At 41.9% G+C, this 72089-nt stretch overlaps 2 protein-coding genes across 4 annotated transcripts; one reads left to right on the top strand and one right to left on the bottom strand.

Annotated features, from left to right (window-relative positions):
- The first annotated feature begins 10955 nt into the window (after positions 1 to 10955).
- On the top strand, positions 10956 to 17062 carry ETFBKMT (electron transfer flavoprotein subunit beta lysine methyltransferase). The gene is made up of 4 exons (XM_047787271.1): positions 10956 to 11081; positions 13154 to 13484; positions 14229 to 14359; positions 16181 to 17062. The coding sequence occupies exons 2-4, from the start codon at positions 13159 to 13161 to the stop codon at positions 16522 to 16524; spliced, it is 801 nt and encodes a 266-aa protein (XP_047643227.1). The 5' UTR covers positions 10956 to 11081; positions 13154 to 13158; the 3' UTR covers positions 16525 to 17062.
- Positions 17063 to 22212: 5150 nt separating this feature from the next.
- Positions 22213 to 68057, bottom strand: AMN1 (antagonist of mitotic exit network 1 homolog). 3 transcript variants are annotated; one of them, XM_047787269.1, is made up of 7 exons: positions 67916 to 68057; positions 45474 to 45606; positions 42600 to 42744; positions 41292 to 41509; positions 40932 to 40988; positions 33923 to 34034; positions 22213 to 22653 (listed from the first exon to the last, which is right to left on the bottom strand). In XM_047787269.1, exons 2-7 carry the CDS (start codon positions 45588 to 45590, stop codon positions 22580 to 22582), a joined length of 723 nt encoding a protein of 240 aa, XP_047643225.1. In that variant the 5' UTR covers positions 45591 to 45606; positions 67916 to 68057; the 3' UTR covers positions 22213 to 22579. The 3 variants fall into 3 exon arrangements, with proteins under 3 accessions (XP_047643225.1, XP_047643223.1, XP_047643224.1); XM_047787267.1 differs by having other exon boundaries at positions 67896 to 68046; XM_047787268.1 differs by lacking the exon at positions 67916 to 68057 and adding an exon at positions 67735 to 67869.
- Between the last annotated feature and the right edge of the window lie 4032 nt (positions 68058 to 72089).

Raw genomic sequence — 72089 nt, 5'->3', positions numbered from 1 at the left:
GAACAATTCCATTCCTAGATATTTACGCTAGAGAAATAAAAACATGCCCACAAGAAGAGTTCTGCAAGACTGTTCATAGCAGCTTTATTAATAATGTCCTCAAGGAGTTCCCATCGTGGCTCCTCGGAAATGAATCCGACTAGTAATCACGAGGTCGTGGGTTCCACCCCTGGCCTTGTTCAGTGTGTTAAGGATCCGGCATTGCCATAAGCTGTGGTGTAGTTTGCAGAAACAGCTCAGATCCTGTATTGCTATGGCTGTGGTGTAGGCCGGCGGCTACAGCTTTGATTAGTCCCCTAGCCTGGAACCTCCGTATGCCGCTGGTGCGGCCCTAAAAAGCAGCAATAATAATAATAATAATGGCCTCAAACCGGAAACCACACAAATATCAATAATCACAGTGGAATGCTACTGAACAAGAAAAAGGAGTGAAGGACCCATGTAGGAAATATCATGGCTGAATCTCAAAAACTTGCTGAGCAAAAAAGTCAGAGACAAACAGTACCAACTGTGTAGTTGCATTCATATGAAACCCTGGAACAGGTAAAGCTAATCTATGGAGACAGACATCAACAAAGGGTTTGCCTGAAGGTGAGTGGAGGTGTGAGAAAAGGTGGGAGGGGAATTTCTGGGGGAGTGGGAATATTCTAAGTCTTGATAGCTGTGGGCTACATGTGATACTTTTACCAAAACTCTCATCAGACTGTTCACTGGAGACTTCAGTTATGTGAATTAGCCTAAATTAGAAAAAAAGGAAAAAGGAAATAAATCTCTGTTCTCATGAGAGTTCAGTAAGCAAAAATAAGTGATCAATGTCTATGAAGAAAAACAAAGCTGGGAAAATGTTTGCAATTTCTTAATTTTATCTTTTTTATTTTGCTGTTCCTGTGGCATTTGGAAGTTCCGGCCTAGGGATGGAACCTGCTCTGCAGCAGTGACCCAAGTCACTGCAATGACCACCACCAGATCCTTGACCTGCTGTGCCAGGTAGAACTCCTTGTTTGCAACTTAAAATAGGGTGGTCAGACCTCATGGAGATGGCAGCATTTGAGCAAATACTTAAAGGCCACAGGCGGTAAAAATCCTAAACAAAATATTAGAAAACCAAATTCAGCAGCATATTAAAAGGATTATACACCACGACTAAGTGGGATTTATCTCTGTAGGGCAAGGATGATTCAAATACAAGAAATGATCAATGTAATACATCACATTAACAGAGCGAAGGGAAAGAACCATGTGGTCATCCCAGTTGATGCAGAAAAGGTAATCTCAGGAGTTCCCGTCGTGGCGCAGTGGTTAACGAATCCGACTAGGAACCATGAAGTTGCGGGTTCGGTCCCTGGCCTTGCTCAGTGGGTTAAGGATCCGGCGTTGTCGTGAGCTGTGGTGTAGGTTGCAGACGCGGCTCGGATTCCGCGTTGCTGTGGCTCTGGCGTAGGCTGGTGGCTACAGCTCCGATTCAACCCCTAGCCTGGGAACCTCCATATGCCGCGGGAGCGGCCCAAGAAATAGCAACAACAACAACAACAAAAAAAAGACAAAAGACAACAACAACAACAACAACAAAAAAAGAAAAGGTAATCTCAGAGAGACAGCAGTGAGTGATGACTTGAAGTGAGATCTTAATTCTCTGCTCAGGAATTGAACCTAAGCAGCCTGGATGAAAACCAGGAATCCTAGCCACTAGACTAGCTAGAGACTAAAAGCAGAACTGCCCTGATTTCTGCCCCCTGTTGAAAGCAAGAATGTTTCAAAGAGGTAAACACTATAAAAAGAGTTAAAAACTTTATTGTTAGAGACACAGTACAAGATGTGGGAGAGCACACAGAGAAATAGTTTATTTATTTAAGGCAGGCAAAGCAGTAACCGGCACCCAAAGGAGCGAGGGTAGAGGTGTCCCCCTCATTAAGAAGTGTGCAAAAGAGTTGATTTAAATTACTTATACAGTTCTTCCAGGTCTTTGTTTTCTTCTGGCCAGTTATCTTATTTTTCACAGCTGACCAGATCCAGGGCCCTCCTCGACCTGCCTGTGCATCTTTTGGCCAGGATGGATTGCAAAGCAAAGCATGATGGGAAGCTTATCTAGACTTATTATGATCTGGCACTCCCTCCCTTTCTGGTCTAGAGGGGTATTTCTGAGTATGTGTAGTTGGGGATCTCCCTGACCCCGAGAGTGGGAAGTATGTGACCTCTTGGTCTTTTGTCCAAGCAGGGCTTAGCCCCTCTTCTGATCCTGTCATTACCACTGTTTAACAAGTTCACAAAAGTACCAATTATTTGCCCCGTACCTGTTATTTCTATCTTGAAGTATAGATAGGCACCTGGTTCTAAATGTTTACCCTGGACCCCACCTATCTCCTGCCTCAAGAAGTGAAAACAAGAGGCTAGTAGTGCCTATCCCCTGCTTCAGGAAGTATAAACAAGACGATAGTTCCAATTATCTATCCTGGAGCCCATCTATCTACTGCCTCACAAGCATTATACAAAATAAGGGAGATGAGGGGCTTGCCATGCACACATCTAAGGGAAGACCACCCCAGGCTGAAGATGTAGCAAGTGTACAGACCCAAGGCAGGAAACAGTGCAACGTGTTTGCAAAACATCAAGATGGTCTGTCTAGTGTGTTTGGAAAGTATCCTCCGAAAAAGGGTCAGCAGTAGGAGTGGAAGTCAGAGAAGGGGCTGGGAAGGGTGGCTCGGTGATGTTGGAGGGTTTCCAGTGGAGCAGTGACAGGACTGGAGTTCCTTTTAAAAGGATCACTTTATCGGAGTTCCCGTTGTGGTGCAGTGGTTAACCAATCCGACCAGGAACCATGAGGTTGCGGGTTCCGTCCCTGGCCTTGCTCAGTGGGTTAAGGATCTGGCGTTGCCGTGAGCTGTGGTGTAGGTTGCAGACGCGGCTCGGATCCCGCGTTGCTGTGGCTCTGGTGTAGGCCGGTGGCTGCAGCTCGATTCAACCCCTAGCCTGGGAACCTCCATATGCTGCAGGTGTGGCCCAAGAAATGGCAAAAAAAGACCAAAAAAAAAAAAAGGATCATCTTATCAAAACTACCACGAGATACCACCTCACACCAGTCAGCATGGCCATCATTAATAAGTCCACACACACACACACACACACAAATCCACAAATAACAAATGCTGGGGGGGGGGGGGGTGGAGAAAAGGGAATCCTCCTGCGCTGTTGGTGGAAATGTAAGCTGGTACAACCACTATGGAGGTACCTTAGAAAACTACATATAGAACTACCATATGACCCAGCAACCCCACTCTTGGGCATATATCCAGACAAGACTTTCCTTAAAAGAGACACATACACCCTCATGTTCGTTGCAGCACTATTCACAATAGCCAAGACATGGAAACAACCTAAATGTCCATCAACAGATGATTGGATTAAGAAGATGTGGTGTATATACACACAATGGAATACTACTCAGCCATAAAAAAGAACAAAATAATGCCATTTGCAGCAACATGGATGGAACTAGAGACGCTCATATGGAGTGAAGTAAGTCAGAAAGACAAATTCCGTATAATATCACTTTTATCTGGAATCTAATATACGGCACAGAAAAGAAAATCATGGACTTGAAGAAGAGACTTGTTGCCTAGGAGAAGGGGGAGGGGGAGGGAGTGGGATGGACTGGGACCTTGGGGTTAATAGATGCAGACTATTGCCTTTGGAATGGATTAGCAATGAGATCCTGCTGTGTAGCACTGAGAACTATGTCTAGTCACTTATGATGGCACATGATAATGTGAGAAAAAAGAATGTATACATGTATGTGTAACTGGGTCACCATGCTGTACAGTAGAAAAAAAATTGTATGGGGTAAATAACAACAAATAAAATAAAATAACAACAACAACAACAAAAGAAATATAAGGATCATCTTGGCTTTGTTGCCAAAAAAAAAACACGGGGAGCCAGAGAGGGAATCAAGGAGTTAGTTAGGAGACCAGGCTAGAGGTGGCTCACACTAGGTGGTCAGGAGCTATCAGATACTGGGTATATTTTGAAGGTAGAGCCCAGATTTGCTGGTGGGTACTTATGTGTGTGTGTGAGAGAGAGAGAGAAACATATGGAATGTGTCAATGGGTGACACCAAATCTTCCTTAAACTTTAGGCCTTAGAGTTCCCGTAGTGGTTAACGAATCCGACTAGGAAACATGAGGTTGCAGGTTCGATCCCTGGCCTTGCTCAGTGGGTTAAGGACCCGGCGTTGTCATGAGCTGTGGTATAGGTTGTAGACGCGGCTCGGATCCCGAATTGCTGTGGCTCTGGCGTATGCCAGAGCTCCGATTAGACCCCTAGCCTGGGAACCTCCATATGCCATGGGAAGCGGCCCTGGAAAAGGCAAAAAGACAAAAAAAAAAGAAAAAAAAGAAAAAAAAATTTAGGCCTTAACTCTTATCCATGATAAGTATTTCAGCTACATCTTCCAACTAAATGAGCATGCCACTTTGTAGTTAAATTGTGGGTGAGAGTTTTTTGTTTTGTTTGTTTGTTTTAGCCAAGGCTGGGGCATGTGGAAGTTCCAGGGCCAGGGATTGAACCCTCGCCACAGCAATAACTCAAGCCACTGCAGTGAAAACACCGAATCCTTAACACACTGCAGTACAAGGAAACTCCTGACCTTCCTCCCTCCACCCCCATTTTCTTCCTATTTTAGCTCAGACACACCAGGCCTGTGTTAAATTACCACTAGGTGGCCTGTTATCGCTTTAATTGGCTGAGGTGGTCTCTCAGCCGGGCTCAATCCTTTTTACAGCAAACTAGTCTTAAAGGGCCGGATATCGGGATTTTCAGGTGCGACTGGTGTTTAAGAGCTCACCTAGTGAGTGACCAACTGAAGGAGCAGCAAATGCAACAGATAAGGAATTGAGAAGAAGGAGCCTACAAATTCACAGACTATGGACTGCTTGCAAGGGGCAGTTTGGGGGAGAGAAGAGGGAGATCTAGAAAATCCAAAACCTCAAACTTCATTTGAATGAGGTCTGGGGAGAAACGCATTCTAGGATGGCAGAGGCAAATCATACTGGCTTGACTGCAGTTTATCTGGAGTTTGCATCTTGAAGCTGAAGAACAAGTCTCTTTTCCTCCCTGGCTGCTTGAAGACCAGCTGCCATGAATAACACACAGCAATTACTTGGACCTTAACCCACTGAGCGAGGCCAGGGATGGAACCCACAACCTCATGGTTACTAGTTGGATTAATTTCCACTGCACCACAGTGGGAACTCCTGCTTTTTCTTTTAGCAGAATTTGTTGAGTGTCTTAACTGGGGCAGAAAATAAAGGAGGAAGGAGATGGTTAGCCTCTAAGTCCAGTAAAGGAGCCAGGCAATGACAGTTCTGCATGGTATTCTTGCTGGGTATGCCTAGGAAGCTAAAGTAATGTCAAGTTCAGTGTGTACACTGGGGGAGGCTGCTGAGGGGGCCTTAACCCTGAGCTGGAGTCTGGAGGATGAGGAGGTGGTTAGCGACATTGAGGAGGGGGTGTATGTGTGGTGGCGGCTTGCTTGTCTTAAGCAAGGCACGAAGCAAGAGCACAAGGGCCTGAAGCTGGAAACTGGAGGGGAGAGAGGAGGGTTTTGAAACTAGGCAAGTAGGGCCCCGTTACTAGGAGCTTAGGAAGCTGTGATCAGGAATCTGGCTCTGATGAAGGCCTGTGGAGCCACAGAGGCTTTCAAGTAAGGAAGAAACGAGATTGGAGTTCCTGTTGCGGCTCAGCGGTAACAAACCCGACTAGTATCCATAAGGATGTAGGCTCGATTCCTGGCCTCGCTCAGTGGGCTGGGGATCTGGTGTTACCGTGAGCTGTGTGTAGGTCACAGACACGGCTCAGATCCTGCATTGCTGTGGCTGTGGCGTAGCTGCAGCTGTAGCTCCAATATGAAACTACCCTGGGAACTTCCATATGCTGCACCTGCGGCCCTATAAAGCAAAATTAAAAAAAAAAAAAAAAAGGAAGAAATGAGATCAAGACAGCATGGTGATTAACAGCCCAGGTCAAGTTGGCAAAGAAAAAAAAAATGACACCTTGCCCTTAGATTATGTATTGTTATGGTTAAGCAAATATATTCACTTAGTGTCCAAGTCCTGCTAATGGCACGTTCAGATGTGTCCAGTTTTTTCCATGCCCTCATTAGCACTTGCCTGAGTACTATCACATTCTTCAACTGGCGGTCTCCTTGTCTTCACTCTGACCTCTAATACCTGCAGCTTAAAACTGATTTCTAGGAATTCTCTTGTGGCACAGGATCCAGTGTTGTCACTGCAGCGGCCCAGGTTGCTGCTGTGGCACAGGTTTGATCCCTGGCCTAGGAACTCCCACCATGCTACAGACAAGGTCAAAAAAACCAAAAAACAAAAAACCACAACAAAACCCCCTAACTCCGAAAAACTATTTTCTAAAATTCAACTCTGATCCCCTCACTCTTTGCTGAAAACCTGATCTCCAGCCTCCAGTCTTATGTCTTACCAATACTAACTCCACAGTTCTAATAATAATAATCACAGCATTTATGATATGCCAGGAACTATATACTAAGCACTTTACTTTTATCTCATTAAATCCTCCCAATATAGTATTATCGTCATCATCACATCTGATTTATAGACGAGAAGACTGAGACTTAGTGTAGCGGAAAAAAATCTTTCCTTTACCCTCTCTCTCTTTTTTTTTTTTTTCCTTTTCTGGACAGCCCCTGTGGCATATGGAAGTTCCCAAGTTCCTGGGCCAGGGATCGAATCCCAGCTGGAGCTGTGACCTACGCCACAGACAAACCAGATCATTAACTCACTGTGCCACAGCAAGAACTCCTCTTCTTTTTTTTGCTGCAAAAGTTCCAGGGCCAAGGGATCTAATCTGTGCCACAGCAGCCACCCAGGCCGATGCAGTGACAATGCCAGATCCTTAACCCTCTGCACCGCCAGGGAATTCCTCCTTTTTCTCTTATGTTCGGTGTCTGGGATCTGCAAGGTAAACTGACAAAGGACAGATGAACAGAAGAAAACAAGAGTTTACACACACAACCCATACACATGAGAATTCACTGATGAGTAAACTCATAGGGAGTTAAAATTTTGTGCTCTTATACCTAACTTACTTAGTAGGTGTTGACGAAAAATTAATCAATAGTCAATCTAAAGAAGAAACAGAGGAGTTCCCTTGTGGCTCAATAGGTTAAGGATCTGTTATTGTCACTGCAGCAGCTGGGGTTACTGTTGTGGCGTGGAAGTTCCATGTGACAAATACACAGCCCCAACCAAAAAAAAAAAGATTTTTTTTTTCCCCCCAGAGCCAATCTGAGGATTATAACCCTGGAGACAGTCTTTCAGACATCTCTGAGGACTGTTCTCATTAGAAGTCAAAAGCACAGTTATATACATTTTTGAGACAAAGGATCATTCATCAAAGTGACACATTGACATTTTGCATAAAGTTCACCAGAGGTACACAGTCCAGGCCTACATGGATGAAGGGAACAGCAGGTCACCATGACCCCTTACAGGATTAGGAAAAGAATGTTATCTTCTAAGGAGCTACATTGCTGGCATCAGAAGGGGGAAATGATCTTTACGGCTGTGCAGACATTCCTGCCTTTGTGTGGAGATCTGGTTAATGTATAATGCAGCTACACATTACACGTTAATGAGGGCCCTGTAGGGCAGGGCATGTGTTATGCTATGCTTAATTTTTCTCGTCCTGCCTTAAAAAAACATACATTTCAGGAGTTCCTATCACAGTGCCATGGAAACAAATCTGACTAGGAACCATGAGGTTTCAGGTTCCATCCCTGGCCTTGCTCAGTGGGTTAAGGATCCAGCGTTGCCGTGAGCTGTGGTGCAGGCACCGACGAGGCTCGGATCTGGCATTGCTGTAGCCCTGGTGTAGGCCGGTGGCTACAGCTCCGATTAGACCCCTAGCCTGGGAACCTCCATATGCCGTGGGTGCAGCCCTAAAAAGACAAACAAAAAAACCCCCCAAAAACAAAAACATACATTTCATTCTATCATAGAAGGAATGGGCAAGGAGAGAAAGAGCACTTATGGGAATGACTTTTTAAAAAGATAAATGATCCTTTAGGAGAAATAGATAGGTGATATGACAGTCTTGGGACAATGGCTGTTTGGGTGTGACTTCCACTTCTCAGGTCCAAGATTAGAGTTGTTCTGGAATTCCCTTGTGGCAAGGTGGCATTGTCACTGCAGCAGCTTGAGTTGCTGCAGGGAAACAGGTTTGATCCCTGGCCTGGGAAATTCCACATGCCCATAGCTAAAAAAAACTAAAGCAATCAAACAAAAAGTTTAGAGTTGTCCCTGGGGAGAAGGTTTATGATAGTTGAGTTCTTTTGGGAGACTGATTTAGGCAGATAAGGGATTTCAGAAACTCAAATTCCCTTTTGTTCAAAACAACTTCTGCGTCAGAGTGGGATATCCTGATCTCTTTCATCAAGAAAGTTTAATAATGTGCCCAAGGTCATATAGTTAAGTATAATTACATAATTGTCCAAAAAAATCCTTGAAGATGAATTTGAGAATGGGGATAATTTTTTAAACTTGCACTTTTAAGAGTGTCCAGTTATTAGAGAACTGGCTCGTGTACAAAAACGTAGGCGGGTAGTTAAAAGGCAAAAATCACAAGGTCGGATGATAACAATTGCTGATGGGTCTCCTCAGTTGCATATGGGTCAATTTTGATAAAAGTGAAACAGTTCTTTCTTTCACTTAAAAAGAAGACGTTTCGGGAGTTCCCGTCATGGCTCAGTGGTTAACGAATCCGACTAGGAACCCCGAGGTTGAGGGTTCGATCCCTGGCCTATGCTCAGTAGGTTAAGGATCCGGTGTTGCCGTGAGCTGTGGTGTAGATCGAAGACTTGGCTTGGATCCCGAGTTGCTGTGGCTCTGGTGTAGGCCGGCGGCTACAGCTCCGATTTGACCCCTAGTCTGGGAACCTCCATATGCCGTGGGAACGGCCCAAGAAATGGCAAAAAAAAAAAAGACAAAAAAAAAGACGAAAAAAGAAAACATTTCGGGAGTTTCCATTGTGGCACAGCGGAAACAAAATGGACTAGTATCCATGAGGATGTGGGTTCGATCCCTGGTCTTGCTCAGTGGGTAAGGGATCTGGCACTGCCATGAGCTGTGGTGTAGTTCACAGATATGGCTTGGATCTGGCATTGCTGTGGCTGTGGTGTAGGCTGGCAGCTGTAGCTCCAATTCAATCCCTAGCCTGGGAATTTCCACATGCTGCACCTAAGAAGCAAAAAATTAAAAAAAGAAAGAAAGAAAGAAAACATTTCAGGAGTTCCCATTGTGGAGCAGAAACAAATGTGACTAGTATCCATGAGGATGCAGGTGTGATCCCTGGCCTCACTCAGTGGGTATGGGATCAGGTGCTGCCATCAGCTTTGGTGTAGGTCGAAGACACAGCTTGGATCCCTCACTGCTGTGGCTGTGATGGGCTTATGGTCTGTTTCTTTGGGATTATTTTAAGAATGTAAAGCCTTTTTCTGGACTATGGAATGAAAGTTTCAGAGACAACAATTTAAGCTGCACTACAGAGAATGGGCTAGAGGAAAGCAGGATTGCAGAGACCAGTTATGGGAATTCAGGCAAGCAATCATAAAGTGAAACTAAGGCAATAGCAAGAGAGATGGAAAGAAGCAGATCAATTTAAAAACTATCAGTGGGATAGAATACAGAAGCTAGTTAAAAACAACACTTGTTTTTTTAACAGCCATATCTGCAGCATATGGAAGTTCCCAGCCAGGAGTAAATTGAAGCTGCAGCTGCAGCCCTGTGCCCCACACTGTAACACCCCACCCCAGCGATGTATGCTACCTACACTGCAGCTTGTAACAACGCAGGATCCTTAACCTACTGAGCTGGCCATGGAACCTCCATCCTCATGGATACTACTCTGGTTCTTAACCTGCTGAGCCACAATGGAAACTCAAAAAACATTTCTTAGGCAAACTAATCTTTAATGTCTGTTAAGAATTATTAACAGGGAGTTCCCATCGTGGTGCAGTGGAAACAAATCCCACTAGGAACCATAGTTTGATCCCTGGCCTCGCTCAGTGGGTTAAGGATCTGGCGCTTCGGTGAGCTGTGATGTAGGTCCCAGAAGCTGCTCAGATCCTGTGTTGCTGTGACTCTGGTGTAGGCCGGAGATGTAGCTCTCACTGGACTCCTAGCCTGGGAACCTCCAAATGCAGAGGGTGCGGCCCTAAAAAGCAAAAAAATAAAAAATAAAAAATTATTAACAGCAAGAGAATCAGAGAGTACTATCGAAATAAACTGTAATTAAGAAAATTAAAAAGATTGTGCATGCATGAAATTATAACAGGGAGGACATTATGATTTAATCACAGTTGAACGTAAGCGTCATTATTATTATTGTCTTTTTGCGTTTTCTTGAGGCGCTCCCGCGGCATATGGAGGTTCCCAGGCTAGGGGTCTAATCAGAGCTGCAGCCACTGGCCTACGCCACAGCCACAGCAACGCAGGATCTGAGCCGCATCTGCGACCCACACTACAGCTCACGGCAACACCAGATCCTTAACACTGAGCAAGGCCAGGGATCGAACCCGCAACCTCATGGTTCCTAGTCGGATTGGTTAACCACTGAGCCACGATGGGAACTCCAAACGTAAGCGTCATTATTTAAGGTTTATTAAAGGTCTATTTTGCTCACCATTCTATGCCCAGTGTTTAGGAGTGTGACTGGCATGAAGCAGATGCTCCAGGGCTTCAAAGTGGATTTTCAAGAAATCAGTATTTGTAGCTCCCCTATTTCCCAAGGGAGGTCTGAAAGCCCGGTGATCTCGAACTTCCTGTCCCTTTAAGAAGCGCAGGCGAAAGGAGAAAAGGCGCTGCCGGGAAGGAGGGCGGAGCCTGGGGTGGGACTGGGCGGGGCGCGGGGCAGGGTGGGGTGGGGTGGGCGCCGGCTTGGCTGAGGAAGCTGGACCCCGCTTGCAGTCATAAAGAAGGTGCAAAAAGACGGGCAGGGGAGAGTGACGGACGTGCCCAGTGCTTAGCTTCCTGAGGCGGTGTTAGCACAGCCGGGTAAGGAGAGGAGAACTGTGCCTGCCCCTTTAAGGTTGACTCTCTCCTTGGAGGGAAATCACGTGCTAATACTTTTGGACCCGTCTTTTTAACCTGTCTTCTTTCCTTAGCAATCATTCCACGTACCAAGTGTCCAGCACATAATCACATTCATAAGGGGTGCTGTTTCTTTGGTGCTGGCTTGGGAGGGAGCGACATCGGTCTGGATGAAATGGTGTCCACAATCTCCTATTTGATTTCTTTTTAAACCTTGGACTTTTGGGATTCAAGGGCTGACCCAGTCGGTCCTCACAGGAGTAGTCCATTGAGGTCAGACTAGACCCTGGGATTCCAAAAGCATAAACGTGGGCTAATTTTATTAATACCCACTGGAGGTCCATCCTGAGTTCACAAACTGGCCTGAGAGGCATTGTGGCCCGCCTGTGTCTTGATATTTTAATTAGTTGCCAGGGTTTAAAAGTGAGAGTTTATGTGTAAATATCTGGATTATCTTGAGCGATTGGGAGATCAGCCCAGGAGTCCCTGGCTGGCAGCAGTTTGCGGCCCTTTTGGACTGTTTTGAAACAGTTTACAGTTTGCCACAGCCCCTCTGTTATCTAACAACAGCCTGGATCATACATCTATCACCAGCCCAGCCCTGGTAGGCATTTAAGCTTGGGGCCCCTACTCTAAATACTTGGGTGGATATAAGACTTTAAAATATTTACGCAGATTAGATCAGAGGTCTCAAACAACTGGGTGTATAATTTCTGTTTAAACTGCTCTTTCATTCCTGCTTATTCTTATCAAGGTATCTTTTTATATTAAGTCCAGTTTTGGTAAATATGACTCATCAGAGGTATTTACAGAAAGAGGTTTGGGAGCTGATATTCTTTTATTACAATTAAATCTAAAGGTTTTTTTTGTTTTTGTTTTTTTTTGCTTTTTAGGGCCACACCTAAGGCATGTGGAAGTTCCCAGGCTAGGGGTCAAATTGGAGCTTCAATTGCCAGCCTATACCACAGCCACAGCAACTCAGGACCCGAGCCTCACCTGTGACCTACACCACAGCTCAGGGCAACGCCGGATCCTTAACTCACTGGGGAGCAAGCCTGCATGCTCATGGATCCTAGTCGGGTTCATTAACCACTGAGCCACGAAGCGAACTCTATAGTTTTTTTTTTTTTTTTAAATATTTTTTTAGGAAAAACCCTTGAATCTTTATTACTTTGATGTTTTATGCTAGGACTATCTTTATTGTGCAGTCAGTATAATTTATCTCTACCCACAGTTAAAATTTGACAATCTGTACAACTTTTGGCTAGACTTCATAAAGGCAAGAACTATGTTTGCCCTGTTAATTGCTCTATTCCACCACTGGCATCTAAGCTTTCTGAAGAGAGGGACTTTTATTTTGTTCAAAGTTGCCAGGCAAAGTCCCTGCTTAAATGGAAGTGATTTATTAAATGTATGAAAGAACTTTAAAGGTATATCTTATTGTGTGTAACAGGCATGTTCCTGAGGATTCTCTCAAAAGCAAATGCTTGTATATTTGTTATTCTAAATTATTAAGAGGATTCTGTTGTGAAAAGGCATCTTTTAAAAGACTGGCTTTTCCTTGGAGTTCCCCTTGTGGCCCAACAGGTTAAGAGCCTGACTAGTATCCATGAGGATTCAGGGTCAGCCTCATTCAGAGAGTTAAGGATCTGGTGTTGCCATGAGCTATGGTGTAGGCCCACAGCTGCAGCTCTGATTCAGTCCCTAACCTCACAACTTCTATATGCCTCAGGGGCGGTCATAAAAAGAAAGATAAATAAATAAAAATAAAAGATTGGATTTTCCAAAATTAATATATGAGCGCTTTCACCTAAAACGAACTTGTATTTGTGCATCATCTGATACAGAGCTACTACTATTTTCTTACTGTGTAATAGCATTTGGAAGTATCAGTGAGCCTTGGGATTTTCAGTATTATTTATTTAGAGGTCCAGATATTCTAGTCGAGATCAGTTTGGCCGTCAGACCCTTGTTCTTTCCCCACGAGGAGCAACTCTTATCAAGAACAATACTGACAAACCTGTGCTTTGGGACAGGACTGATGGCTTTGTGCCCAGGCTGGAGAGCATTTGCATTGTTTCCCTTTAACCGCTGTGGTGTCCTTCGGAAAGCTGTGAGAAGCACTGGTCTTCCCTTGTTTCTCTGGGGCCACTGCCCCTGGAGAGGAACTGGAAGCTTCATGGACCCCGAGATGAAAGCCTTCCTGGAGGAGCACACTGAAGTCACCAGAAGTGGCAGCCTCACCCCTGAAATCCAGTTGCGGCTTTTGACTCCCAGATGCAAGTTCTGGTGGGAGAGAGCAGACTTGTGGCCCCACAGCGATCCTTACTGGGCAATCTACTGGCCTGGAGGCCAGGCCTTGTCTAGGTACGGCCCTAGAAGAAGCTAGAACCTTTATGGCTTCTTACCTCCTTTCTCTTCTCAGTCCTTTCCAACTCCACATTCTTCCTGTCCTCACAGAAAGACCAGAACAAACCCCCAAATTCTTCTGGTGGTCCTAACTTAGAGCAGCTTCGGAAGCTTCGGGTTGCCTTTGTTGCATAGTTTTACCTTCCATTCCAAGCTTCTGAAGCTGTTTCCCAAATATTGTTCTCTCCCCAAGAGAAGTCCTAGGTGAGCTGTCAAGACTTGGTAATGAGGAGTTCCCGTTGTGGCGCAGAACGAGGAAACGAATCCAACTAGTATCCATGAGGATGTGGGTTTGATCCCTGGCCTTGCTCAGTGGGATAAGGATCCGGCGTTGGTGTAGCTGTGGTGTAGGTTGCAGATGCGGCTCAGATCTGGTATTGCTGTGGCTGTGCTGTAGGCCAGGGGCTACAGCTCTGATTCCACCCTTAGCCTGGGAATCTCCATATGCCGCAGGTGTGGCCCTAAAAAGAACAATAACAATAAAATGACTAGGTCCTCTCTCTGCCACCTTTGCCCAGCTCTTAAGATTGACATTTTGTCTCACTCGAGTCAGGCCAAACTTGCCCATCTTGGACCACATTCTTCTGCTGAATTCCCACTATTTTTTCATCCAGTCAATCCAAAGAAAAATTTGGGGACATCTCTTACTGACCTTCTTTCATCTCTCTTAGATAATGTTTTCCCCCTTTCTGTCTAATTTAGGTATCTTTTGGATAATCCTGACGTTGTCAGAGGAAGATCTGTGTTAGATATTGGGAGTGGATGTGGGGCTACAGCTATTGCTGCTAAGATGAGTGGAGCTTTGAGGATCTTGGCCAACGACATAGACCCTAGTAAGGATTTCATATTTAAAAATATTTCAAGCTCGTCTTTTTTTAATTTTTATTATTATTTTTGCTATTTTAGGGCCGCACCTGTGGCACATACAGGTTCCCAGGCTAAGGGTTGAATAAGAGCTATAGCTTCCAGTCTACACCACAGCCACAGCAATGCGGGATCTGAGCCGCGTCTGCGATCTACGGCAACGCCAGATCTTTAACCCACTGAGCAAGGCCAGGGATTGAACCTGCATCCTCATGGATCCTAATCAGGTTCATTAACTGCTGAGCCATGAAAGGAACTCCAAGCTCATCTTTTTTAAAATTCCAAGATAAATAGCTACAGATACCTCAACATCATAGCCACTTTACATGTGTATTTTTTTGTTTGTTTGTTTTGTTTTATAGGGCTGTACCCACGGCATATGGAGGTTCCCAGGCCATGGGTCAAATTAGAGCCACAGCTGCTGGCCTACACCACAACCACAGCAACGCCCGACCCTTAATCCACTGAGCGAGGCCAGGTATCGAACCCACAACCTCATGGTTCCTAGTTGGATTGTTTCCGCAGCACCATGATGGGAACTCCCGCCATGTGTATTTTGTAACCTGATAATGTGAAGATACTCAGTGGAAGGGACATTTTCTGTGGGAATCCCATGGGGCCTGAGTTGACCTTTTTTTTTAAACTTATTTTTTAATTGAAGTGATTTACAGTGTTGTGCTAATTTCTGCTGTAGAGCAAAGGGGTTCAGCTATATACAAAATTCTTTTTCCTATTCTTTCCCATTATGGTTTATCCCAGGCACAGGAGGACTTGTATTTGTGACTGTCAGTTATCCCCTGAAGTGTTACCAACCTGGGAGCCCTTATTGTTAATTTCTGGGCTAGGCATTTTCTGAAATATGTAGGTACTTTTTTTTCCCCCCCATAGTGAAAAGATGATTTATTATTTCATTATTACATTTTTTTTTATGCCATTAAGGTACAGTCTCTGTTTATGGTTGGGTCAGTCTAGATTGGCAGTATGTAGGTAGTTTTTATCTGACCAAAGCCCAAATGAAGATAGGCCTGTGTCTTGGATGGAGATTTTATTCCATTTGAACCCAAGTTAAGGCAGGTAAGTTTTAATTTTTTCTGATTTTCTTCTTTCTTCCCTTTCACTGAGGCTTTTTGAGGAGCTTGATTTTATACAGGGGTCTCAGTTCTAACGTGTCATCCTGCTCAAGCCCAAGGCTTTTTTCCCTGCCTCCTGCATAACTCTAACAGACCAAACCTCTTTGTTATTGAGATCAGCAAATGTTCCTGAAAACCTCAACATTTTGGGTATTTGGTATTATTTGTTTTGTTTTCAGGATATTCATATATTTGAGAAGTGCAGGAAATTGATTATATTGGCATACACTTTAGGATTCTTTTTTTTTTTAATTTTTAATTTTTTTTTTGTCTTTTCAGTGCCACACCAGCAGCATATGGAGGTTCCCAGGCTAGGGGTCCAATCGTAGCTATAGCTGCCTGCCTACACCACTGCCACAGCAACATGGGATCCAAGCCACGTCTGTGACCTACACCACAGCTCATGGCAACGCCAGATCCTTAATCCACTGAGTGAGGCCAGGGATCAAACCTGAATCCTCATGGATACTAGTTGGATTCGTTTCTGCTGAGCCACAATGGGAACTCCTAGGCTTCTTTATCAAAAAAATACAATAAAAACAACTTTCACCAGAAAGTGGGAAAAAACCTTGTTAGTAGATGTTCTAAATTACTTAAATTAATCAGTAGGGAATGAAAACAGCCTAGCATCTACTAATTCACTATGTTGTTTTTTTCAAGTTGCAGGAATGGCTATTACACTAAATTGTGAATTGAACCGACTGAATCCTTTTCCTGTTTTAACCAAAAACATTTTGGATTTGGCACAAGATAAGTGGGACCTTGTTTTGCTTGGAGATATGTTTTATGATGAAGACCTTGCAGACAGTCTTCATCAGTGGCTGAAGAATTGCTTTCATGCCCACAGAACTCGAGTACTGATTGGTGATCCTGGACGACCCCAGTTCAGTGGACACAGCATTCAGCATCAGCTGCTCAAAGTGGCAGAATACTCACTTCCAGAGCCTACTAGGCAGGAAAACAATGGACTGACAACAAGCACAGTGTGGGATTTTCAGCCTTGAGTTGTTGAAGTACTTCCATATGGACAGAGCCATGTTTGAGTTTAACCCTAAAAAGACTCCAGTTCAAAACAGACAATTTGTGTTAAATGGCAGATCTCAGTGCCAAAATTTGAAGGTTTACGTTTTGTCAGCCTTTGTCATATAACTTGTTCTGCATTAAGCCAAATAGAGAAATCTCTGTCATTTTTTTTTCTAGTTTTTCTGCTACAGGAATATAATTATTGAAGGCAGTACTCAATAGGTAACCACATGTAATTTAAGCAGCAGAGAGGAATTAGATATTTTAGCAGAGTCTATTTCTATGGTTGAGGACAGCTACAGTGTATCTTTGAATTAAACAAAACACAAAATACAGAAGAATACTATATTAAAAAAATTATCTGTAAAGATCAGAGATGCAGTTAGTATGGTACAGAGTACATGGGCTTTGGAGTGAGGCCACTCTTAGTGGATCTCTAGTTGGGATTTGGGGCTAGTTAAGCTCTCAGAGCTTTAATTTCTTCACCTATGAAACAGTAATAAAATTTAATAAACTGTACCTCCAAGTGTTATTGTAATAAAGGAAAGCATAAAGTGCCTAATATAGGATTAGGGCATAATAAGGCCTCAATTAAGAAATGTAGGTTGGAGTTCCCGTCGTGGCGCAGTGGTTAACGAATCCGACTAGGAACCATGAGGTTTCGGGTTTGATCCCTGCCCTTGCTCAGTGGGTTAAGGATCTGGCGTTGCCGTGAGCCGTGGTGTGGGTTGCAGACGCGGCTCAGATCCTGCGTTGCTGTGGCTCTGGCGTAGGCTAGCAGCCACAGCTCTGATTAGACCCCTAGGCTGGGAACCTCCATATGCCGCAGGAACAGCTCAAGAAAAGGCAAAAAGACAAAAAAAAAAAAAGAAACGTAGGTAAAAGTAAAGATTTTAGAATTTCCAACATACGCAGTACTGTGATACCTTATGATGTCTCTTTATAGTTTATTCAGGTCAACTAGAAATTGGTTACGTCACCACTACATGCCCCAGGTTGTCAGGATCTTCTATATCAATAAGAACATCAGGTCATAAATGAGAAACAATATAAAGAAGAATGTGTAGAGTATATATCACTATTTATGTAAAAAAGGTGTATGTATATCTACATATGAATGTATGTTTAAAAGATATATATTTACTTGCAGTAAACAGGTATCTTTGGAAAGATAAGAAACTGGCAACAGTGTTTGCCTTCTGAGAGGGTACTAGATGGTAGATGAGGGTGGGAGGGAGACCTGGTTTTTACTTTGGGGTCTTGTAATTTTTTTTTTTTTTTAGGGCTGCACCCACAGCCTATGGAGGTTCCTAGGCTAGGGGTCAAATCGGAGCTGTAGCTGCCCGCCTACACCACAGCCACAATGCCAGATCCAAGCTATGTCTTCGACCTACACCGCAGCTCATGGCAATGCTGGATCCTTAACCCACTGAGTGAGGCCAGGGATCAAACCCGAGTCCTCATGGATGCTAGTCTGGATCATTAGCCACTGAAACACAATGGAAACTCCTGGGTCCTGTAATTTTGTACTGATTACATGTAGTACATTTCCTGTTCTCCTATTTAAAACTAAACATGACCACAATACATGTTACAAGTGAAGTATAAAATACTGCAGTTGAAGTTCCTGTCATGGCTCAGTGGAAATGAATCTGACTAGCATTCGTGAGGACGCAGACTGGATCCCTGGCCTTGCTCAGTAGGTTAAGGATCCAGCCTTGCCATGAGCTGTGGTGTAGTTCACAGATGCGGCTTGGATCCCGTATTGCTATGGCTGTGGCGTAGGCCTGCAGCTACAGCTCTGACTGGACCCCTATCCTGGGAACCTCCATATGCTGCACATGTGGCCCTAAAAAGACCCCCCCCCCCCCAAAAAAAAAAAAAAAAGAAAAAGCTGCAGTTCTCTGGTGGCCTAGTAGTTAAGGATCTGGCATTGACTGTCACTTCTATGGCATGGGTTATGGGTTCAGTCCCTGGGCTTGGGAACTTCCGCATGCCATAGGTATGGCCCAAACAAAAAAATCAGCCTTTTGCATGTACAGCTGACCCCTGTACAACATGGGGGTTAGGGGCACTGACCACCCCCAACTCCCCACCTGCAGTGGAAAATCCACATATAATTTTACAGTCTGCATCCAAGGTTCTGCATTCAAGGATGGATTGCATTGTACCGTAGTATTTATTGAAAAAAGACAAAACCAAAAATACATACGAGGGGACCACTGCTGTTCAAACCCTTGTTGTCAAGGGTCAACTGTACTCTCATGTTCTTATATACTGTTTAGGAATTGTTTATGATACTTGCATTATATGCTTTCTAATAATACACATATGCCACAAGGATTAGGATACCACAGAGATGTGATAAGAGTTATAGTCATTCAGCAGAAATGTAAAGAAAGCAGTTAAGGGCAAATTTTTGCTTAGAGAGGAAAAAAGGATAATTGGATGGGAGTTTTGGAGCTGGGGTCATACAGGATCTTGTAATTTTTTTTTTTTTTTTTGGCTTTTTAGGGCCATACCCACAGCCTATGGAGGTTCCCAGGATAGGGGTCGAATTTGGAGCTGCAGCTGCCAGCCTACACCCGCCACAGCCACAGCAACTAGGGATCAAAGCCACGTCTGTGACTACATCACAGCTCACAGCAATGCTGGACTTAACCCACTGAGTGAGGCCAGGGATGGAACCTGCATTCTCATGAATACTAGTCAAAATTGGTTTCTGCTGCACCCCAAGGGGATCTCTGATCTTGTGATTCTTCAACTTTGGAAGTCAGTTTATTACAACCCATTGTATCTTGCTGAATCCAATTTCCATTGGTCTGCTGGGGCTTAAAAATTATAAACCCCAAATTTTGATTCAACATCGGGTAAAATTAATAGAAATTATAGGCTACAGTGGCATTGGATGGTATTTGAGAAGAAAGAGTTCTGTTGACATAGTCTTTGAAAATTCAGGATATTCTGCTAGGTACTGTCCTTCCCAGTAAGAAAGAGGAAAAAGGAAAATTATACTCTGAAGCACTGATGGAGGTCAATTTGAAGCGGTAGAGTAGATTTACTTTCAAATGTCCACAATCCTGTTTCTGTTATTCTCTCTTAATGATTCATGAGGAGGGTCCGAGAAGGTCTCTGAGATTTCAAAATGTTACTTAAAATATTTTAAAATCTCATGCACACACACACACACACACACACGTAACAGTGAACCTTGAAATGACTGTAGCTTAACAAATTTAAGACTGTTCACATTTAACAAGATTATTGAGAAGTTTCCAGTGTAGCTTAGCAGGTTACAAACCCTATTAGTATCCATGAGGATGTGGGTTTGATCCCTCTCCTTGCCAAGTGGGTTAAGGATCTGACGTTGCTGTGAGCCATGGTGTCACAGGTCATAGATGAGGCTTGGCTAGGATCCTGAGTTGTGGCTGTGGTGTAGGCCGGCAGCTGCAGCTCTGATTTGACCCCTAGCCTGGGAACTTCTATATGCCACAAGTGCGGCCCTAAAAAAGATACAGCTGCATTAATTCCCAGCATACTTTTAACCGTTCCATGTTTGTTGCCTCTTCTTGTGTTCTGCTTTTTCTGTTTTGTGGTTTTGAGCATTTTATATGATTCTATCTCCTTTCTTTGCTTGTATCAATTATATTTATAAAAAAACTTTTTTAGCAGTTGCCCCAGAACTTACAGCAGTATATATTTACAACTAATCCAAGTCCACTTTTTTTTTTTTGCTACACACAGCATGTGGAAGTTCCCAGGCCAGGGATGGAACCAGAGTTGCTGCAGTGATAGAGCTGGATCCTTAATCTGCTGTGCCACAAGGGAACTCCCAAGTCCACTTTCAAATTCTGCTGTACTGCTTCATGATTTTCAATTTGTTCAGCCTTTATCTTGTGAGGACAGAATTGATGACTTCTGGTATATGTCAGGCCAGAAACTGGAAGTATGGGTATTACTTTTATTTATTTTCTCCTTTATTTTTGTCTATTCATTCAACAAATATTTGGGTGCTTATTATGTACCAGACACTGTTCTAGGCACTGGAGATACAGTGAAAAAAAGGAGAAACAATTACTGTATTCATGAAGCTTATATTTTAGAGTGGGGAGACAGATAATAAAAAATAAAACATGTCAAATGGTGACAGATGGAAAAGGGAAAAACAGTTCAGAGTGGTAGGAAGGGTGACAGGGATAGGTAGGAAAAGGGACTGGAATTTTAAGCAGGGTGGTAAGAAATACCTAATATAACTAGCAATATAAAAAAAGATCAAGCAGCAAACTGCTTTAGGACGATAAATCCTTTACAGACATAAAAATCTGACACTACAAATCTTTTTGTGTATTTGTTCTTTATTTGTTGGCCATGCCTGCAACATATGGAAGTTCCTGGCCTAGGGATCAAACCTGCCCGTGGCAGTCACCTGAGCTGCTGCAGTGACAATGCCGGATCCTTAACCCACTTCAAGATTGCCCAGATCTTGAAAATTAGTTTCTCCAAAAAAGGAAAAAAGTATTGATTTGGTTAGGTGTTCAAGATTAAATCTTACTGAATTTGTCTTTAAAAAATTTTTATAGCCTTACCATTTCACATACACATACAGTGGCAATATATGTTTATATGGCTATAAATATATCACATTTATAAAGCAGTTAATAGTAAGGGCAAGAAGTAGAGTTGAATGTGTAAACCCTTCCCTCTAAACATGTACAAGAAATCTACCATACTGTACTTTCCCTGTTACTATATAAGTTAATCAGGAAATCTTTAAGAAAGTCCCACTGAGAAGCTTATGGCACAGGGACTATAATGAATTTGAGTGTAGTTTAAGCAAAACATACTTCAGAAAATTTTGTGATAGAATAATACATTTCATTTGAAAACTAAGTCCTGTGCTGTTTATTTCACTTTGTGAAACAAAAAGAGCTTTAGGATACAACCTCTGTGATGATATTTCATGTTTACTCATTTTGATTTATTTTATTATTATTTTTATTTTTAAATTTTTTTTTGCTTTTTAGGGCTGCATTCGTGGCATATGGACATTCCCAGGCTTGGGGTGGAATCGGAGCTACAGCTGCCAGCCTATGCCACAGCCATAGCAACGCCAGATCTGAACCACATCTACAACCTACATCACAGCTCACGGCAACCCACTGAGCGAGGCCAGGGATGGAACCCGCATCCTCGTGGATACTAGTCAGATTTGTTTCTGATGCGCTACAATGGGAACTCCCAATGATTTTTTTCCTTATTTTTGGCCCTGGCATGCATAAGTTCCAAGGCCAGGGAGCAAACTAGTGCCACAGCAGTGACAATGCTGGATCCTTAACCTGCTGAGTTACCAGGGAATTCCCCATTCTTATATATTCTTGAATGCAGTTTTTAAGGAAGAATGTTTGTAGATGAATAGCACATACCTGGGACAAGTAGCCGTAAAAAATCAGTGCAAAAAGTGGCCAGCTAAGGGCCCCAGTAACAATCATATGCTGAATGGCTAAGATATATGATGTCCTGGATTATGACATTAAATTTATTATTTCTTTGTTTCACTGAAATAATAAATTCTGTGAAGAATTTACAGGCCTGATGTTCAGCTTTGCTTTTGGCCAGTGAGTATTTAAATACTTGGGAAGGTAGCAGTCAGAACATAGCTAGGAAGGTAATTATGCTTTTAGAAATAACTTTACTTCGATTTCTCCTAATGTTTACCCTACTGGTAAATTTCTCTTGTAGCAGCTCAGATATCTAGGTAGGAGAAGGCAATCTCCAGGGAAAACAAGTAATTTACAACTTCGTTATTTAACAAACAAACACAGTATCCTCCCCAAATATATCTGAGGGCATGCTAGGATTACCACTTCAGGAACAATTGCCGATGAAACAAACATAGAAATAACAGCACTATTAACACGTTTAAGAGCTTGCATAACTTCGAAGCATAAATCATATTACTGGAAAGCCAATGTCTAAGATCATTGTTTCCCAGAAAAGTAGTGTGAAGATCATAGTTCTGATAAACTTCAATAAGCTTCAATACACAGTCCATGTTACTTGCTTTAGTTTGTTTGGTCCAACTAATTGCTCCAAGACTACTCGTGAATGATCTACAAAAGAAAACAATACCAATATGTTAATTCACAGTAATCAAAGGTATTTAATGTCTCCTCATGTATAAACTGAGCATGACGATAACTATCTCATAGGGTTACTTAAAGGATGAAATGAGATACACACACACATATATATATATATAAAGAATAGCATAAACTAAAAATACATTGTTAATGGGAATCATTACTATTATTAGCTGCAGGGCACATATCATAGTAATATTTTAAAAAATCAATCGTTTATTGTTTCGCCTGTAATTTCATCTTAATTTCAGCAACCAGAAAGTAATAGAGTTAAGCTTTCTCAGGTCCTGGCAGGAAGCAGATGACACACTAAAGTAAGGTGTTTAAACAGAGTTTAACAAAGTTACTATTTACAAAGAATGATTAAAGAAACAGGATTAAAGAAATACCCTGGGAAGCTGCAACACACCCAAAAAGGTTAGGGGAGAGTAAATTACCAGAACAGAACAACCTGACCTGTAGTTGGACATTTTTCTTCTTTTTTTTTCTTTTTCGGCTGCCCCTCGGAATATGGAGTTTCGGGGCCAGGAATCAGATCTGAGCTGCAGTTGTGACCTAAACCACAGCTGCGGCAATGCCAGATGCATAATCCACTGTGCTGGGCTTGGGATTGAACCTGTGTCCCAGCACTCCCAAGATGCCACTGATCCTGCTGTACCATGGTGGGAACTCCAAGTTGGACATTTTTTCCATGTCCTAGAATACTTTCCTAAAACACGATTTTTTTTCTTTTTAGAGCCACACCTGTGGCAGGGTTTCCAGGAAGTTCCCAGGCTAGGGGTTGAATTGGAGCTGTAGCTGCAGGCCTATAACACAACCATAGCAACACCAGATCTGAGCTGTGTCTGCGACCTAAACCACAGCCTGTGGCAATGCTGGATCCTTAATCCACTGAGCCAGGCCAGGGATCGAATCCACATCCTCATGCATGCTAGTTGGGTTTGTTACTGCTGAGGCACAATGGGAACTCCTAAAACACAATTTTTAATAGATAAGTATTACATGAATTTATTGTAATTTTATTTTTTATTAAAGTATTATTGATTTACAATGTTGTATGAATTTCTGCTGAATAGCAAAGTGATTCAGATACACTATTTAAAAAAAAAATTCTTTTTGAGAGTTCCCCTTGTGGTTCAGCAGGTTACAAACCTGACTTGGTATCCATGAGGATGCCGTTTCGATCCCTGGCCTTGCTCAGTGGGTTAAGGATCTGGAGTTGCCATGGCTGTGCTGTAGGCTGGAAGCTATGGCTCTGATTCAGCCCAAACCTGGAAACTTCCATATGCTGCAGGTGCGGACCTAAAAAGACATCAAATAAATAAACAGGGAGTTCCCATCGTGGCGCAGTGGTTAACGAATCCGACTAGGAACCATGAGGTTGCGGGTTCGGTCCCTGCCCTTGCTCAGTGGGTTAACGATCCGGCGTTGCCGTGAGCTGTGGTGTAGGTTGCAGACACGGCTCGGATCCCGAGTTGCTGTGGCTCTGGCGTAGGCTGGCAGCTGCAGCTCCGATTTGACCCCTAGCCTGGGAACCTCCATATGCTGCGGGAGCAGCCCAAGAAATGGAAAAAAAAAAAAAAAGATTGGCAGTACTCCTAAACTGATCTATAGATTCAACACAATCCCTAGTAAAAGCCCAACTAACTTCTTTAAAGAAATTGACAAAATGGGAGTTGTCTCGTGGCTCAGTGGGTTAAGGATTGTTACTGCAGTAGTGGAGCAGGTTCGACCCCTGGTCTAGTAACTTCTGTATGTAGTGAGTGCAGCCAAAGAAGAAAAAAAAGAAATTGACAAAATGATCCTAATACTTACGTGGGAATTCAAGGGACCCAGAAGAACCAATATAGTTTTGAAAAAGAACAAAATGAGAAACTTCATACCTCCTGATTTCAGTTTAGCTGGTGTCTCTAGGAATATTTTGACATTTTTTACTAGTTATGATGATATTATTAAATATTGCATATAAATATTTATTTCCTGACTCTATTTTTGTCACTGTTCTATAGGAATTTATTATTGCACATAAACAGGAAGACACTTTTCCCTCCAGTCATGAGCATTTTAAATTTTTATGTAATTTAAAATGTCTGATGCTAGATGGCAGTATTACATCACTCAAAAATCTCAAGCCAGCTTTTTTTCTCATGAAGATACGGTGAACTTTGGGCATTGAGTTTCAACTAAAGAAATATTCGATTTGAATATATGAAGAAATATTCAATGAGTTTGTTATGCTGTAGAAGAAACTGGAGTCTCTCTCGCTTTTTTTTTTTTTCTTCCCGTGGCACATGGAAGTTCCCCCGCTATGGGTCAAATGAGAGCTACAGCGGCCGGTCTACGCCACAGCAATGCCAGATCCGAGCCTCATCTGTGACGTATACCACAGTTTACGACAACGCTGGATCCTTAACCCACTGAGCGAGTCCAGGGATCGAACCTGCATCCTCCTGGATCCTAGTCAGGTTGGTTAACTGCTGAGCCACAAAGGGAACTCTCTGTGGAGTCTCTAAATCAGGATCGCTTGCCAGAATACTTTGTAGAACATGTACAGGAGGAAAGGAATTTTCCCTTTACCCTTCTAAGTTCTTGGCTAAGATCCACTGTAACCAAAGACAGATTAACAAGAGAAAAACAGAAGTTTATCAATAAGCATACCCTCTGTATACAAAGGAGACACCAGGAAAAATCAGTAAACTCCTTGAGATGGCCCCAGCCACCACCTTAAGTATATTCTTCAGCTAAAGACAAAAGAAAGATCAACATCTTGAGACTGGTTATGGGAGTTACCCTTGGTAAACAATGGTAGTGAAACCAAGCAAACCCCTACTGGGCCCTCCTGGGGAGAAGTCCCTTCATGTCTTCTATTTCTTGTTTGTGGAAAAAGCTTTCTTCTCCTAGGCCCAACTTCTAAAGACCAGACCAAACAGTTAATGATTAGAGAAGTAGAAAATGCAGAAACAGAGGAAAGCAGTCGAGCAAGAAAAGGAATAAAAGCTTGAAAAACAGAGTCACAGGACTCCTCGTTCCTCCCAAAGGGGTATAGATAACAAGGCTTATCTTTGAGTCTTTCTGCAGAAACTAAGACTCCCTATTCGGGGGAAGATGGTGATTACTTGCATGTAGATCCCAGACTGGTTGGAACCCGAAGAGTGATAATTAAAATTCCCAAAACAGCACCCTGTTACTTCACCACCAACCAATCAGAAATGTCCACGAGTGTGATCAGCACGATGTGACCCTTGTCCCAAATGCCTTTAAAAACCCCTGCCAGGGAGCCATCCCGTCTTCAAGCATGAGCTGTCCATTCTCCTCACTTGGTGCCCTGCACCTCCCTTTACCACAACCCGATGTCAGCAGATTGGCTTTGCTGACTGAAATCAGTTTGGTAACAGTAAGATTTGCTACAAAGTTGGTGCCTTGTCCACTGAAAAGACTCTGATTTGGTCATCCTTCTCTTTTTGGTACAGAGAGGGAGACACTTTACGATACATGTCACAAACGAAAAACTTTCCTCACAAAAGGGTAACTTCTACTCTGTTTTCACAGCTTCTTCAGCTCTGCTGTTTCTCAAAAATAATTAGCTTAAAATAGTCCTTATGCCAAAAAGGGCATGTCTCGGGGTGGCTTATTCTGTCACTCGTCAAAACACAGACTCTCAGGACTGAAAAAACTCCAAAGGTCATTTATACCAATCACACTGCTGATGCTTGATGCCACTTCCCTATTTCCTTACCTTTCCTACTAAGAGTCAAGCCATTTGACATCAAAGGTTTAGGAACTTGCTCTAATGGGGAAAGAGGTTGAGATTTTGGATTAGGTGACTTAGGTTTTTTACTTCTAGTTCTGAAACCAACCAGGGACCCATGGGCTCTTGGGTACACAAGCCTTTCCGTGTCCCCCATTTCTTGTTTTAGGGAATAAACTTCAGCCCCCATGACCTTCCAAAGGGTAGGTTCAAACTGTTGCTAATCAGGGAAGGGAGGGGATGCCGAGACCGGGAAGGAACACTCCAGAGACAATAGTGCTGCCTTGGGGCAGGGTCCCAGTCTCTCCTCAAGGAATATAGATAACAATAGCTTTGAATTCTTCAGCAGAACTAAACCTCCCAACAAATGGAAGGTGTTAACAAAGCATACTTTATTCCGGAAAGAAGACCATTGAACACCAGCTTTGAAAACAATGCAAGTTTGTCTCTACCCTGATACTTATCTGAAGGCCTATTTTTCACTCCCCAAACTATAAAACCACCTCCCAATCTCTCCCAAGGGGGGCAGAGTCTTTGAGGCATTAGCCTGCTGAGACCCTCCTTTGCCTGGCAAAGTAATGAAGCTATTTTTTTCTCCTTCGCCCAAACCTCTGTCTCTGTGGCACTGGTGAGCAGAGGCCGAGTTCTCGCAACAGTTCTACTGTTAACTGTTTTTGAGATCTGGGGCAAGCCACCTAAATTCAATTTTATCTCTGTTCCATTATCTTTAAAACAAGAGAGTTGTGTAGATGACTTGTATGGAATCTTATCATTTCTCTAAAAATCCATGACTCATATAGATGGAGACCCCTTTCGGAAAGAGATTCATGTTGGGATATTTTGGACCCCCCAAGAAACAAAAACTTTGGGAAATATAAATTAAAAAACCAAAATTTTTTTTTTGGTCTTTTTGTCTTTTGGGGGCCGCACCCGTGGCATAGGGAGGTTCCCAGGCTAGGGTCAAATTGGAGCTGCAGCTGCCAGCCTGAGCCACAGCCATAGCCACACAAGGATCCAAGCTGAGTCTGCGACCACAGCTCACGGCAACACTGGATCCTTAACCCACTGAGCGAGCCCAGGGATCAAACCCGAAACCTCATGGTTCCTACTGAGATTTGTTTCCACTGCGCCGTAACAGAAACCCCACAAACTAATTTTTTTCAAATAATCAAGGAAAATGTAATTTAGACATTTTTATAGAATACACAGTGGAAAAAATGGGAGGCAGGGCACATTTTTGCAAACGATGATCAAGGTTCCAATGCTTCATTACAGTGTCTGGCATAAAGAAGTTCTATCATGCTGGAATAGCAATGGATAAATAAATAACAATGAGAAAATGGAATAATATAGAATTTAGGAAATTAAATATATGAAAAAAAAGTAGTTGTCCTTAAAGCAAGGAATCAGCTTTAATGACAGGGTAACTCTGAAACAAACCACTTGGCTCTTTGTGGTAAATCTTGATATATTATACAGGAATCTAAGTAAAGAACTTGCTTGTACACAACACTGTAAATCAACTATACTTTTTTATTTTATTTTACTTTATTTTATTTTTGTCTTTTGAGGGCCACACTTGAAAGGATGAAAATGCAACCTGACCCTCCCAGAACCCAGGAAGTTAATAAGAAGCTCTAAATGCCAGACCCTGTTCCCTATAAGTAAAAGATCATACTTTTTGCTGTTTTAGGGCTTGCTTTCTGTTCTGTACAAAACTATGTGGAAAGGGAAAAACAGGCCCCTGAGAATGTGCCTCTATGCATAAAACTTACTAACTGCTTGTTTGGCTTCTGTAAAGCTGCTTGCATAAGATAAAAAGAGGAGAAGTTAATCGCCTAACCGACCCCAGTAAGATCGGGTGCGCCACAAATTGTTGAAAATCCTGATAAATATATCTTGGTGACAATATGTCTCCCCCACCCAAAGGGAGGTACAAACAGGTAACTCCAGAACAAGTTTGAACTAATTGGTCCACAAAGCGCGGGCTCTCAACATTTTGAATTGACTGGTTTGTGATATTTTAAAATGATTAGTTTGTAAAAGCGCGGGCTTTGTTGTGAACCCCATAAAAGCGGTCCTGACTCCACACTCAGGGCCGCAGTCCTCTACCCCGGCGTGGCGTATGACTGTGGGCCCCAGCGCGCTTGGAATAAAAATCCTCTTGCTGTTTGCATCAAGACCGCTTCTCGTGAGTGATTTGGGGTGTCGCCTCTTCCAAGAGGGGGATTTTCTTTCTACTGGCCTTTCACACTCATGGCATACGGAAGTTCCCAGGCTAGGGGTCGAGTTGGAGCTGTATACCACAGCCACAGCAACAGCAAATCCAAGCAGCACCTTCGACCTATGCCGCAGCTCACAGCAACACTGGATTCTTAACCTGTTGAGTGAGGCCAGGGATAGAACCTGTGTCCTCATGGTTACTAATCAGATTGGTTTCCACTGAGCCATGATGAGAACTCCCAACTATACTTTAATTACAAAAAAAATGTTAAAAAAAAAGAACTTGCTTGTAAAATAATCAAGCTGAAACAAATCCTCAGATATCACTAAAATTGGAGTCAATTCAATCAAAAGTGGCAGATTTCCTGTCGGGTTTTCCTGCTTTTCAATGTAAACATAAAGACTCTAGTGCTAATTGCTTTGTTGCCCTTCTAAAATCTAGAACTCCATGCTTGTGAATACTGTGAAACATGTTTAGATAATGATTAGAAACTGAAATGCATGTCCATTGTAGATTAATAAACCTGTCCATTGAAATTACTGAGTTGAAATGACTTAAAATCAATGCAGACATAATTGAATTTAAAATAATTTGTTAAAAAATTCTCTTTTTATCTCCATAATGTCTATGATTTTCAGTATTTTATTTAATTAATTTATTTTCATTTTTGGCTGCCCCTCAGCACATGGAATTTCTTGGTTGAGGATCAGATCCCAGCCACAATTGCAACACCAGATCCTTTATCCCACTGGGCCTGGCCAGGGATGGAACTTGTGTCCTGCTGCTGCAGAGACGTGCTGATCCTGCTATGCCACAGTGGGAACTCCTACAATGTTTTAAGTAGCAGCTTAATGTTTTATCTTTTCTGAAGAAACAAAATCAGAGTGCTTCTAATAGTTTGGTTTTTTTTTTCTTTTTTAGGGCTGCACCTGCAGCATATGGAGGTTGCAAGGCTAGGGATCAAATCAGAGCTATAGCTGCTGGCCTACGCCACAGCCATAGAAACGTAGGATCAGAGCCGAGTCTGCAACCTACATTGCAGCTCATGGCAACCTTGGATCCTTAACCCACTGAGCCAGGCCAGGGATTGAAGCTGCGTCCTCATGGACAGTAGTCAGATTAGTTTCCCCTGAGCCGCTATGGGAACTCCTTTTTTTGTCTTTTTAGGGCCACACTTGTGGCATATGTAGGTTCCCAGGCTAGGGGTCAAATCAGAGCTGTAGCCGCTGGCTAGTCATATTCATTTCTGCTGAGCCACGAAGGGAACTCCTCTCTTCAGTCTTTAGATGAAGGTGTTATTTTTGGTGAGGGTTTCAGCCATTTTGGTGAGTGACTCAGTTCTCCTAGATCTCCCTCATGTATTAATACATGTTATTAAACTTTGTCTGATTTTCTCCTGTTAATGTGCCTCATGTCAATTAAATTCTTAGACCAGCCAGGAGAACCTAGAAGGGTAAAGGAAAATTTCTAACTCCCTGGTACTTGGATTAAAAAAGTTGTTTCTTACCTATAGTATTTCTCAGGGCCACTGAGAAATTTATATTCATTATAGTGATATGTTGTATGTTCCAAAATTTTGGAGATATAAACATATTTTTTTTTTGTGCTATGCCCTTGTTCTCTAGAACACCACACCAGCATGTAACTGTAGTTAGTGAGATCAAGGGACTGTGGGGCAGATAAGTGAAAAACATATGACCACAAGGTGGCAGTAGCACACAACAAGTTTTACCTGGGCAGTGCTTTTCTTTGATAGGTTTGAGAAGGAGAGTCCCTCAAAACGGAACTTCAAAGGGCAAAACCTTCCAAAGGGGGAATGAGAGAGAGAGAGAGAGTGTGTGTATGTGTGTGTGTGTGTGTGTGTGTGTGCGCGCGCGCGCGCACACGCGTGTGTGTAAGGGAGTAAGGTAAGGGAACTCCTAGAAGATTGAGGAGAGGAGTTATGTGTCATGCTGTTGGTAAATTCAGTACTTTGAGTCATGTGGATTTGCAAAGATTTGGTGGGATTAAGCTTTCTTTTTTCTTTTTTTCTGTCTTTTCCAGGGCCGCACCTGCGGCATATGGAGGTTCCCAGGCTAGAGGTCCAATCAGAGCTGTAGCCACTGGACTACACCAGAGCCACTGGATATGAGCCATGTCTGCAACCACAGCTCGTGGCAACACCAGATCCTTAACCTACTGACCGAGGCCAGGTATCGAACCTGCAACCCCATGGTTCCTAGTCGGATTCGTTAACCACTGAACCACGACAGGAACTCCTAAGCTTTTAGTGTCTATAATCGTAACAGGCAGGCATTTCCCTTGAATTCACCAACTGATAACATGTTTTTGTTACTAGTGAGCTCAGTAATTAAATAATTTATCTCAAAAGTCTTCTTCCTTAAAAATCAGATTATTCACTGCAACATATTTTCCAGACTTGAAAACTGGTATTTGTTAGTCATTTCTATATTAATAGAAGCACCTATAAGAATTTTAATATTGGTCTTGCTATACTCAAATTTTAAGTTTATGGTCTCTCTTCTAAGGATTTCTTTATAGGGTCTTTGATAATTGCTTTAAGCAGCTTGTCTAAGTTTTTCTGGTTGACTGCGTACAGTCTGTCGACTTCTATTAAAAGTAGAGATACAACATTGTAAATCAATTGTGCTTCAGTTAAAAAATAAATTTTTAAAAAATAAAGGGAAAATGACAATTTAACTATTTCCAAATTGTAACCAGGAAGATAAAGTGAAATTAGCAAAGGTTGAGTTATCCTGAGACAAATATAACAGAACATTAAAATGGAACTACTTCTGCTAAGGTTCCAGGACTAGAAGTACCAGCTACTTTCTCATTCCAAAATGAGATACCAGACCACCTATACATGACTTGCAAATGCTTGGCTGAAAACTGATTTTGGAATCCATGCTGCCTCATGCATTCAAAGATACTAAAGTGATGGAGTTCCCCTTGTGGCTCAGTGGAAACAAATCTGACTAGTATCCATGAGGAGGATGCAGGTTCGATCCCTGGCTTCACGCAGTGGGTTAAGGATCCAGCGTTGCCACAATCTGCAGTGTAGGTGCAGATGTGGCTCAGGTGTGGCATTGCTGTGGCTGTGGTGTACACTGGCAGCTGCAGCTCCGATGTGACCATTAGCCTGGGAACTTCCACATGTGCAAGTGCAGCCCTAAAAAAAACCCAAAAAACAAAAACAAAACAAAAAAAGAACTGCAGATAGGAGATATATGCAATGATGACGGGAGTAGTAGAGAGTGGCCTCTGAAGGAGGTCGAAAGTGCCCTATTTTGGGAGAGTACAGATTGGGATCAGCTCATCCACAGAGCCCAGGGTGTGAATACTCCACCTCAGTAGAAGCAGTCAGGTAAGACTTTTCATCCTCTCCCCTCCCCTCCTTGCTCACCGCAGTCCTACCCTGCACTGACCTTGGGGGGGTCAGAAACCATGGGGTGCAAGCTGGGAAAGGAAGAGGGGAAGCATGAGGTGGTAAAACAGAGAAACTAACAACGACCCCTTATCCACAGTAGCCTCTCCACCTAAGGCAAACTTGAGCTGATTGGAGGAGCAAAAAGCTTTAATTTGAATTTGTTTGGAATATTACATGGGCCCAAGACATTTTAATTACTGAAATGAGAGGGAGTTTTGGTGATATGAAATGACAAGACTTTTAACTATTTGAGAATGATAAGAAAAGTCAATAGCAAATGTCTGAGATTTTCATCTGGCTTTGGGGGAAAATAGCCCCTTTAGAGCAGATTTATAATTAAAATAGTGCGAGGAAAATGGAGTCACTTTTTTGAGTACCACTTTCTTGTTCAATGTATTGATTACATGTACACATAGCTCAGTGGGTAGACTGACACTTTTTTTTTTTGGTCTTTTTAAGGCCGCACTGGTGGCATATGGAGGCTCCCAGGCTAGGGTGAAATCGGAGCTGCAGCTGCCAGCCTGTGCCACAGCCACAGCAACACAGGATTGGAGCCGAGTCTGCGACTACGCTCACAGCAACAATGGATCCTTAAATCACTGAGCAAGGTCAGGGATCGAACCCGAATCCTCATGGATACTAGCTGGGCTCATTAACTGCTGAGCCACTACGGGAACTCCCTGGATTCACACACTTTTAATGGGTATTCTGAAAAGATCGATTAGCAAAGGTTGCTGTTACTACATTTCACATATTGTGGTTTCCTCCACCTTACAATAATAGCCTACTTATTAGAATATAATTTTCTGCCTTGTTTGATGACCAGAGAGCCTCTGGCTGCCTTCTCACAACCCCCAGAATAGTGTGCACATGTACCAATTCGCTGTACTCAGTCCCATGAACTTCTCTGGTTCTAAATTATTGGTTTTGAATTATGATGATCAATTTTTAATGGGTAAAATCATTCATATGATACAAAACTTCAAGATGCACAAAAGGGTATATCATGAAGGTGTTTTCCTACTTTTGTCTCTCCATACCCTTCCCTAGAGGTACCCACTGTTAACAGTTTCTGATGTCTCTTTGGGCTTTAGCGCTCTGAGAAATGTCTGCTTAAAATAAGATTTAGTCTTCATTATAGATGTCACTGATAACCAAATATAATCCTTTACAGGCTTGGTCTAGATTGGCAGTCCAAATATCAGAAAAACAGAAGGGGTCAAAAGGCTTCTAGCATAGTAACTACTAGACTGTAATTAAGAAAACGAGCTGGAAGAGCTGGGCATAAGTACTGATTTACAAAAAGATTCAGGTTATACTGTGGTATGGGACCCATTGCAGGGATCAAGTGAAAGAGGTATCATGGCTCTTACATAAGCCCCAAGGGCTGTCACTGCTTTGTTCTTCAGTGAACTACCACTGTAGCCTTGGAGTCCAAATTATTCTGAATCTCAATGGCTATGGCTTGATGAGACTACAGTTAACAGGTCAGTTAGCCTATCTGACAGATGTAATATTAGAAATCTGACTACATAAAGCATCACGTTTACTATCATGACCACTACCACTACCATCGTCCTCATCACAGTTGTCATTTATTTGAGCACCTGCCATCACCACCGTCATCATCATCATCCCGACTAACATGTATTTGGGCTAGGCACCAGACACAGTATTGTCAGGTAATCACAGTGACCAAATTTATGAGTAGGTACTGTCATTAGACCCACTTCAGGTGAGAAACTGCATAATGGAATGGGTAAGTAATTTACACAAGGTCACACAGTTATTAAAAGATGAAACCGGGACTTGAACCCATGCAGCCTATCATACGAACCTGTTATCAGGGGGCATCCATGGAAGAGTAATATACATATCTGAGGACAGCAAGTAAGGACAGCTTCTACAGCCTCATCAGTCAGATTCACACAGTGTCCCATATGAATCTCCTATTTAAAAACAAAGACAGCATAATCAAAAGAAAAAAATAGGACAATAGTAACAGTATGAAAAAGCTTGGGAAATACCGTACGCTGATAACAAACAATCCAAATAGCTACTTGTAAGAAAAACTCTATAGAAAGGACCAATGCAAGTCTGTACTAATTTGGAAGGTATAGCAGCTTTAAAAGGTAAATGCCCAACCATTTAACAAAGCAACCTGGCAACATCTATTACAGCTGACAATAAGTATCCCCCAGAACCCAGCAGTTCCAAACGCAGATATTCACTATATAGAGAGAAACGCTTGTATGTTTATGTAAGAGAACAACTTTTTTTTTGTCTTTTGTCTTTTTTTTAGGGCTGCACCTGCGGTATATGGAGGTTCCCAGGCTAGGCGTCGAATTGGAGCTATAGCCACTGGCCCTACACCACAGCCATAGCACCATGGGATCTGAGCCTTGATTGGGACCTACATCGCAGCTCACAGCAACGCTGGATCCTTAACCTACTGAGTGAGGCCAGGGATTGAACCCATGTCCTCATAGATACTAGTCAGGTTCATTAACCACTGAGCCAGGACGGGAACTCTGTAAGGGAACAATTTCTAAATATGCCCACTGCAATATTATTTGTAATAGTAAAAGAGTGGAGACTGGGTAAATAAATGGTGGTTCATTAATATGGTGTAACAGATAAAACCGTTGCAATGAAAAATATCTACTTGTATTAATAGACATAAATCTTAAACGCGATGTTAGTTCAGACACTTTAGAAAACAATATGGTAGACATTACAAAGCTAAACATGTACTTAGCATGTGACTCAGCAATTCCATTCTAGGTATTTACCACCACCATTCCTGTCAAAAAATGCAAACATATGTCTACCTAGAGACGTGTATGCAAATGTCCACAGCAGTATTTGTAATAGTCCAAACTTGGAACAACTTGAATGTCCATCAAATGGTGAATGTATGAACAAATTGGGTCATTTCTGTACTATGTAATACTACTCAGCAAAAAAAGAAATGAAAATATTAACAAATGCAACAACATGGGTGAATCTCAAAAATATTATGCCAAGTGAAAGAAGTCAAAGAAAAGACTAAAAAGCCAAACCACAGACAATATACTGCATGATTCCATTCATATAAAATTCTAGAAAAGGCAAAACTGTACTGAGAAAAAGGAGTTGCTTGGGGGGAGGGCCACAGCAGGCAAATGACTACCAAGAGATGGGAGAAAGCTTTTCAGGGTGATGGAAATGTTCTATATTTAATTGTGGTAATGGTTATAAGGCTAGATAACATTGCCAAAATTCATGAAACTGTACACTTAAAACAGGTGAATTTTATTGTATGTAAATTATTATTTTTCCTTTTTTTTTTTTTTTTTTAGGGCTGCACCTGCAGCATATGGAAGTTTTCAGGCTAGGGGTCGAATCAGACCTGCAGCTGCTGGCCTATACCACAGCCACAGCAATGCTGGATCTGAGCTGTGTCTGCGATCTACGCTACAGTTCATGGCAATGCCGGATCCTTAACCTACTGAGGCCAAGGACTGAACCTGAATCCTCATGGATACTAGTTGGGTTCTTAACCCACTGAGCCATGACAAGAACTCCCTATTGTATGTAAATTATACCTAATAAATCCTGAAAATTTTTAAAAACATAATTTTGAATTAAAAAGCAAACTGTAAAACAAGAATATATTATGAAACTATTATATATGATTTACAAACATATAAAACAATACTGTATCTTGTTTACGAAAATATATATGCATACACACATATACATAGAGAAAGTTTCCAAACATGGATGGAAAAGTATACAGGCATCTTTAGAATAGCGGATGAGTGGGTAAACAAAATGTGATTACAACAGGCAAATTCATAAAGACAGAAAATAGAACAGAGTTTGCCAGAGGCTGGAAGAGAGGATAATGGGGAATTACTGTTTAAAGTGTAGAGGTGTTCCTGTCATGGCTCAGTTCCCATCATGGCTAGTCTTCCCAACTAGCATCCGTGAGGATGCAGGTTCAATCCCTGGCCTCGGTCAGTGGGTTAGGATCTGGCATTGCCGTGAGCTGTGGTGTAGGTTGTAGATGCGGCTCAGATCCTGCATTGTTGTGGCTGTGGCATAGGCCAGCGGCTGCAGCTCCAATTTAACCCCTAGCCTGGGAACCTCCATGTGCCGCTGGTGCGGCCCTAAAAGACAAAAAAAAAAAAAAACCCAAAACATAACAGATAAAGAGTTTCAATTTGGGATGATGAATCTTAGGTAGGGAATCAGACATGACTTGCTAGGCACCACCAAAACTCTAATCAGACTTTCAACCTAGAAGGCTGATTCCCAAGGAATAAGCTGCCTTGGAGACCAGTTAAAAGTCATCCGTTATGGGCTGTTCTGTTACAACTTCCCTCTACCCCCTACCCAAAACCATTACCCATATTCCTAAGGAGCAACCTGAGGAGACTGCCCCCCTCAACCCTTGACTATTGACTCAGCACAAGAACTACCCTTTTCCTATATAACTAAGTGGCAGGGAGTTTGAGCCCTCTCTCAGTTCTCCAGGCCAATCTGTTGGTCAGTAAAACTCGCTTGCAGTCTCAGGACTCTGGCCTCCTGCCTCTTTGATTTTTCGCTCTAACAATGAAAAATTTCTGGAGATAGAAAATGGTAATGGCTGCCCAATGATGTGAATGTACTTAATTCCACTGAATTTGTACACTAAAAATAGTTGAAATAGTAAACTTTACATATATTTGACCATAGCAAAAATTTTTTTAAACCAATTCTGGAAGATTCATCTAATGTTTGTATTACATGTCAGTCTTTAGGAGAGGTCCATAGACTTTTTTTTTGTCTCTTTTTTTTTTAGGGTCCCATTCGTGGCATATGGAAGTTCCCAGGCTAGGAGCCAAATCAGAACTGTAGCTGCCGGCCTACGCCACAGCCAGAGAAACTCGGGATCCAAGCTGCATCTGCAACCTACACCACAGCTCATGGCAATGCAGGTTCCTTAACCCACTGAGCAAGGCCAGGGATCAACCTGCGTCCTCCTGGATATCAGTTGGGTTCGTTACCACTGAGCCACGATGGGAACTCTGGTCCTTAGAATTTTAATCAAATTTATTTTCAAATTATAAAGTATTTAGCAATACTGATCATTTAATTTCCCGGAGTTGGGGGTTCCTGTTGTGGGTCAGCAGAAATGAATCTGACTAGTATCCATGAGGATATAGGGTTGATCCCTGGCCTAGCTCAGTGGGTTAAGGATCTAGCCTTGCCATGAGCTGTAGTGTAGGTCACAGACACGGCTTGGATCTGGCATTGCTGTGGTGTAGACCAGTGGCTACTGCTCCAATTCGACCCCTAGCTTGGGTGGATTCGGCCCTTAAAAGACATAATAATAATAATAATAATAATAATAATAATAATAATAATATTCCCAGAGTTGAACAAATTAAAAGCACCAGATTAAAACAGGGTATCTAATAAATGGAAGGCATATATTACCCAAAAGAGAAGAATCAGTTAAAAAAAATGAAGATGTTTGTATTTCAATTTCAGTCAGAAATTGTAGTCACCAAGATGCTATAAGCCAAAAGTTAAAACATATTCATTATAGTTTAAGGAAGGAATTAAGTTCTAACAAATTTTAGAAAGATTTCCATTAAAATGTTTTGGCACTTATGGAAATTGGCTTTGGAAAAATGAAAAATTCAATCAGTGATATGACAATGACCAGGTCTGCTTAGGTTGGTGTTTCTAATTTTATGTCTTTTTCTTTTTTTTCTCCTTTCTTAGGGCCGCTTCCCATGGCATATGGAGGTTCCCAGCCTAGGGGTCTAATTGGAGCTGTAGCCACCGGCCTACGCCAGAGCCACAGCACTGAAGGATCCGAGCCTTGTCTGAGACCCACACCACAGCTCACGGCAACGCCAGATCCTTAACCCACTGAGCAAGGGCAGGGATCGAAACCGCAACCTCATGGTTCCTAGTCAGATTCGTTAACTACTGCACCACAACGGGAACTCTGGTGTTTCTAACTTTATAGCACTGAAGTAAATATTTCCTACCACTGCATAACAACTAATTTCCTGATGGTCTTATTAGGAAGTGATAAACTAGGTTAACTGTTTGAGAGCTTTGTTAAAAATAATGGTGATTATAGGAGAATGTTGTTGTAGGAATTAAATAATGAATATAAGGTAGGAGTATGGAAGGTAGAATATATTAAGTGTAAGTATTTAAAACAGTAAAAATTATGGCAGAGTTTATTGTCCCTACAGTTAGGATACATTTGGAATTTGGAACTTTGTTATTTTAAAAAAGGTAATTTCTTAAAAGATTTGTTAAAAATATATATGCTATTTTACATATATACACACACATACAAGCAGGATGCAGCTATATAAATATCACAAAAAACTCTTTTGGTAATAAAGCAAGTAGAAATATTTTGGCAAAAAATGGCACCACCAATCTATTACAACAGTGATTACTAACATTTATAATTCATTTGTAGCCTGCTTACTTCCAAAAAGGATTTGATGTGACTTACTGTTGAAAAGCACAGTTATGGGAGTTCCCTTCGTGGCTCAGTGGTTAACAAATCTGACTAGGAACCATGAGGTTGCGGTTTCCATCCCTGCCCTTGCTCAGTGGGTTAAGGATCTGGCGTTGCCGTGAGCTATGGTGTGGGTCTCAGACAAGGCTCGGATCCTTCAGTGCTGTGGCTCTGGCGTAGGCCAGCGGCTACAGCTCCGATTCGACCCCTAGCCTGGGAAACTCCATATGCCGAGGGAGGGGCCCAAGAAATGGCAAAAAGACAAAAAAAAAAAAAAAAAGAAAGAAAAGAAAAGAAAAGCACAGTTATATTAATTAAGAGTAAAAGCAAAGTAAAACACTACTAACTGGGAAAGGAAGAAACCAAAATCTTGGGACAAAAGGCTTCTTTTTAAAAATTTAAAAAATTTATTTACATTATTTATTTGTTTTTTTTACTTTTTATTTTTTTGTTTTTTGTCTTTTTTTGGGCTGCACCCTCAGCATATGGAGGTTCCCAGGCGAGGGGTCCAATGGGAGCTATAGCCGCTGGCCTACGCCAGAGCCACAGCAACACCAGATCCAAGCCGCATGTACAACCTACACCACAGCTCACAGCAAGGCCAGGGATCGAACCTAGTTGGATCCATTAACCACTGAGCCACGACGGCAACTCCAACATTTATTTTTATTTACATATTCTGGCCAAGCCCTTGGCATGTGGACGTTTCCAGGATAGGAATAGAAACTGTACCACGGCAGTGGCAACTCCAGATCCTTAAGCCACTGCACCACCAGGAAATTCCCACAAAAGGCTTCTTAATATGTATATTAGAAACAGGTTATAGGTGCCATACGAGTCACTTAATACAAAAGCTGAACACTCATTTAAGATCTTTTTTATTTTTTAAATTTTTTTGTCTTTTAGGAACGCACCTAGGGCATATGGAGGTTCCCAGGCTAGGGGTCCAATTGGAGCTGTAGACGCCAGCCTACGCCAGAGCCACAGCAACTCAGGACCAGAGCCACAACCCACCCTACGGCTCACGGCAACACCAGATCCTTAACCCACTGAGTGAGGCCAGGGATGGAACTCACATCCTCATGGATCCTAGTCGGGTTCATTAACTGCTGAGCCATGACAGGAATTCCTCATTTAAGATCTTTCAAAATGGCTGCACAATGTGTTTTTTGGGGAGGAAAAACTTTTTCTCTATCCTCTTATGTTTGTCTTCAGAAGCATTCTAATTAAACTGACAAAAAGATTAGTAAGAGAAAAAACTGAGTTTATTCACAAGCTCGCAAAGAAAGAGGCTCAAAGAAATGGCTCGAATTTAAAAACAAGGTTTAGCGTTTATATACCATCCTAATTAGGGAAGGGGAGGGGGAGAAAGGAAATTTAGAGAAAAACAAATGACTTTTAGGGCAGACAAAATGGACCTTAAGGAGAGTAGATGGGAGCTATGATAAACTTATGACAATGTTTGTTTAATGAAATTTGTCATCTGAATTCTCCAGTGGTTGGTGTGATCTCCTCACATAGGGGAAATCTTCCTTTTATTTTTGGCAGTATCCCGCTGCATGTGGAGGTTTCTGTGACAACACAGGATCCTTAATCCACTGTGCCACAAGGGAACTCTGGGGAAATCTTCCTTAATGATTGAGGAAGCTGAGGAAGATTTGAAGCAGCTGAATTCTTTTAGAAAGGTCTGCTTCTAGGCAGATGGGGATAATGGAAGGGGGAATCAGACAAAGCCTTTTTTGTATGTGTCTACTGATTCTCAAACATCTTCAGCTCAAAATAATTTTTATCCCACAGAGGCATATTCTGGATACCTTTATGGATTCAGAAGAATAAGATGGTGAGAGAATAAATATGTCAAGAAAAATATATTGGGAAAAATGAATGGAGATATATATATATATATATATAACTGATTCACTCTGCTGTATACCTGATACCAATACAACACTGTAAGTCTGCTATGCTCCAATAATATTTTTTAAAAAAAAGAGAAAAATACACTGACAAGAGAATAAGTAGTCCTGGCAAAAATACCAGGTATGAAAATTCTTTTTTTTTTTTTTAGGGATGCATCTAAAAAAAGGTTTAGTTTTTTTAGGGTTTTTTTTTTTTTTTTGTCTTTTTGCCATTTCTTGGACCACTCCTGCGGCATATGGAGTTTCCCAGGCCAGGGGTCTAATCGGAGCTGCAGCCACCGGCCTACGCCAGAGCCACAGCAATGCCTGTGGGTGTGGCCCTAAAAAGACCAAAAAAAAAAAAAAAAAGAATTTCTGGGGATAACGTGAACATTTAGTCATCATCTTTACAGATATTTTTAAATTACCTCTAATTTCTTGGCACAAGGTCCCCTAACAAGTGCAACCACGCCGCTGTCAGATACCTAAGCAAAGGCAAAAAGGAACATAGCATGTGAATAGAGATGATATAAGTACATTTTTCTAAAAAGTATTAATTATTTAGATATAATTTTATTGCCTCCCATTTAACAAACATGTGTTTTAGCCACACAGTTTCCACCTTTACTTAAAATAATTAAGGGGGATGTGCCAAATTATACTGCAATTATTTAATACTACCAAAGAATGAAGTTAATTTCAGCAACAACAAAAGGAATTAATTACATTTTGATGAGTCATGGGTCAAATACATATAATCCAACATTTCAAGTCTATATTGCATTTACCTGAGTGGCTGAAAAATCAACACACTGCAAAAGTGGGCAGTTTTCTCCTAATGCCTGCAAGGACACATCAGTAATCCCTAAGCAGCCTCCTAAATCAATGATCTTTAGCAGACGGCAATTGAAGGCAAGAGCAAGAACTCCTTCATCAGTGAGATTGCAGCATCTTTTCAAAGAAGCTTCATGCAGATATGAACAAGATGAAGCCACAGCTTTTATTCCTGAGGGAAAACATAACTCTGTGTCAATGAACTATATATGCTTATATATGAGAAATGTGACGGCTTTTCATTTCAGCAATCACCAGTATTGATACATCCAACTGTATGTTAACCTTTTTCAAAGTAGGCCATCTGTGGGGATATACTTATTTTCCAGTGATGTTGTTGTTATTTAAAACTCTTTTGGGTCACAATGCTGTAAAGCATAAACTGACACAACACTGTAAATCAACTATACTCTTAATAACAAAATTTTAAAAAACCTCTTCTGTCATGTTTCAGGAATTCTCTACGCAATCTGTAGTATATTCTTCAGAATATCTGTGATTAATGGCAAGCCTTTCTTTTTTTTCTTCTTCTTCTTTTTAAGGCTGTGTCACATGGAAGTTCCTGGGCTAGGGGTCAAATCCGAGCCGCATCTGCAACCTATGCTGCAGCTTGTGGCAACGCAGGATCCTCTTTTTTTTTTTTTTTTTTTTTTGCTATTTCTTTGGGCCACTCCCACGGCATATGGAGGTTCCCAGGCCAGGGGTCGATTCGGAGCTGCAGCCACCGGCCTACGCCAGAGCCACAGCAACGCGAGATCCGAGCCGCGTCTGCAACCTACACCACAGCTCTCGGCAACGCCGGATCATTAACCCACAGAGCAGAGGCAGGGACCGAACCGGCAACCTCATTGTTCCTAGTTGGATTCGTTAACCACTGAGCCATGACGGGAACTCCTCAACGCAGGATCCTTAACCCACTAAGCAAGGCCAGGGATGGAACCTGCATACTCCATGGATACTAGTTGGATTATTAACCCTGTGAGCAGCCACAACAGGAAATCCTTAGAACTGATTCTAAGCAAGAATTCTAATTTGGATTCTTTAGCTTTGTTTGAATATTCTTATTGATAAATATAGTTTCCTTTTCTTTGACATCTTCATACTCTCTTTAACATATTTTCCCTTTCTCTGCTCCAAAATTATGCCATAAATCAACTAAACTATACTTCAATAGAACTTTAAAAAATTGAAAAAAAAATCCACAAAATTTTGCCACATGGTAACTAGTTCTTTACCAATTCATTAAGTGTTAATAAATATACCTTTTGAAGTGATGGAAATTCTGTTTTCTTTTGAGGAATTTAAATTTAACTTCTTCAGTTTTCTGCAGTTACATAGGTGCAGGAGAGCAGTATCTGAAATATCACAGCTTCGGAGATCTAGAGTTTGGACTTCAGGATGTAAAATCTATAATGAATACATGATTTTGAAAAATTAATTTTTGGTATTAATGTAAAGGTTTATTCCATATTCAGTGTTTTGGTGGTCATAACAGACAAATGGCAGGTGAAAAATACAGCAATGAATACAGAAATATGTCTGTGTGGAGACAGATACATAGAGCAGGAAAAAAACCAAGCCTACTTCCACCTGAGGTACAGCTTCTAGAGCCCCCAAAGTTCTCACCAGGACAGAGCACTGTTGAAACATCTGGTTCAGGGGAAGGACTCTCTAGACCCAGAAGCAGAACCAAGGTAGTAGGGGGTGCTTATCCTCTCCCAGTAGCTCCTCACTGTTATTAGAGATTCAAGCTATGGGCCTCTTTGCTCAGCAGGGATGATCTTTCATCACTTATATACCAAATGCTTATCTAGAACATTTACCTCCTTCATTCTTATTTTTGGAGCTAGTACAAACCTAGTATTACTGACCATTTACTTGAGGACAACAAATAGAAGATGAATTTCAAATCATTTTGAGCACTCATTCTGGGGGTATTTTTCTTATTTATTTATTTATTTATCTTGTCTTTTTACCTTTTCTAGGGCCGCTCCCACAGCATATGGAGGTTCCCAGGCTAGGGGTCTAATTGGAGCTGTAGCCACTGGCCTACACCAGAACCACAGCAACATGGAATCCGAGCGGCGTCTGCGACCTACACCATAGCTCACGGCCACACCAGATCCTTAACCCACTGAGCGAGGCCAGAGATCGAACCCGCAACCTCATGGTTCCTAGTCGGATTCATTAACCACTGCGCCACGACGGGAACGCCTCTTCTTTTTTATTTTTTCCAAAATAGAAATGGCTTTACTTTTCTGACCATGAAGGTAATGTACTATTATTAAAACATTCAGACAACATATAAAAATTATAAGGATGATACAAATTACTATTTCTACTTATTGAGCACTTACCAGGAAGTGTTTATACATTATGTCATGTAGTATTCTCTCTTCCCCTCTCTCACACACACTCCTGAGACACCAGACATTACAATTTTATAAATGAGGGAATTGAGGCACCCAGGGCTTAAGTAGCAACACAAAGTACACAGGTAAAAAAGGAGCAGAGCTAGGACTGGAAATCAGGTCTAATTCCAAAAGCCATGCTTTTAACTACTACAGCTAAAATTACCCAAAATTCCAACACCCAGAGACAAGCATAACATTAGTTTTGATGTTTTTTGAATTTTTAAAAAAAACCACTTGAAGGGGATCAGATCACATATATTTATAAATGAGCACTTCTTATAAAAATAATTTTTTCCATACAATTTCATTTTATGCATGCACCCTTATTAAATGCATCCTACACTGGCAAACACTTAGGTTGAACATTCAGACTGATTTTAAGAGGTAGTATAGTGTATAAGAATATGTACTCTGGGAGTTCCCATCATGGCTCAGCAGAAATGAATCTAACTTAGCATGAGGACACAGGTTTGATCCATGGCCTTGATCAGGGGGTTAAGGATCTGGTGGTGACATGAGCTGTGGTGTAGGTCTCAGATGCACCTCAGATCTGGCATGGCTGTGGCTGTGGTATAGGCCGGCAGCTGCAGCTCTGATTCAACTCCTAGCTCTGTGAACTTCCAAATGCCTCCAGTGTGGCCCTAAAATGCCTTAAGAAAAAGGAAAAAAAAAAAAAAAGAACATGTATTCTGGACGCAGACTGCCTGAGATAGTGATTGCGATCAAGATCTGCTTTCTTGGTTTCCTTTTTCTTTCTTTTCTTCTTTTCCTCCCTCCTTCCTTTCTTCTTCTTTTTTTTTTTTGGCCGGCCAGCAGCATGTGGAAGTTCCTGGGCTGGGGACAGAAACTGCATCCCTGTAACCTGAGCCACAGCAGTGACAACACCGGATCCTCAAACTGTTGAGCCACAAGAGAACTGCTTTTTGTGCTTCACTTTCCTCATTAAAATAATATTTGTGCAATATAAAACTGTTAATTATTTTTTATAAATAATGTTATGATGAGCATTCTTGTGTGCTTTAAAAATTATTTTCTTGAGATGAATACCAGAAGTAAATAGTAATTATGTGAGGTATATGGAAGTTACTGGGCTAGGGGTCAAATCAGAGCTGCAGCTGCCGGCCTACACCACAGCCACAGCAACACTGGATCCTTAACCCACTGAGTGAGGCCAGGGATCGAACCTGCATCCTCATGGATACTAGTCAGGTTCAATACCCCTGAGCCATGACAGGAACTCCTGATCAACATTTTTTTTAAAAAGTGAAATAAAACATACTAGAATAAAATAGAAATATCCAAGTGTACTGCTACAGCACTGTTACACATAGGTGTGGTTTGTCCTAGAGTCACCATGTAACATATATATTTCTTTCCATAGAGTTCTTTTTATGCCATTTGTTTATTCACCCTGCATTTTCATTTCTTTCCAGCTTTATTGCAGTATGCTTAATCAAAAAGTTTAACTTCTTGAAAACATGGAGACCATGGATGCTGGTACCATGAAGACAAGGGAAATAACTGACAGAGTGGCGGGAATATTTTTTTTCAGAAACAATCACACCCAGACATTTTGGTTATTGGAGGAAAAAGGAACCCCAATGCTTTATTACATTTAAAATTTTTTATTAATCCTACAATAAAACATTGTTTCAAAAATCTGAAACCATATTTAAACCGTAAAATATAATATGCCTGCTTTACAGTTATATGCATTCTTACCTCACTTATATTTGAATCTGTTATCTGCCCTTGCACGCTCATTATTTTAATCAGTCTATCTTTTATGTTGGGTGGCAAAGGCTTAATGTCTGTGATAAATCTGGAAATATTCTTCATGAAGCACCAAAGGCATCTGAAATACAAATATAATATAGTAAATTACACTGTACAGGTACTGATTCCTAATATTTGTTTAACGCTATTTGTTAGCACTCAGTTCTTTCATAAACAGGTATACATTATTAATATTTTTTTTGGCCATGGCTGTGGCATGTGGAAGTGCCTGGGGCAGGCACTGAACCTGAGCCACAGCAGTGACAATGCTGAATCCTCAACTGATAGGCCACCAGGAAACTCCCAGGGTATCCATTTTATATGAATATTTACAAGTTAAGTTTTGGTAAGATTCAAAAGCCTAGTCTATCTAACTCTACCCGGTATTCTGTGATAATCTATGTGGGAAAAGAATCTGAAAAAGAATGGATGTGTATATGTATAACTGAATCACTTTGTTTTATAGCAGAAATGATCACAACATTGTAAATCAACTATATTTCAATAAAACTTAAAACAATAAAAAAAACATGCCCAGTCTGTGCTCACTTATGAACAGGCTGTTTTTCCTCTACAGTTTTTTTCCTCTCAGTGTACCTTATTTACTAAAATGACAAAAAAAAAAAAAAAAAGGATTTTTTCCTGAGTCAGTCTCTCTAATACCTAAGACACAATTAGCACCAAGATTTCAGTCATGTATTGCTAAGTAAATATTAAACTAGGGCCTACTTTTTTTTTTGCCTTTTTTTAGGGCCACACTCAGCATATGGAGGTTCCTAGGCTAGGGGTTGAATCAGAGCTGTAGCCGCAGGCCTATGCCACAGCCGCAGCCACATCAGATGCAAGCTGCGTCTGCAACCTACACCACATTTCATGGTACCGCAGGATCCTTAACCCACTGAGCGAGGCCAGGGATCAAACCTGCAACCTTGTGGTTCCTATTCAGATTCATTTCTGCTATGCCATGACAGGAACTCCTAAACTAGGGCCAACTATTTGACACATTTTGTTAATCCAACAACTTGCTTTCACTATTTTCTCTTAAATTATACAGGTTTTAAAATCACTCAAGAAAGAACTGTAACCACAAAGATTCCCCCAAACAGTACAAATCTCAGAGGTAACAAACTTACTGCCAGGATTGTATATGCAACAACCAAGACCTGTATGACCAGTGTATCTCATGTGTGGCCTGAAATTCCGACCATCTGAGAAACCCATACTTTAAACAAATAAATACAAATCTGTTTCATTTCTGCCTACACACTCACCCACATATATACAACTTAACATTCATAAATAAATATCACACACTTGAATTTTTTTAGTGCAACCTTAATTTCTTCTTTTCTTCTTTCGGCTGCTTCTGCTTTTCCCTCTGCTATCCTTCCCTCTTCTGTTAGTTTGGTTCCTCGTGCTATCCTAGTGTATATTCTTTATTATTTTTTCTCTGTGCTCATACACACATTTAGTCACACCTGTATTTATGAACTCATATATACATTTCAAGGATTAGGGTTGGAGGTGGGGAGAGATCACTGTGTCCAAGCATGGCATCACTGTATACCCTCTTTCATTCAATATCTTAGGAAACTCTTCAAAGCATCAGTATAGTTGTAATTTTCCTTTAATGGCCATACAATATTTCACAGTCTGGACTTTTTTTTTTTTTTTGTCTTTTTAGGGCCACACCCATGGCATATGGAAGTGCTCTGGCTCTTGGTTGAATCAGCTGTAGCTGCTGGCCTAGGCCACAGCCACTTGGAATCCCGAGCTGTTTCTTCAACCTACACCACAGCTCATTGCAACACCAGATCCTCAGCCCACTGAGCGGGGCCAGGGATTGAACCTATGTCCTCATGGATACTAGTCAGGTTCGTTATCACTGAGCCACAATGGGAACTCCAGGATGACTTATTTAGTCATCCCCTATTGATGAGCATTCTACCGTTTCTAGGATATGTTAAAGCATAATGTCAGATTGTTTTCTTCACATTTTCATCATCAGTGTTGGAGGGTTCCTTTTCATCTACATCTCTTAAGCAATAATTGTTATCTATTTTACTTTTTTTTTCCCATTTATTTCCATCATACCCATTTCCCGAGCCCATCCCCCACCACTTGAGGAAACCATTCTAATATCTAAGTTGTTTCCTTTTGTTGTATGTGTACTTTTAACACAATTGTCCTATGTGTACTCCTAATTTATGTATGGTGTTATAGATTTAATTTTTCACTCAGCACTGTTTTTAAGATCTACCTACTCTTTTTCATATTTTTTTTTGGCTGTGCCCATGGTATATGGAAGTTCCCAGGCCAGGGACTGAACCCATACCAGAGCAGCAACTCCAGCTGCTACAGAGACAACACAAAATCCTTACCCGCTGTGCCACAAGAGAACTTCAAGATCTACCTATTCTTTTTCTAATAATTTTTAAGTTTTTCGATTACATCTGGTTTACAGTGTTCTGTCAATTTTCTGTGCAGCAAGGTGAACCAGTCACACATACATGTATACATTCTTTTTTCTCATATTATCATGCTCCATCATAAGTAACTAGATGTACTTACCAGTGCTACACAGCAGGATCTCATTGCCAACCCATCCCAAAGAGTTTGCATCTATTAGCCCCAAATTCCCAGTCCATCCCACTCTCTCCCCCTCCCCACTGGCAACCACAAGTCTGCTCTCCATGTCCATGATTTTCTTTTCCATGGAGAGGTTCATTTGTGTTGTATACTAGATACCACATATAAATGATATCATAAGGTATTTGTCTTTCTCTTTCTGACTTGTTTACTCGGTATGAGAGTCTATAGTTCCATCCATGTTGCTGCAAATGGCATTATTTTGTTCTTTTTTGTGGCTAGTAGTATCCCATTGTGTTAATTCAATCACCTGTTGATGGACATTTAGGTTGTTTCCACGTCTTGCCTGTTGTGAACAGTGCTGCAATGAACATACAGGTGCATGTGTCTTTTTTAAAATTTTTTAAAAATATTTTTTATTACTCAATGAATTTATTACATTTATAGTTGTACAATGATCATCACAATCCAATTGTATAGGATTTCCATCCCACAGCCCCAGCACATGCCCCCATCCCCCAAACTGTCTCCTTTGGAGACCATAAGTTTGTCAAAAGTCTGTGAGTATGTGTTCTGCAAAGAAGTTCATTCTGTCCTTTTTTCAGATTCTACATGTCGGTAAAAACATTTGATGTTGGTGTCTCATTGCATGGCTGACTTCACTTATCATGATAATTTCTAGGTCCATCCATGTTGCTAAAAATGCCAGTATTTCATTCCTTTTAATGGCTGAGTAATATTCCATTGTGTATATGTACCACATCTGCTTGATCCACTCCTCTGTCGATGGACATTTAGGTTGTTTCCATGTCTTGGCTATTGAAAATAGTGCTGCGATGAACACTGGAGTACATGTGTCCTTTTGAGTCATGGTTTTCTCTGGATAGATGCCCAGGACTGGGATTGCTGGATCAAATGGTAGTTCTATGTTTAGTTTTCTGAGTAATCTCCATATTGTTTTCCACAGTGGTTGCACCAATTTACAATCCCACCAGCAGTGTAATAGGATTCCTTTTTCTCCACACCTTCTCCAGCACTTGTTTATAGGCTTTTTGATGATGGCCATTCTGGCTGGTGTTAAGGTGGTACCTCATAGTGGTTTTGATTTGTATTTCTCTAATAATAAGTGATGTTGAACATCTTTTCATGTGTTTTTTGACCATCTGTATGTCTTCTTTGGAGAATTTTCTGTTTAGATCTTCTGCCCATTTTTTTGATGGGGTTGTCTTTTTGGTATTGAGCTGCAGAAGGTGATGTGTCTTTTTTAAGGAAAGTTTTGTCCAGATATAAGCCTAAGAGTGGAGTTGCTGGGTCATATGATAGTTCTATATATAGTTTTCTAAGGTACCTCCATACTGTTTTCTATAGTGGTTGTACCTATTTACATTCCCACCAACAGTACAGGAGGGTTCCCTTTTCTCCACACCCCCTTCAGCATTTGTTATGTATGGACTTATTAAAGATGGCCATTCTGACTGGTGTGCTGTTTTGATTTGCATTTCTCTAATAAGCAGGGATATTGAGCACTTTTTCATGTGCCTGTTGGCCATCTTTATATCTTCCCTGGAGAAATGTCTAATTCAGGTCTTTTGCCCACTTTTTAATTGGGTTATTGCCTTTTTTGCTGTTATTTAATTTGTTTGTATAGAGATGAAGCCCTTGTCAGTTGCATCATTTGAAACTATTTTCTCCCATTCTGTAAGTTGTCTTTTTGTGTTTTTTATGGTTTCCTTTGCGGTACAAAAGCCTGTCAGTTTGATTAGGTCCCATTGATTTGTTTTTGCTTTAATTTCTGTTGCCTTGGGAGACTAACCTGAGAAAACATTTGTAGGGCTGCGTTTATTTCTGGGTTTCTTATTCTGTTCCATTGTTCTCTTCTAGGAGTTTGATGGTGTCCTATTTTACGTTTAAGTCTTTAAACCATTTTGAGTTTATTTTTGTGCATGATATGAGGGTGTGTTCCAATTTCATTGATTGCTGTCCAGTTTTCCCAGCACCACCTACTGAAAAGACTGTCTTCTTCCCATTTTATACTCTTGCTTCCTTTGTTAAAGGTTGATTGACCCTAGATGTCTGCGTTTATTTCTGGGTTTCTTATTCTGTTCCATTGGTCTGTATGTCTGTTTTGGTATCAGTACCGCACTGTCTTGATGACTGTGGCTTTGTAATACTGCCTGAAGCCTGGGAGAGTTAAGCCTCCTGCTTTGGCAATTCTGGGTCTTTCGTGGTTCCATATAAATTTTTGGATTGTTTGTTCTAGTTCTGTGAAAAATATCACAGGTAATTTGATAGGGATTGCATTGAATCTGTAGATTGCGTTGGGTAGCATGGCCATTTTTACTACATTAATCTTTCAACCCAGGAGCATGGAATATCTTCCCATTTCTTTGAGTCCTTCTAAATTTCCTTGATTAATGTTTTATAGTTCTCAGCATATAAGTCTTTCACCTCCTCAGTCAGCTTTATTCCCAGATATTTGATTTTTTGGGGGGTGCAATTTTAAAAGGCATTGTATTTTTGTATTCCTTTTCTAACGTTTTATTGCTAGAATACAGAAATGCAATTGGTTTCTGAATGTTAATCTTATATTCTATAATTTGTTGAATTTGTTCATCAGTTTGAACAGTTTTGGGTTGAGTCCTTAGGGTTTTCTATATACAGCATCATGTCATCTGTATAGAGTGACAATTTTACCTCTTCTCTTCCAATTTGGATACCTTTTATTTCTTTTGTTTGTCTGATTGCTGTGGCTAGGACTTCCAAAGCTATGCTGAATAAAAGTGGTGAGAGTGGGCATCCTTGCCTTGTTCCAGATTTTGGTGGGAAGTCTTTCAGCTTTTCTCCATTATTGTATTTGCTGTGGGTTTGTTGTAAATGGCTTTTATTATGTTAAGGTATGTTCCCTCTATACCCACTTTGATAAGAGTTTTTATTATGAATGGTGGACTTTGTCAAATCCTTTTTCTGCATCTATTGAGATGATCATGTGGCTTTTGACTTTTCTTTCGTTAATGCAGTGTATGACATTGATTGACTTGTGTATGCTGAACCATCCTTGTGAATCTGGGATGAATCCCACTTGGTCGTGGTGTATGATCTTTTTTACGTGTTGTTGAACTCAGCTGGTTAAAATTTTGTTGAGAATTTTTGTGTCGATATTCATCAAAGATATTGGCCTATAGTTTTCTTTTTTGGTAATATTTTGTCTGGTTTTGCTATTAGTGTGATGGTGGCACCACAATGTTTTCGGGAGTGTTCCTTCTTCTTCAACACTTTGGAAAAGTTTAAAAAGGATGGGTCTAAGTTCCTCTTTGTATGTTTGGTAGAATTCACCTGTGAAGCAATCTAGTCCTGGACTTTTATTTGTAGGGAGTGTTTTTATGACATATTCAATTTCATTTCTAGTGATTTGTCTGTTCAGCTGATCTATTTCTTCTTGATTCAGTTTTGGCAGCCTGTCTCTAGAAAGTTGTCCATTTCTTCCAGGTTGTCAGATTTGTTGGGACATAATTATTCATGATATTCTCTTATGGTTTTTTGTATTTCTGCAGTATCCGTTGTGATTTCTCCTTTTTCATTTCTTTTTTTCTTTTTGTCTTTTTTGCTATTGCTTGGGCCGCTGCTGCTGCTGCAGCATATGGAGGTTCCCAGGCTAGGGGTCGAATCGGAGCTGTAGCCACCAGCCTACGCCAGAGCCACAGCAACGCAGGATCCGAGCCGAGTCTGCAACCTACACCACAGCTCACGGCAACGCCGGATTGTTAACCCACTGAGCAAGGGCAGGGACCGAACCCGCAACCTCATGGTTCCTAGTCGGATTCGTTAACCACTGCGCCACGATGGGAACTCCTCATTTCTTATTTTATTTGGGTTTCTCTCTTCTTGGTGAGTCTGGCCAGAGGTTTGTCAATTTTGCTTACCTTTTCAAAGACCCAGTTCTTAGTTTTATTGATTTTTTCTATTGTTTTTTGAATCTCTATTTCATTGATTTCCTCTCTGATCTTTATGATTTTCTTCCTTCTGCTAACTTCAGGTTTTGTTTGTTCTTTTTCTAAACCATTTAGGTGGTGGGTTGTCGATGTGAGATTTTTCTTCTTTTATGAGGAACACCTGTGTTGTTATGAATTTCCCTCTAAGCACTGCTTTTGTGGAATCCCACAGATTTTGAATGGTAGTCTTTATTATCATTTATCTCAAGGTTTTTTTTTTTTTGTCTTTTTGCCCCTTTATAGGGCTGCTCCTGCGGCATATGGAGATTCCCAGGCTAGGGGTCTAATTGGAGCCACAGCAACCGGCCTATACCAGAGCCACAGCAACGTGGGATCCGAACCGTGTCTGCAACATACACCACAGCTCACGGCAGCAACGGATCCTCAACCCACTGAGCAAGGCCAGGGATCAAACCCGCAACCTCATGGTTCCTAGTCGGATTCGTTAGCCACTGTGCCACGATGGGAACTCCTCAAGGTATTTTTTAATTTCCTTCTTGATTTCCTCATTGTCATTGCTTTTTCAGTAGCATATTATCTAGTCTCCATGTATTTAGTTTTCTTCTCATTTCTTTTCCTGTGGTTGATTTCTACTTTCATGCTATTGTGGCTAAAGAAGATACTTGAAATAATTTCTATACTCTTAAATTTTCTGAGGTTAACTTTATGCCCCAGTATGTCAGCAATCCTTGAAAATGTTCCATGTGCACTTGAGAAGAATGTATATTCTGATTTTTTTGGATATAATCTCCTGAAAATGTTGATTAAGTGTAACTCCTCTATTGTGTCATTTAGGATCTCTGTTGCCTTATTGATTTCCTGTTTAGAGGATCTATCCATTGATGTGAGTGGGGTGTTAAAGTCTCCTTCTACTGTATTCCCATCAATTTCTCCTTTTATGCCTGTTAGTATTTGTTGTAGGTACTTGGGTGCTCCTATATTAGGGGCATATATATTGACTATTGTTAATATCCTCTTCTTGAATGGCTTCTTTTAACATTAAATAGTGTCCTTCTTCGTCTTTCTTTATGGCATTCATTTTAAAATCTATTTTGTCTGATATGAGTATTCTAATACCTGCTTTCCTGTCTTGTCCACTGGCATAAAATATCTTTTCCCATCCCCTCACTTTCAATCTATATGTGTCCTTTGCCCTAAGGTGGGTCTCTTGTAGACAGCAGATTGTAGGTTTTTGCTTTTCTATCCAGTCTGCCACTCCTTGTCTTTTGATTGATGCATTCAGTCCATTGACATTTAAGGTAATTATTGATAGACCTTGTTTTCCAGTTGATTCTGTTTCTCCTTTTTCTTTTTTTGGTTGGATCATTTCCATTTATTTTATGCTTGTGTACTTTTCTTTTTAGTTTTTGTGAAGGTAATGTTTGGTTTTGATTTGTGGTTGCCAAAGATCTACCTATTCTTAAATGCTGGAAAATCTCATGGGTGAAAAGTGGTATCTCATTATTACTTTCTCTAATTACCAGCAAATTCAACACCTTTTCATAAACTTGCTATGTGGATATTCTTTTCTCAAAATTGTTTATGTGTATCCTTTGCCTATTTTGCTATGTTCTTACTTAAATTTATGGAGTTCCCTGATGGCTTAGTGAATTAAGGATCCAGTGTGGTCAGTGCTGTGGCATAGGTTTGATCCTTGGTCCAGAAATTCTGCATGCTGCAGGCATGGCCCTCCCCCCAAAATTTGAGCCATTTTTTGTGGCCAAATACATGACTGATTTTGTATATGCTCTATAAATATTCAGAGAACATATATTCACTGAGATGTAATGTTCTCTTTTTTTGTATTATACGTATGTATCCAAAATCTCTCTCTGGTGTTCCCTGGTGGCCTAGTGGTTCAGGATCCTGTGTTGTCACTGCCTGTGGCTCGGGTTTGATCCCTGGCGTGGGAACTTCTGCATGCCACGTGTAGCCAAAAAAATAAACTGATCAATCAACCAATCACTCTTTGTATGACATATGTATGTGCACACAAATATATTAGGTGTTTATGAGATCAATCTTTATTGGGATCAATCTTTCTACTGTCTTATTTTTTCTGCTAAACCTGTAGAATTTTTAGTTTGTAATACTCTATTTTAAAATCAAGTTTTCTTTTCATTTCTATTAGTTTTTGCTAGTGTATGTGCATTACTGTTTTATAATGAAATTTTTTTAAATGCAGAAAAAAACAGGATGTCATGTGCTGAAAATCTAGAATTTAAAAATTTTATCATATTGTATCAGGTATCTTTCATGATATAAAACAATTCAGATAAAATTAAAACCTCTTTGTCCACTTATTCAGGTTTACTCTTCTTTATCTCCCTTTGCAGAGACAACTACTACCATAAAGTTTTTGTTTTTCCTTTTTGGCTGCCTAGTGGCATATGGAAGTTCCTGGGCCAGGGATCAGATCTAAGCTGTAATTGTGATTTACCCTGCAGCTGTGGCAACACTGGATCCTTAACCCACTCTGCTGTGCTGGGAATCAAACCTGCATCCCAGTGCTCCAGAAATGCCATCATCCCATTGTGCCACAGCAAAGGAACTCCAACCATGAATTTTTTTTTTTTTCTTTTTAGGGCTGCACTCAGGGCATATGAACGTTCCCAGGCTAGGGGTCGAATGGGGGCCACAGCTGCTGGCGTACACCAAAGCAAGCCACGTCTGCAACCTACATCACAGCTCAAGGCAACACCGGACCCTTACCAAATCAGCAAGGCCAGAGATGGAGCCCAAGTTCTCATGGATCCTAGTCGGGTATTTTAACTGCTGAGCCACAAAGGGAACTCCCCAACCATGAAGTTTTAAAAATAGTATCTGTACGTACTTTTCATACCTTTATATACTTTTATATATGCATTAAAAACATATATATATATATATATATATTTTTTTGGTCTTTTTGCCTTTTCTAGGGCTGCTCCCGAGGCATATGGAGGTTCCCAGGCTAGGGGTCTAATCAGAGCTGTAGCTGCCGGCCTATGCCAGAGTCACAGCAACGCAGGATCCAGGCTGCGACTGCGACCTACACCACAGCTCACGGCAACGCCAGATCCTTAACCCACTGAACAAGGCCAGGGATTGAACCTGCAACCTCATGGTTCCTAGTCAGATTCGTTAACCACTGAGCCATGATAGGAACTCCCTATAGTGTTGTTTCTATACTTATAAAATGTAGTATATTGTTTCCTACCATGACTAAACTTATCAATTGTCCTTGTTTCTTTTCTTTTTTCTTTTGGCCATGCTCATGGCATGCAGAAGTTCCTAAGTCAGGGACTGAATCCATGCCACAGCAGTGCCCTGAGCCATGGCAGTGACAACACTGGATCCTTAACCACGAGGCCACTGTGGAACTCCTAAAATTTTCCATTTTATATGACTAGGCTTTAGCTGCAGATTCATGATCATTTTGTCTTCTAGTGGAATATTCCTTTTACCCTTAAGTAATGTCTCTATCTATACTGATGTTTTTCACTTTAGAATCTATTCGGTCTGGCTTTATTATTGCTCCACCATTTTTCTTTGGCTTCTTTTGCTAAAATGTTTACAAGATTCATCTGCATTGTTGCAGATAGCTATAGTTTGTTCAGGTTTATCTTCACTGCTGCATAATATTTCATGGTTCCAACAATTACTTTTATCTATTCTCCTGCTGATGTACAGTGTGGTGCTTAATAATTTTTTTTTTTTTTACTATTATGAGTATTGATATGAGTTGAGTATTCTTGGATGTTTCTTTTAGTACACATGTGCTGGTGTTTCAGTAGAGTATATATCTAGGAGTGGAACTATTGACTCGTAGGACATGTATATGTTTAGCTTAATACCAGTTTTCCAAAGTAAAAATCCTACCATCAGTCAATGAGAGCTCCTGGAATCCATGTCTTTTCCAACATTGGCATTGTCAGTCTTTTAAATTTTTTTTTTTTTTGTCTGTTTGCCTTTTCTAGGGCCGCTCCCACAGCTAGGGGTTGAATCGGAACTGCAGCCGCCAGCCAACACCAGAGCCACAGCAACGCGGGATCTGAGCCACATCTTCAACCTACACCACAGCTCATGGCGACACCAGATCCTTAACACACTGAGCAAGGGCAGGGATTGAACCCGCCACCTCATGGTTCCTAGTCAGATTCATTAACCACTGCGCCATGACGGGAACTCCAGTCTTTTTAATTTTTGCCAGTTTAGTAAGCACATAGTAACAATGCATGGGGGTTTTAAACTGCAATTTCTGATTATTAATTAATTTGAGCACATTTTTATTCCTTTATTGTATATTCAGTCTCTTGGAGTTTTTTTCAAATATCACGTTCAGTTTTATTTTGGGTTGACTGTTTTACTCAGTTTTGTGCAGGAATTCCTCTTCTATTGCAGACATGAACCTTTTATTGGTAATATATGTTGCAAATATATTCTTCCATTTTGTGCAATGCCTTTTCATTCTCTTAATAATATTCTGTGTTGGGTACTAATGCATTCTGATCTATCAGTGTTTTCTTTATGGCAAGTATTTTTTTGTGTCATGTTTATGAACTCTTTCACTGTACTATGTTCGTGAAGATATTCTCCTATGCTCTCTTCTATTTCATTCTTTTCATGGTTGAGTGATACACTACTGTATAAATATACTACACTTTAGTTATCTGTCGAATGACATTTAGGTTGCTTCTATGTCTTGGCTATCGTAAACAGTGCTGCTGTAAACACTGGGAAGCATATATCTTTTTGAATTAGAGTTTTTGTATTTTCTGGATACATACCTAGGAGTGGTATTGCATGATCATGTGATAGTTCTATTTTTAGTTTTTTAAGGAACCTCAATACTGTTCTCCATAGTGGCTGTACCAAGTCACATTCCCATCAACAATACAGAAAGGTTCCTTTTTCTCCACATCCTTTCTTGCATTTATTATTTGTAGACTTTTTGATGATGGCTATTCTGATCTGTGTGAGGTGATAGCTCATTGCAGTTTTGATTTGCATTTCTCTAAGAATTAGCAATGCTGAACATCTTTTCATGTGACATTTGACTATCTCTTATGCTTTCTTCCAAAAAAATTTCACTAAATTTATTTACTTTTTGACTTAAAAATCCTCCTGTAATTGATTTTTGCAATTGTCAAGAACTGTGCAGAGTCTCAGAGTTTACCCTACTTACTAGTTTATAAGCTAGCTTTATTCTCATTTTATCAATGCTGGAAGAAGACATGAAATTCCTGGGTCAGAGAAAAAGGGCCTTATTACTCATAACAAGAGCAGAAGCCAGAGCTTCATGTTTCTGTTGGTTTTCCACGCCCTTCAAGTCCTACAGTATAATGTAGACGGGCCCAGACAGAGAACTGCCCATGCTGTGGGTTGTGTTATAGGAGAGGAGAACTGAACTTGGGGGATTCACCATTTTTTTAGCAAACTGAAGTAAGCCTGCTCTTTTTGGAAGGAGAAAATACTTCATTCCTCAAGGGTGTTTGCTACAAACACAATGAGAAACAGCAGAGGTAATCAAGGCCTTGCATTTTTGGCATACCCAGAAAGAATGTACAGGTCCATGTCATTCTGTATTCCAACAATCCACCCCAACACAGTCCTGGTGCATTCAAATATTCATGTAAGCATGCCACTCTGTCAGCTACTTTAATTAATGTGACCAACAGAGGTTAAAGCTAAATCTGTTAAATTTGTCCCTTAAAGCATTTAATTGAAGCTGCAACCAATAGTACTCTAAGTAGCAGAATAAGGCCAAGCTGCAAAAATGACCTCAAAAGTGGCCCCACAATCCCAGACTCAGCTAACTGAAAAAGTATGGAGTGGGGGAAGGGGACCAGTAGGTCTTATTTTAAACGGACAGGATGTAGTCAAAATCCAGTTTATCATCCATTATGAAACAGGCAAAGAATTTTTTTTTTTGTCTTTTTGCCATTTCTTGGGCCGCTCCCACGGCATATGGGAGGTTCCCAGGCTAGGGGTCTAATCGGAGCCGTAGCTGCCAGCCTACGCCAGAGCCACAGCAACGAGGGATCCGAGCCGCGTCTGCAACCTACACCACAGCTCACAGCAACGCCGGATCATTAACCCACTGAGCAAGGGCAGGGATCGAACCTGCAACCTCATGGTTCCTAGTCGGATTTGTTAACCACTGTGCCATGACGGGAACTCCCAGGCAAGGGGATATAAGTTGCTATTTCAACGACACATTTTTCTTTCTTACGGCTTCTAATTAAAAAAAAAAAACAAAACCAAAAACATTATTTATCTGTATTCTTCCCTTAGGGATAATTGTTCCTTTGTTTTTGAATATTTCCAATATATTTGTTTTAAAATCTTTCAAACTGTTCTATGTCTGCAGTTCCTAAAGTGTCAATACTCCTATTTTCTGTTGTCTTTTTCATGCTATTTTTTCCCTTAGAAACTTTGTAAATTTTGACTGTTAATGCTTTTTTTGCTCAAGTAGTTTTGCATGAGAGTCTTCTGTTCTTTGTGTTGTGAAGATATTCTCATAGTAAAGGGTTTTTTTCCTTTGCTAAAGGACCCTGTCTTCATCTGGTTGAACTATAATAACAAACTACAGAATGGGTAGCTTATAAACAACAAAAAACTAACTCTTATAGTTCTGAATGCTGGAAATCCAAGATCAAAGTACCAGCATGGTTGGGTAAGGGCTCCCTTCCTGGTTCCACAGCTGGTACCTTCTCTATGTGTTCTCCATGGTGGAAGGGGCTAGGGATTTCTCTGAAGCTTCTTTTGTAAAGGCACTAATCCAATTCATGAGGTTCCACCCTTATGATTTCAATACCTCCGAAAGACCCCAGCTTCTAATAACATTACCTTTAGGGGTAGGATTGCAACATATGAATTTTGGAGGTACAAAAACATTTAGGGAGTTCCTGTAGTGGCGCAGTGGTAACGAACCTGACTAGTATCCATGAGGATTCGGGTTTGATCCCTGGCCTCACTCAGTGGATTAAGGATCTGGTGTTGCTGTGAGCTGTGGTGTAGGTAGCAGATATGGCTCAGATCTGGCATTGCTGTAGCTGTGGTATAGGCCGGCAGCTATAGCTCTGATTCGACCCTTAGCCTGGGAACCTCCATATGACACCAAGTGTGGCCCAAAAAAGATGACAAAAAATAAAAAGCAAAAAACATTCAGACCATAGCAGACCCCATTAGTATTCACAAATTCCAAAGCTCAGTTAATGATATTTTTTCATATTGAGGATTCTGTAACATATTCGTAGAGAAAATTCAAACTGTACACCTATTCATAATAAAGGCATGAGATACTAGTTTTTAAACAGGTCCTGATGCAGAGTTTAATCCCTGGCCTCACTCAGTGGGTTAAGGATCCAGTATTTCCATGAGCTGCAGTATAGGTCGCAGATGTGGCTCGGATCCAGTGTTACCATGGCTGTGGTATAAGTCAGCAGCTGCAGCTCGGATTTGATCCCTAGCCCAGTAACTTTCATGTGCCACAGGTTTAGTGGTAAGAATTAAAAAAAAAAAAAAAAAAAGACCCAAAATCCAGGGATTCTATTTTTGGCTGGAACTTTGTATCCTTGCCACTGATTTGGGCTGCCCTTAAGAAGAATTTGACCTCTAGGTAACAGAGTTAGGTGACTCTGCAGCAGAGGTAGATTCTGAAGGAGCTGAGTAATGGAATTTATCTGCTGATCCTCCACCCCACAGGTGGGCAGAAAGTCCTTCCCTGAAGGGTGATCTGGGTGGCACATCTTCATGGATATCACTCCCAATTTCCAATAATATGTATTATTTAGGTGTTTAAACATTTTAAGTAATTCGTACTCAATGGACTGCAAGGAATAGGAAGGAAAACAAGTTTATACTCTCCCAGCTCTCATTCTCCTCACTCTGTTATGATATTGAAATGAGACACTCTACCATCAATAGAAATTCATGTTGTTTATTCTAAAAGTCAAAAGCTTAACTAAAAAAATAATTTGGGGAGTAACTGCTTTATTAAAATATAACTGATATTGGAGTTCCCATTGTGGTGCAGCAGATACGAATCTGACTAGTATCCATGAGGATGTGGGTTCGATCCCTGGCCTCGTTTGGTGGGATCCGGTGTTGCCATGAGCACGGGTCTAGGGCACGGCTTGGATCCCACATTGCTGTGACTGTGGTGTAGGCCAACAGCTATAGCTCTGATTTGACACCTAGCCTGGGAACATTAACAGGCTGTGGGCGCAGCCTTAAAAAGCAAAATAAATAAATAAATAAATAAAATAAAAAATACACACACACACACACACACATATATCTATATATCTGACATAACAGTGGTTTTTAGTGAATCCACAGATTTGTGCATCCATCATCACTATCCAATCCTAGAAGATTATAATACACTAAAAAGAAATCTTGTACCCATTATCTGCCAATCCCCCTCATCTTCCACAGCCTAGGGAACTAACCGAAGCTCCAGAGAAACCCCTAGCCCCTTCCACTATGTGAGGACACACAGAGACAGGGTGCTACTGTCTCTCTAGATTAGCCTATTCTGCACATTTCATGTAAATGGAATCATAAACTTCGTGGTCTTTTATTACTGGCTTCCTTCACTTAGCATAACATTTTCAAGTTCATCCATGTTGCAACACGTATCAACACCTCATTCGTTTTTACTGCCAAATAATATGCCATTACATGGTATACCACCTTTTGTTTATGCATGCATCAGTTTATGAACATTCAGGCTGTTTCTACTTTTCCTTTTTTTTGTCTTTTTTGTCTTTTTAGGGCTGCACATGTGGCATAAAGAAGTTCCCAGGCTAGGGGTTGAATTGGAGCTGCAGCTGCCAGACTACACCACAGCTCACAGCAATGCCAGATCCTTAACCCACTGAGTGAGGCCAGGGATTGAACCCGCGTCCTCATGGATACTAGATAGGTTCGTTACCACTGAGACACGACAGGAACTCCCAGGGTTGTTCCTACTTTTTTTTGGCTCTTATGAATAATGCTGCTATAAACACCTGTGCATGAGTTTTTGGGTGGACATATATTTTCATTTCTTTTGGGAACAAGTCTAAGAGCTCAACTACTGGGTCACATAAACCTGTGGGTCATATGGTAACTCTATAAACATTTGAGAACAGCCAAACTGTTTTCCAAAGTGGCTACATCATTTTACATTACTACCAACAGGATCCCAATTTCTCAACATTCTTTCCAATATTTGATAATATCTGTCTTTTAAAAAATCTTTTTGGGAGTTTCCATTGTGGTTCAGCAGTAACGAACCCTACTAGCATCCATGAGGACATGGGTTCAATCCCTGGCCTCGCTCAGTGGTTAAAGGATCTGGCATTGCCATGAGCTGTGGTGTAGGTCGCAGACAAGGCTCCGATCCTGCGTTGCTGTGGTTGTGGTGTAGCTGGAGGCTACAGCTCCAATTTGACCCCTAGCCTGGGAGCGTCCACATGCTGCAGGTGTGGCCCTTAAAAAAACAAAAACAAAAACACCTTGTCCTTTTGATTATAGCCATCCTAGTGGCTATGAAGTAGTATCTCATTGTGGTTTGATGTGAATTTCACTGCTGGCTAATGATAATAAGTAGCTATGCATGTACTTGTCAGTCATCTGTATATCTTCTTTTTTTTTTGGTCTTTTTTGTCTTTTGTCTGTTGTTGTTGTTGCTGCTATTTCTTGCGCCGCTCCCACGGCATATGGAGATTCCCAGGCTAGGGGTTGAATCGGAGCTGTAGCCACCCGGCCTACACCAGAGCCACAGCAACATGGGATCCGAGCCGAGTCTGCAACCTACACCACAGCTCACGGCAACGCCGGATCGTTAACCCACTGAGCAAGGGCAGGGACCAAACCCACAACCTCATGGTTCCTAGTCGGATTCGTTAACCACTGCGCCACGACGGGAACTCCATGTATATCTTCTTTATAGAACTCTTTTTTGTTTTCTTTCTTTTTTTTTTTTTTTTTTTTTGCTATTTTAGGGCATATGGAGCTTCCAAGGCTAGGGGTCAAATCGGAGCTACAGCTGCTGGCCCACACCACAGCCACAGTAACATCAGATCCAAGCCTTGTCTGCAACCTACAACACAGCTCATGGCAACTCTGGATCCTTAACCCACTAAGCAAGGCTAGGGATTAAACCCTGTATCCTTATGGATCCTAGTCAGGTTTGCTAACCAACGATCCATGAAGGAAACTCCTATAGAACTATTTAAATCCTTTTCCTACTTTTAAGTTGGGTTTTCCTATTTATAGGTTCTTTTTTTTTTTTTCTTGGCTTTTTAGGGCCGCATCTGCAACATGTGGAGTTTCCCAGGCTAGGGGTCCAATCGGAGCTACAGTTGCCAGCCTATGCCACAGCCACAGCAACGTCAGATCCGAGCTGTGTCTGTGACCTACACCACAGCTCACAGCAATGCTGGATCCTTAACCCACAGAGTGAGGCCAGGGATAGAACCTGCAACTTCATGGATACTAGTTGGGTTCGTTATTGCTGAGCCTCCAGGGAACTCCTCTATCTCTTTACTAATATTCTCTATTGGATAAGACACTATCATCATACCTTTCCTTCTTTTATTTTCCTTACTTGAAATTATGGTAAAATTCACATAATATAGAATTAACCATTTAAAGTGTACAATTTGGAGTTCCCATCATGGCTCAGTGGTTAACGAATCTGACTAGGAACCATGAGGTTGCAGGTTCGATCCCTGGCCTTGCTCAGTGGGTTAAGGATCCAGCACTGCCCTGAGCTGTGGTGTAGGTTACAGATGTGGCTCGGATCCCACATTGCTGTGGCTGTGGTGTAGGCTGGTGGCTACAGCTCCGATTAGACCCCTAGCCTGGGAATCTCCATATGCCATGGGAGCAGCCCTAGAAAAGGCAAAAAGACCAAAAAAAAAAAAAAAAAAAAGAAAAGAAAAGAAAAAAGAAAATCCTAGGAGTTTTCGTTGTGGCTCAGCAGAAACAAATCTGACTAGGAGCCATGAGGTTGTGAGTTTGATCCCTGGCCTCGCTCAGTGGGTTAAGGATCCAGTGTTGCCATGAGCTGTGGTGTAGGTTGCAGATGCGGCTCAGATCCCAAGTTGCTGCGGCTGTGGCATAGGCCGGCAGCTGCAGCTCCAATTTGACCCCTAGCTGGGGAACTTCCATATGCCATAGTTGCAGCCCTAAAAAGAAAAAAAAAAAAAAATCCTAAAGACACTGTCCAAAAAGCTACTATAATTCATCAATTACAATTGTATGGAAATACAAAAGACCCCAAATACCCAAAACAATCTTGAGAAAGGTCATAGATGATAGTTTCTCATTTTAAACTATACCACAAAGCTACAATAATCAAAACAGGACAGTACTGGCACAAAAAAAGATACATAGATTAGTGGCACAGAATAGAGAGCCCAGAAATAAACATTTCTGGTCAATTAACTTATGACAAAGGAGACAAAAATATACAGTGGGGAAAAGACAGTCTCTTCAACAGGTAATACTGGGAAAATTGGACAGCTACTTGTAAAGGAATGAAATTAGAACATTATCTCATACCATATACAAAAATAAATTTATAAATCTATAGAGTTCCCATTGTGGCTCAACAGGTTAAGAATCCAACTAGTAGCCATGGGATAAGGGTTTGATCCTTGGCCTCACTCAGTGGGTTAAAGGATCTGGAATTGCCTGGAATTGCTGTAAGCTGTGGTGTAGGCTGCAGACACAGCCTTGGATCAAGCATCGTGTGGCTGTGGTGCACGTTGGCAGCTGCAGCTCCAATTCGACCCCTAGCCAGGGAACGTCCATGTGCTGTGGCTGCAGCCCAAAACAAAAACCAAAACCAAAACCAAAAAAAGAGAATGAAACCTAGCCATTTGTGAAAATACAGACAGACATAAAGTGCACTGTGCTAAGTAAAATAAGTCAGAGAAAGAAAAATAACATATGATTTTACTTATATGTGGAATCTAAAAACCAAAACAAATGAACAAACAATAAAAATAGAATTACAGATACAGAGAACAAACAGATGATTGCCAGAGAGGAGGGGATGTGAGAGGGAAAAAATAGGTCAGGAAGATTAAGAGGTACAAACTTCCAGCTGCAAAATAAATGTCATGGGTATGGAATGTACCGTGTGGTGAATATGGTCAATAACTACATAATATCTTTGTGTGGTGACATATAGTAACTAGACTTATCATTACTTATCCTGACTTATTGAAACTGGACTTGTGGTAACCAGAGGCAGGGGGAATTGGATGAAGCAGTCAAAAGGTAAAAACTTCCAGCTATAAGATAAATAAGAAATAGGCACATAATGTACAACATGATAATCAACACTGCTATGTAATACACATGAAAGTTGTTAAGAGAATAATTCCTAAGCGTTCTCATCATAAGGAAAAAACTTATTTTCTTTCTTTCTTTTTTTTTGGCCTTGCCCATAGCATGGGGACGTTCTTGGGCCAGGAAATGGAATCAGTGCCACGGCAGTAACCTGAGCCACAGCAGTGACAAGACTGGATCCTTAACCAATAGGCCACCAGAGAACTCCAAAAAAACTTTTCTATTTCTTTAATTTTGTATCTGTGTAAGATGATGGATGTTCACTAAATTTATTGTGCATACAAGTCATTATCCTGTACATGTTAAACTTACACCCTCCTACCTACAACTAACCTTCCTACCTACAACTGAGTGCAGCAGAACACCTGATAACATCATCAAAAGACATTCAAGCTGCAAACCAGGAAAGCCGATCAGTTTGAAACTGCCATCCTCATTTCACCATCTAAAAATTCAAGCTAAAGTCCAAAAATTTTCTCAACTGGCTGCTCTCTTGACTCAAAAACTGCATTTATAATTTGTTCCACTATTAATCTTTGTCTTTGTTTCCATGGAAATGCTTCTTATCAAATACCTGATTGCTCACACCATAAAAGTTTACTTAGATGGAAGCTTACCTATAACACCACTTCTATAAAATAAGACCTCCTCATGTTTGTCCCCTCCTAAGTAATCAGGACATAGTTTAGTACTGTAAGGCACTAACACAATATCGAAAGGCTTATTCCCACCAGGTTCAAAAACCTTTCTGTGATCTGCTTCCAAAAGAATACAACATGCCCCATATATTGGAACCTAGAGACTTGTTTTATTGGAAAAGACCAACAAAAGACTGCACTTAGACCTCACTAGGAGAGACTTCATCCTCTACAAAAATCTCTACATTTACAGCAAAAATCTGTAAATTCTTCAGGCAGAGTTACATCAGACAATTGCATATTTTAAACACACTAACCACCCAAGATGGAAGTGCATGTACTGGTAAAAAAAATGCTGTTTCTATATTAATGCATCAAAAAGATCTTTTTTTTTTCTTTTTTTGTCTTTTTGCCATTTCTTGGGTCGCTCCCACAGCACATGGAGGTTCCCAGGCTAGGGGTTGAATCGGAGCTGTAGCTACTGGCCTACGCCAGAGCCACAGCAACACAGGATCCGAGCCACGTCTGCAACCTACACCACAGCTCACGGCAATGCTGGATGGTTAATCCACTGAGCAAGGGCAGGGATCGAACCCTCAACCTCATGGTCCCTAGTCGGATTCGTTAACCACTGCGCCACGACGGCAACTCCCTCAAAAAGATCTTAAAGATCTGATGCCAATCTTTAATCAAATAGGCAATGCTTCTTCGCTTGATTATGTACTTAGCTATATTATGGCTCCTGGGATTTCTGCTCTGGGGAATTTTTCAATCCTTGGCTATTATTCTCAGAGTCATCACATTGTTACCAATAGTGGGGTCCAGCTGCTTGCCACTAGAAAGCCAATAAAAAGGCAAGGTTAGTGGAAAGGAAAGTTTGCTTTATTTCAGATGCCAGCAACCAATGGGGGGAGGATGGACTCCTGTCCAAAGGCTGACTCCTCCCACTGACAACCAGCTCTTATAAGTGTAGGGATGGGGCTCTACGCAGAAACATCACAGTCAGCTCTGACAGTCATTTTGAAATTGGTCATGTGGTGGTCTGACCAGCATCATCTTGATTATCTTTAGTACAGCTAATCTTCAGTTCCAGATCAGTTTGTTCCCATTTCCTTGAGGCCTGCTCTTGGAACTGTGTCAGCTTACGGCATGGCTATATTCTGGTCACCAGGTATTTAACTTCTTCCACCTGATAGAGGTTTCATTACTATAAGACAGCTCACAGGATATGACAGAATATTATCTATAGCCCCTGAGAAGGTCCTTGACTTTGCTTAATGACGAAACTATTATTACGTGGCCTCATTTGACTGTTTCCCTTTGCTCACTTCTCTGATTAAACTTATTCTTTGACTAAAGTTTTTCCACAGAAAAATGACCATAAGTCCTGCTCCATTTCAATATTAACCTCCCTAGTAACCTCTTAAAGAGGTTGGTTTTTTTTTGGCCTCATCTGTGGCATATGGAAGTTCCCAGGCCAGGGGCAAGTCACAGCTGCAGCTATGGCACCAGTCGCAGCAACAGCAGATCCAAACCATATCTGCAACCTACACCACAGCTTGTGGCAATGCCAGATCCAGGCATCGAACCAGCATCCTCATAGAGACGACGCTGGGTCCTTAACCTGCTGAACTATAATAGAAACTCCCTCTCAAGAGTTTTAAATGTCTTTAAATTGAGCAGCCACTCACATAGCAAATGAAATCCATCAGGATAAGACAGCTAAAAGAACTCAGTGATCCCACTGCCACTGTCTAGGGTGATTACAAAACTATCAGTAACAGCAATTACCTGACCGTTCACCTCCATGACTACATCAAATGAGGTAGTGAGAGTAACACCATATTGGTTTACAGTATCAGCTTGCTAAGAATGACCAGAAGTCGGGGATTTATTAAATAAAATAAAATGGAGACCAGGCTTGAAAATTTCCCAAACTGACCAAGCCAGTTAGGCCATGTAATCAAAACTGAACCTAGATTATTTCATGAACGTAAGTTAAACTTAGGTTATTTCTTATAAATGCCTCTGATAATCAACTTAAATAGTCTTCTTAAAATATCTGCATAAAATAAGCACTTTTAACCAATCCCCTGCCATCTGTAAACTCCCATTGCAATGACCATTGCAAAGGTTAAACAACCTTAACGTGCTCACCTCATAAATCATTGGGTAACTACATGCCTCTGTGCTTCTGGTTTTTCCGCCAATAAAATATATCAAGGAAAGCTCTCTTAATTTTAATACTAGGCAGCCTTCTTAACTTTTAATATGTTAAATTTAATCCTCACTACAATGTCATGAGATAGGTATACTAATATTGTAGGTCAAGAACTTGGGCAGAGAGAGATGAAGTTACTTTCCATGGTTACACAGCTGGTGAACAGCAGAACCAGGAACTGAACCCAGCAAGCGCAATCGAGGATTTGAGCGCTACAAAAAGGGAATCAATATTTATCCCCATTATAGTAAGTGGGTGGAACTTTGCTGAAGGCTCCTGAGTACCCCATCTAATGTTTTGTTTTATCAAGGCTTTCAGCTCCCATCAGACAGGCCACTGCCAGGAACTCCCTGAGTGTGGAGCTGTCAAAGCTGAGTTCGGACACCTATAAAGGACAGACAGGCAAGCTCGCTAGGCAACCCTTTTGGCCCGACCTTCCTCAGTGAGGAGAGCACAAGTCTGGGATCCAGGAGTGGAAACACCTGCGGGGCCTTCTCAGTGGTCAGAGGCGGGAAGGGGGCGGGGAAGGAGAGCAGCGCGGGGCGGCGGGTGGTGCCGCGGCGGGGCGTAGGGAGGCGGGCCGGGGCCAACTCACAGGTCCAGGAGCTGACTGACCCGCTCCGGGGAGGGCATCGTAGCGGCCCTCGGCAACCTCTTCCACGGTTCCGGGGCCGCCGAAATCCAGCCGGAGACCGTCTGTCAACTCCCGCCCCCCGCGTGATGCGTGACGTCCCCGCCTCTTCCGGTAGCGCGGCGCGGGCGCGCTCGCGCTGCAGGGGCAAAGCCGAGCCCCGCCCAAGGGGCGGAGCCTTGCGCGCGGCGCCCAAGGGGCGGAGCCTTGCGCGCGGCGCCCAAGGGGCGGAGCCTGCGCGCGGCGCCCAAGGGGCGGAGCCTTGCGCGCGGCGCCCAAGGGGCGGAGCCTTGCGCGCGGCGCCCAAGGGGCGGAGCCTTGCGCGCGGCGCCCAAGGGGCGGAGCCTTGCGCGCGGCGCCCAAGGGCGGAGCCTTGCGCGCGGCGCCCAAGGGGCGGAGCCTTGCGCGCGGCGCCCAAGGGGCGGAGCCTTGCGCGCGGGCGCCCAAGGGGCGGAGCCTTGCGCGCGGCGCCCAAGGGGCGGAGCCTTGCGCGCGGCGCCAAGGGCGGAGCCTTGCGCGCGGCGCCCAAGGGGCGGAGCCTTGCGCGCGGCGCCCAAGGGGCGGAGCCTTGCGCGCGGCGCCCAAGGGGGCGGAAGCCTTGCGCGCGGCGCCCAAGGGGCGGAGCCTTGCGCGCGGCGCCCAAGGGGCGGAGCCTTGCGCGCGGCGCCCAAGGGGCGGAGCCTTGCGCGCGGCGCCCTAGCGGAGGCCGTATAAAATCGAGGGGCCCCTACCCCTTCGGTAAGCGCTGTGGCGGTTATTGTTCTGTTGACGGTGTGCCCGGCTCTGGTGGGTTCCAGAGTGGGCCAGGGGGGCGCGCGGCCTAGCCCAGTATCCTCCGAGCCACGCGAGGTCACTGCTTTTACGTCCGATGCTGGGCCGTGCCTTTGGCGGGGTATGTCGGTGACCGCTGGGATACAGACTCCGTGACCGTCAGAGAGGTTTAGAGGACCTGAGAGTGACTGCCATTTACCTAGCACTTTCTCTAAAGCGCACACTGAGCTACGTGTTTCCCATAATTAGCCACATTCATTTAATCCTGTAAAGTCGGAATTTTTTAGCATTTTTTTTTACAGATGAGTGGCACTACATATGTACAAAATGCTCAGTAAGAATTTCATCCTGGCAGGGGTAGAAGAAGAGTTTGTGTTCCAATCAGAAAGGACTCCAAAGAAGGAGCCCTCTGGAAGTTCCCAGGTGGTCCAGTGATTAGGACTGGTTGTTCTCATGCTGTTACCTGGGTTCAATTCCTGGTTGGGGAATTGAGATGCCGCTTCAAGCCTGCCTAGTGCGGCCAAAGTGGGGTGGGGAAGAGGCCCTCTTTCCCAGGTGGAGTTCGCTCTCCTTGGTTGAGCTGCAGAGTACTTGCTGCTTTTCGGTGCTTTTTCGTCTCTCTTCCCTTTGTAAACTTTTGATTGAAAATTGGAACCCAATCTTTCTCATCTCTTCAGGATGCTACTCATTCAGTCAGCACACACCAGGGTAGGGTGTGTGTTGAAAAAGGGTAGGGGTTATGCTCAGTGCTGAGGGTTCAATGGTGAATACTTGAACCAGACAAGTAAAAGAACAATCAGAATAACTAAAATGTGCTAAAATGGAGTTACTTCTCTGGGGAACACTCACATGAGGGTGGGGGAGGAGGTCACAGAAAAGAAAGGTAGTCTGTTAGGGACTGTAAATTATTCACAATGGGTACAGTGGGAGTGGTGATGTTACTGGAGACAACTCAGCCCAGTGCACAGTGAGGTCAAAAAATACTGAAAAGTCTGAGTTTGGAGTGGAGGAAAGTTTATTGCAGGGCAGTGAGAGGAGACAGGAGGCTCAAGCCCAAGAGAAACTTGAACTCCCCAGAGGCTTTCAGCAAAGCCTTTTAAAGGCAAGGTGAGGGGTGTGGTTATTTGTTGCAAACTTCCTGGGATCAGATCCTTTGTTCTAGCTGCTGTCCAGATAGGTCAGGTCACAATGTTCCTGTGAACCGCCAACAAAACAAATGTTATTCTCTGTTGTGCAACTTTTTATCTCCATGCAAATGAACTCTTAAAGGTCAGAGCCTTGGGAATAGACTGTCCTATATATTTCAGGCTATAGGCAACATCCTTGTACAAAAGACACACAGCCAGCATGACTAAGCACAGACAACAAAGCACAAAGTTTACAGTAAAAAGGAACAGCTCTAATATGGAGTCAGATTTTTTTTTTGTCTTTTTGCTATTTTTTGGGCTGCTCCCATATGGAGGTTCCCAGGCTAGGGGTCAAATCGGAGCTGTAGCCGCCAGTCTACATCAGAGCCACAGCAACGCAGGATCTGAACTGTGTCTGCAACCTACACCACAGCTCACGGCAAAGCCGGATCATCAACCCACTGAGCAAGGGCAGGGACCGAACCTGTAACCTCATGGTTCCTAGTCGGATTCGTTAACCACTGCACCACGATGGGAACTCCCTGGAGTCAGATTTGTTACGCAAAGAGTTCAGAATAGCTGCAGTGGCGAGAGTGATGAGAGGCGATTATAGAGCAGCAGATGGCACGCTTTCTATAAAGAGCCATAGAGTAAATATTTTAAGTTTTGTGGAACATCCCTGTTGAGCCGAACTAGGGTCTGCTAACCCTACCTGAGGCTAAGCCAATCTACTGACACTAGGTTGTGGTGAGGGAAAGTACAGGGCACCAAGCAAGGAGAACAGGCAGCTGTTGCTCAAAAGATTGAAATTCCCCATGGCTTTCAGACGAGTTTTTTATATGCAACCTTAGAGATGAGGGTAGCAGGGTGCATGATCAGCTCATGGATTTTTTTTTTTCTGATTGGTTGATGGTGAGGTAATAGAGTGATGTTTGGGGAATCTTAGTCACCAGCCTTCTGGTTCTAACCAGAAGGGACTATGTGCTTCTGGTCAGTGTGCATTCAACATCGTCTACCGGGAAGGAGTCTTAGTTTCTGCAGAACAGCTCAAAGATATGTATCAGATTATCTGTATCCCTTCAGGAGGAACTAACATCCTGTGGCTGGTCATTAACTATTTGAATCTACTCTTTCAAAATCTTGGAAGGCCAAGCAAAAAGCAGGGGACATGGAGGGGCTTATTATGTCCAGATGGACTCTGCAGGGTCCTGCTTTGTTTCAGTCTCCACTTTTCTTTGATACTCCCCAGTCCCGAGGGGAACAGGGGTGAGACAAGAAAGGGAATAAAGTTTTGAATAAGAGAGGTTAGTCATAAATTTGGCAGGGGAACTTGGTTTAGGTGTCACACTGGCTTGGCCACAGCTACTCAACTTTTACCTCAAAAGCAGCCACACAGGCAAATTGGGAGTGGGGGTTGTGTTCCAATAAAACTTTATTTATGGATACCGAAGTTTGAATTTCATATACTTTTCAGTGTCATGAAGTATCATTCATCTTCTGATTTTTTTCAACCACTTAAAAATATGGTTGAAAAGTCTTGCAAACTGTTCAAAAACAGGCAGTTGGCAGGGTTTGGGTATCCGTTGTGGGTTGGTTTCTGATCTAGAAAGCTAAAATGGGACATGATGGTCTGTGTTACATTAAACAACCTAGGATTTGTCTGAAGCACTTTGTGCAGAGTCAGGACAAGAACAGAACATGCATAAGAAGAATGAATTTTAAAAAGATCCCTTGGGTGGTAAATGATTTGTTGAGGTGACAAGTGGAGGCTTAGAGACCAGATAGGAGTCTTTTGATAATAGCCTAAACTAAAGTAATAGCAGCAGACAAGATGGACAGATTCAAGAGGTAATGGAAGTAGAACCAGTAGGATTTCGAGAAGGTTTGGAGTGAGGGTGGAGAAAAGAGAAGAGTCAAGGCTAATTTGTAGGCTTTGGGTTTGGAGAAGTTGGTGGCATATTGTGGTGCCATTAAATTAATGAGCTATGAGGATTTGAAGAGAGGAGAAGATTACATTTTGGACATATGAATTTAATCTTTTTCTTACTTAAGGTCACACTTGCGTCATATGGAAGTTCCCGGGCTAGGAGTTGAATCAGAGCTGTATCTGCTGGCCTTCTCCACATCCACAGCAATGCCAGATCTGAGCCACATCTGTAAACAGTGTTGCAGCTTGTGGCAATGCCGGAGCCTTAACCCACTGAGCGAGGCCAAGGACTGAACCCACATCTTCATGGATACTAGTCAGGTTCTTAACCCA

The sequence above is a fragment of the Phacochoerus africanus genome, chromosome 7 (assembly GCF_016906955.1).
Source record: "Phacochoerus africanus isolate WHEZ1 chromosome 7, ROS_Pafr_v1, whole genome shotgun sequence".
NCBI lineage: Eukaryota > Metazoa > Chordata > Mammalia > Artiodactyla > Suidae > Phacochoerus > Phacochoerus africanus.
Note: the sequence above shows the minus strand (reverse complement) of the source record. Positions and strands in the feature narration are given on the sequence as shown.

Excerpts from the sequence above, each read along its gene's own strand:
- ETFBKMT (XM_047787271.1), top strand. The coding sequence starts at position 13,159 with ATGGCTTTGTGCCCAGGCTGGAGAGCATTTGCATTGTTTCCCTTTAAC. Across the intron at positions 13,485-14,228 it reads GGAGGCCAGGCCTTGTCTAG|GTATCTTTTGGATAATCCTG; the intron begins GTACGGCCCTAG and ends TGTCTAATTTAG. Across the intron at positions 14,360-16,180 it reads GGCCAACGACATAGACCCTA|TTGCAGGAATGGCTATTACA; the intron begins GTAAGGATTTCA and ends GTTTTTTTCAAG.
- AMN1 (XM_047787267.1), bottom strand. The coding sequence starts at position 67,933 with ATGCCCTCCCCGGAGCGGGTCAGTCAGCTCCTGGACCT. Across the intron at positions 40,989-41,291 it reads TTGATTTTTCAGCCACTCAG|GTATCTGACAGCGGCGTGGT; the intron begins GTAAATGCAATA and ends GCCTTTGCTTAG. Across the intron at positions 22,654-33,922 it reads TGGATGCCCCCTGATAACAG|ATCATTCACGAGTAGTCTTG; the intron begins GTTCGTATGATA and ends TTTCTTTTGTAG.